This window comes from Lytechinus pictus, chromosome 1 (genome assembly GCF_037042905.1).
Source record: "Lytechinus pictus isolate F3 Inbred chromosome 1, Lp3.0, whole genome shotgun sequence".
Classification (NCBI taxonomy): domain Eukaryota; kingdom Metazoa; phylum Echinodermata; class Echinoidea; order Temnopleuroida; family Toxopneustidae; genus Lytechinus; species Lytechinus pictus.
Genome location: NC_087245.1, coordinates 34863956 through 34936044, shown reverse-complemented (window position 1 = coordinate 34936044; position 72089 = coordinate 34863956). Strand labels below are relative to the sequence as shown.

Here is a 72089-nt window from a genome sequence, read left to right as displayed (position 1 = left end):
TGCTCTCTGAATTTTACTCTACTTATTTAGATATAAATATTTTCAGCCCGGAGTACCCCTCTAATACATAAGATGCAAACAATAAACGTAAACTGAACAACAATAAATTAAATGATCATTTAACAATTAATAACAATGAAGAAAAAATAAATATCAATTGAATAAACAATGTTAAACAATAAATGAATTTGTAAACAAGATTAACTACGATGCTAAACCATGCATTGAATCATGAAAAAAAGCCCTGTCAAAAACTGAAAATGGCTCTGGTAAAATGGCTCCCTAAAAATAAAAAGTAATTTCAACAGTGATCATATGATCACATGTCTCATGACCATCATTCATTCCATTATTCACCCTACATGTATGTCCATGAACTGCGTGTACATCATCATTACCAGATCTCCATCCCTACTATAGCTGTGAGAACCTCATCCCAACAAGTACTCACAAGTACAACAAATCTCACCAATCACCAAATAAAATCACAAAAAGGCAAGACAACTTACAGATTGAAGACACATCCTCACAACATTGCATCCTCCTTGGATGTCGAGCCAACCCCGAAAATGGCCGCCCCACTCATCTTCAATCGAGAAAACTCGCCACACTCTCCCTCTTCAGTTCATCATCCCAAGCTGGCCAAATGATACTAGCCAGCAATGTGCATACCGATACTTCTCATGCCCAAGTGCGTTCAACCTCCAATCGGAAGATTCCCTGCTTGCCTCGTTTCTCTTCTCACCATTTTTGCATTCTCCCTCTTTCTTATCCCTTTTTCTCCCAACAACTCTCATTAACCATGGAGCTAGTAGCTCTATGCAGTAACCACCCCCCCCCCCCCTCCTACTCAATCACATGCCTCCCTCCCATCCCTGCTCTGTCACTCTCCTTTTTCTGTTTATTTTTAAAATATTTTCCCACCTAGTTCCGCCCATCTCTCTGACTCTCTATCTCAACCATAGACCCGTACATTTGTTCCTCCTCCTACGATGCTACCGCTCTCTCTTTCTCCATCTCTCTCTTTCATTCTTGTTTTCTTTCTACCCTCCTTCCCTCTATCTGCATCTCCCCCTCTCCTTCTCTTCAAATCTCTTCTTTCCTTCCCCCTTTTCCCTTTTACCTTCTCTTCCACTCTCTCTCCCTCTTTCCTGCTACTCCTTTCCCAGCACACATACAATTCCCATTGTCACACCTGCTGTGTGTAAGAAACCAGTGCGTGCTGGAGGACCACTACGATGTAGCCATCGTTCAATCTGTCCACATGCGTGTTCATGAAATATTAATGATGGACGGACAAACAGAGGTGAACTTCCCAGTAAGTCGTAGTTCTTACAAATACTACACATAACAGAAGAGACAGACACATCATGAAAACTGGATCATTACTCATCACGGCTAGCATTATACAGTCACATTACATGATTGGTTTCTGCCTGTTGTATGTGTGTGACATACACACAAAACAAATTGTTGATTGATTTGAATGATCTTTACATGCCATTTTAGCCTTAAAATTAAGCATTATGTTTTTAAGTAATGTTGTTAAGTAATGTTATGCTATGTACATTGTCACAGGACCCCATGGGATACCAATATTGTTGTCATTTTTTCAAGCAATCTGCTTATAATGACAATCCTTCTCCTGCAAACTGTAAATGTTAAATTTTCTTGGTTGGTAATAGATCATATTTGTTTAGAATGACTCTTTTATTTTGTATTTTTTCTTTATGATCCATACCAAAATCAAATACCGATATATCATGTTTGTTACGTAATGAAAATTGTATTGTATACCAATATTATGTATGCAGAAGAAAAAATAAATCAAATCGAATATATTGTTAAATGGGCTTCCCTGTTTTTTTTTTACAAATAAAGAAACAAATAAACAAATTAATTAATACATTATATATGAATAAATAGATAAATAATTATAAATAAATGAATTTAATAAATACAAAATGACATAAAACAATATGAATCAAGTCATCAAAAGGGCAAATCCACAGGCTTATAGTACTGAATGGCAGGCAGTTCAAGATGAAAATCAAACATTGACAGAGCTGAGTGCAAATAATTCAAAATCAGAACAAACACTTTGCAGATTGAATGTCCCAAATAAAAGCAAAAGTCTACCAAAATGCCTTGTTGGTGATTATAGGCCTAAACCAAGGACAATCGCGAAATCAATTAATGTCTACAATTATACAAATCATGATGATCACGTTTTCCTTAAATATGTATGTATTTCAGATAGAAACCTCATAGGTTCGTGTAATGTTTCTTCAAATATAACTTTGATTTTATTTAATTTTTTTCTTCCGCATTCATATCAATTGTATTACATTTTTCAGTACTTAACAAACACAATATTGATTACTGTTTTATGGCACAAACACGAATCATAAAGAAGAACAGTGTGGACTGAAAATTATCATTCTAAACAATTATGATCTACTACCAAATATTCACAATTTGCAGGAGGATTGTTGTTTTAAGCATATTGCTTGAAAAAATGACAATCCAGGAAAATAGATTCAAATAAATTAACATGTTTAAACATGAAATGTTGAAGTGTGAAACCATTCACATATATAAAAAAATTATAAAAAAACTTTCACATAAAATCATAATAGAACTTTCTTACTAGCCAAGTATTTATTATCAATCATAATACAAACATCAATTGAATGAATTGAGAACATCACTGACATCTGCCAATATTTTGTTCAAAACAAAAATGCAAAGAAATAAAAAACAAATATACAATTGGAGAATATAATCAGATAAACAAAAACATAACAGTATTTCATGATATCAAATCATTACATGAATAATAGAAAAGAGGGATAAATATGTCATGGAAGTGGTCCACAGAATTTTTATTTACCCCAAAATTGGTCAATATCTAAATCATGCATTAACCATGGTATATATTATTCATAAGAAACAATCAAGCACTAAGCATTGCTCACTGTACTCACTTCTACATAAGGTACAGCACATGTATACAGTACATTCTCATATTCATTACTCCATGACTAATGGAACAAAATGTAGGACTTCATGTTGTACATAACAAGCAAATCCATTCATTTGCCGGCAAATATAAAGCAATCAAGCTCTATCACTCATAAATTAAAACACCCTGACGTATAAAATATACCGGGAGGAAATCCGATGAAAGAACACCATTCAAGGCAAAGACTATAATACCATACCTTTTGATGAGTAGATGTCTGACCGACATAGGCCCGTATCATGAATATTCCCCTACCATGGCATACGCAATGGGACAATCACTCACTCACTCATGAGGTACTCATACTGAACTGATCAATATATCCCAGCGCCAGCTGACAGCCACCCTCACACACACACACACACACCCACACCACAAGGACTCATCTTCAGGATGAATGGGGACATTCCAGCAGCTTTCGTCATCTCTCCCCCTCCCCCTCTTTTTTATTGGGAGAAAGCTAATAACAATGCCGGGAGTAGAGTATAGACAGAGGACAAGCTCATGCGCATTACTACAATCCTCAGAGAGAGTATTGATTATCGGATGATGTTGTCTTTATTCTCTCCATATCTTTCATCGGTACATGCAGCTTTTCTCTTCCCGATTCAGTTCACTCTCTCCCTCACTTTCTCTTCAGAGTTGGTTCAGTCAAACTCCTGTATTAAACTTCTTTTAGCTTTACTTGCCGGTTCAAATCTTTCGACTTTGTTCATCTTCAATTATGAATTCATCCATCCTTGCCCTGATAACACTGGAAAATCACCTGCAACTTCTTGCACCTTCCCGCCCACACCAGCATAATCCCTTCAATATGTTTTCATAACTTACAATTTCTAATGACCCTGTTCACATTTGAATGTATAAGCTGATGCAATATTGGAAAAAAGGTAGGTATCTGTCTCGATGAAAATGATGACTACATGATGATGATATGATGAAGATAACGAGAAAGATAATGAAGATGATGAGGATGATGTTATGATGGGGGTGGGGGTAGGGGAGGGAGGGAGGGGTGACATGTTTCACCCAAAATTTGAAACCGCAGCGTAGGCATTCCACATACAGTGCATGGAGTAGCGCACTCGAAATGTGCGAAGATTGCTTCCCTGTTCACGGTTGTGTCCTCACTTATGCTAAAACCAGTTAAATGAGGCAAAGCGATCTCCAAAACTACGCACGAAGTGGTTTTCTAAACCAGTTTGGACGATCGCTTCGACCGTTCTTATCACACAATAAACTAGTTTCTACTTAACGAGTTTCCTGTAAACTAGTTTTAGGACGATAGTGAGAACGGTGTATTACTTTCAAGTTCAGCCTTGATCATCAACCTTCCACTGTATTCTCTTTCTCTCTCATTATTTCAAAGATTTGGGGTAAACATTCGGTGCATACACCAGCTCTATGTACAGTTGCCCTATTTTCTTATTTAATCACAAACTGTATATATATATCTCAAGAAATGTAAAACAGTTTGGTATCCCTTGCATTGGCTCATTGGAAGAGTTGATTTACTGGTTCATCATGTACACATGTATTCTTATTATCCTTCCCTTTTCTTTTTTCTTTCTCTCTCTCTCTGTTGGTCCCCTCCTATTCTCTATTTACAAAGCTTCTCTCTATCCATCCCTCTTTCCAACTATCTTTCTCTCTCTCCCAGACCATACACATTAGCTATTGGAATGGAGGATTCCTTCCTGAATATTTACCTCTGGTGAATGTTGAAGGTTGGGGTGATGATGGTCTCACCGTCTGAATGTTGGGTGGCAGCGTGGCAGTCTGCCCTCCTGAAGCCAGATTCTCTGCGCTGCGGCTCAGCCGACGGGCAGGTACATCTGTGAAGGTGGGAAAAATAAGAAACAAGGCGATAACCAATCTAAGTTCATAGTATAACATGTAGTCCAATCAGTGATTCTATACTGATTTTTGGGGTTGTGTTATACCACTTTCATACTGAGGGCCGAAGTGGAGTTACTCCAGAGTTCAGAAGGAGTTACTCCAGTTTGGAGGGCAGTATGAAAATTCTAGGATTACTTCAATCCGGATTCAAAGAAGAGTCTCAACCCACTTCATGAAGAGGGTTACAAATGAGTAAGTCTGCACCAGAAGTGCGGTATCACCTATCTCCCACATAACTTCATTCATTTCTGCACTGGGGAAGATTCCACATGCCACACATATGACGCGAACTTGCTTAGATTCCAAGGAAACCACTGTGGATACACCACTGCGGAGCTTGCCAGTTTGAAAGGGGGTGTAATGTCCGTCCGCAGTACAAGCCTATCAACTCAATACGGAGTTACTCCGGAGTAACTCAACTTCGCCTTTAGTATAACTCATGCAAACACCTTAAGTAAAGAGTTGGGTGAAATTGGTTTCTGGTGACTTTTATGGTCCTTATGGTTTTTTACTATTCATCATTTCACAACTCCACACCAAATTCAGATAACATATTTTCATGGTTGAGTGAGCACAACATTTTGGTGACAAATCATTAAATCATAATTAGTCGAGCCCCATAACAATTTCAAATTTTTGATCCACCACTGATTTGTAAATAAATTTAAATCACCCTGATAAATTTTCAGTAAAAGAAAATGCATTTTATGCAGTACGAATAGTAGGCCTATTCATTCTCAAGTTTTCAAACATGTTTGTTCAACCATAAAAGCGTGTACAAAGTTTGGAGATAGTGTGTGTGTGGTGATAAAAAAACATACATCACGATCATCATCACCATCATCATTTTTATCATCATCATAGTCATTATTACCATCATTGCCATAATCATTATCATCCTTATCATCATGATGATGATGATTATGATGATGATGATGATGGTGGTGGTGATGATAGTGATGGTGACGATGATGATAATGATGATGATGATGAAGAAGAAGAAAATGTTAATGATGATGATGATAATCATCAACATCATCATGATTATGATGATAATGACTACAGTGGTGTAGCTAGGATTTTTTTCCTGGGGGGGCACTGGGGGGTCCTTGCTCTTTCAGGGGGGGGGCACCATTTTTTCTGTTGTGTGTGTATGTGTCACAATTAGGGCGGATCCGACTTTCGCCAATAGGGGACGGGGCCCGAAATTATCTTCACCTAAATTTCCCCCGATCAGTCACTTCTTAGTTTTATTCTTATAAAACAACGTAACTTGATATAGTCTCATAAGCCTTATAAAAAGTGCGAGCGCGAAGCGCGAGCGATTTTTTGGGGTTACTTTTATGTATTTTGTCCTGAAAATTTAATATTCTGGGCAATGTTATGTGTGATCCTGAACAAGATTCGTATGAAACTAGATGGTTACTGCGAACGCAAAGCGTGAGCAGAAAATTTTATTAACTGTTCTAGCATTATCGAAAAGGGACCTGTTAAGGACTGCTTAGAGTTACCCACAAAGACGGTATATATTTCAATAATGCGAGCACGAAGCGCGAGCAAATTTTTTGGACATTCCGACCTAAAAAATTGTCATTCTAAGCACTTTTATATTAATAAATGGGATAGTTATGTAACTAAACAATTGATGCGAGCGCGAGAGGAAGAAAATTGAGATTTTAGACCTAAAAGCGGGACACTATTTATATTTTGTAAATCATAAATAGAATATACAGTAGTTAATTGGGTATCATTAATAATGCGATCATGAAGCGTGAGCAGACAATTATTGATATTCTGATGTGAAACTGGATAATTTAAGTACATTTAATATATATAACATGCAGGCTATCGCGCATGTTTTAGATTTAGACCTAGAATCTTGGCAGTCTGAATACATTTGTTTAATGGAACATTATGGAATACACGTTGACAATAGGAACTTGGCAAATCAAACAATTTGACCACGCAGCGTGAGCTTAAAAATGCTGATAGGTAGACTATAAAAGGGACATTTTACAGCTAGAGCACTTAAATTTTTTAATGAAAAATTGATGAAAGCTCGATGTCCGAGCTAAAATATATTTTGTATATTGACTTCAAAACTTGCTCCATATCAGCCTATTGAGCAAGATATGAACCTCATCGAACAGGCAATTCTGGCGCGAAGCGCAAGCAAAAGTTTTATATAGTAACATGAAAGATTTGGGTTTTTGTGCAAGTCTTCCCTTCACATTATTTCATTCACTCGTCTTCCTCCTCTTATTTTCCTCTTCTTTTTTTTCTTCTGTCTTTCTTCTTTTCCTTTTTTCTTTTCTTCTTTCTCCCTTTTTTTTTGCTCTGCCAATTTTTTTCAGGGGGGGGCACCTGGGGGGGCACACCAAATCTCAGGGGGGGCACGTGCCCCCCCAGGCCCCCCGTAGCTACGCCACTGAATGACTATGATGATGATAATGATGGTGGTGCTGATGATTGTGATTTATGATAATGACCGTAATGATGATGATGGTAGAATGCTTTTAAGGGAGCCTGTAGGGGTTTCAGGGAGCCCAAGTTTATCACTTTTTTTGTCATAAGAACGGTCATTCACTATCAAAATTTAAAATACACCATCACGATGGGATGAAAGCATGGATTAGAATGCTGATAAGAATTTGTGGCTTGTACTAGAAAGACTTAAGGAGCCAGCCATGCTTTTTCAATTACTTTCTTAAGGAGCTGTCCAACTTATTGACCAGCTCGTCTGGTGTAGCGCGATCAGTAAAAACGATGCGCTATTTGAGGCTCACTGCAGTCAAGATCATTGATGCACGTTCGAGACTCGCCTTGAACAATTTTTCAAAGTTCTTTTTTATAGAAAAAAAATTGAGGCAAGACTGAAAAATTACAAGTTCAAGATTTGTAGTCTGATTCAAAGCCTACAAAACAGACTTGGCCCTTATCATATGGTTGAGTCTGCTGAATCAACGTCAATATAGTCTTTACCATTTGAACAATGTTAACACAGCTTGGATCTCCAAAAATAAACACTGACCATAATTCAGCTAAAGAGGGCAGCAAACCGCAAAGGGGGGAATCAAGTTTGTGTCATCAATATACATGTATGGTTATCTTGCTACGATGCTCAATTTGGATAAAATGAAAAAATAAGAGTCATAAGTAGCATTAGAATAATAATAGTACCCATAAAAACAATATATTATAAAATAAATCATCATGCAACTATGGGTAAACAAATAAAGTAGACAGGGTGTGGTTTGGCTGTTCGCCTTTCACATTTCGTTTTGGTTTTGTGCGTGTTTTATACATAAATTCTTTATTCAGATTGTTGTATATATTTCTAAGAATAAACATAGAGACTTAATTTTTCTGAATTCATACCGTTTTACAAACATGACTTATGGAGATATATATATATATGTATGTATGTATATATATTATTATTATGGGATAACCTCTTTACATCTCTCTCTATTAAACAACTTATTTCATATATCAATTTTATCATCTGTTCAGAACTTTAAAAAAAGTCTAAAGTTTTATATTTTTTTCATCATAAGATAAATATGAGTGAAATCAAATGCTATCTGTCTGTATTATGGGTTATGATAATCTTTGTCCGAAATATTTATATCACAATATGTATTTTTTCCTTTGTTATATTGCTATATGATTCTTTTATATAGGTATTTTATTCACTATGTATGAGAAAATGTAATATTATTATCTGAATAAAGGCTAAAAAGCATTTAAAAAATTGACATGCCTATCAAGCCACACACCACTAATAGTCATATTGGAGTTCTCCCTGACCTGTACCTAAAATGACGTAATTTTGTTTGAATTAATAAACAAGAGTGTAGCTAAGGCAAGCACATAATACACCCACCTGTAACACAGAAAATTGAGTTCTTGGTCAAGCAAGAAAAGTGGGGGATGGCAACTTCACCTTTGACCTTCTGACCTCAAAATAAATAGAACTGCTGGGATCTAAGCTAGTATCATACACACCAAATTATATGAGCCTAGGTTAAGTTCAACTAAAGCTATGCCTATCACATTAACAAGGACTTCAGAAGGGTAAGATCACTAAGATGAAAACATGTCACTGTGATCTTGACCTTTGACCTTTTGACCTCAACATCAATAGGATTCCTGGGATCCATGCTTGTATCATACACACCAAATTAAATGAGCCTAGGTTAATTAAATTGACATGCCTATCAAGCCACACACCACTAATAGTCATATTGGAGTTCTCCCTGACCTGTACCTAAAATGACGTCATTTTGTTTGAATTAATAAACAAGAGTGTAGCTAGGCAAGCACATAATACACCCACCTGTAACACAGAAAATTGAGTTCTTGGTCAAGCAAGAAAAGTGGGGGATGGCAACTTCACCTTTGACCTTCTGACCTCAAAATAAATAGAACTGCTGGGATCTAAGCTAGTATCATACACACCAAATTATATGAGCCTAGGTTAAGTTCAACTAAAGCTATGCCTATCACATTAACAAGGACTTCAGAAGGGTAAGATCACTAAGATGAAAACATGTCACTGTGATCTTGACCTTTGACCTTTTGACCTCAACATCAATAGGATTCCTGGGATCCATGCTTGTATCATACACACCAAATTAAATGAGCCTAGGTTAATTAAACTAAAGTTATCGGGTTTACAAGGACTTCAGAAGGGTATGAAAAAAACATGTCAGTGTGACCTTGACCTTTTGACCTAAAAATCAAAAGGCTTCCTTGGATCCATGCTAGTATCATACCATAGTAGGGTCCAAGATCATACACACCAAATTATATGAGCCTAGGTTAACTTAAATTGAAGTTATCGCGTTTACAAGGACTGCAGAAGGGCAAGATGAAAACATGTCAATGTGACATTGACCTTTGACCTTTTGACCTCAAAATCAATAGGCTTTGTGGGATCCATGCTAGTATCATACACAACAAATTATATGAGTCTAATAACTGTTACCTGGGGCAGGCGTGTATAATAATAATAGGCATTTATATAGCGCCATCTATCTAGAAATATTCTATTCCAAGGCACATTTTTATTACTATTATTATCCCGGCTTTAGCTTGAGCTGCCTTTCAGCGCTCATGCGTTCAAGGAATTAATCCTGCCGGGTACCCATTCACCTCACCTGGGTTGAGTGCAGCACAATGTGGATAAATTTCTTGCTGAAGGAAATTACGCCATGGCTGGGATCCAATGGGTCCCCCCCCCCCCCCCCCGGAAAAAAGGGTGAAGAAAAAGAAACACAGCACAATATAGGATGAAAAACGATAATTTAGACACATATCTATAGCGATTTATTAGCCTGATTTTGATAACCTTCTCTGCAATATATTTAGGTTATGCCCAGTTTTCTCAAATTTAAGCACTTCGGTGTGCATTTATTCTCCTCAAGAATATAAACTAATGTGAAGCTTGTTCATCAAGTAATGTGAAAACTAAACCTTATACTTTTGCAAATTTCACACATCATTTCACACATTTGAGTCACATCTGCATATCAAAGTCTTACTTTATTATACTTGTAATTTTTAAGAACAAAACAATTACATGCATATCTTGTATTTCTCCCCCTCCTTTTTTTTTCAGAGTTGTCCAATGAATGTAATCAGATATGGAGATTCCATTATTTTGGCGGGTAGAGTAATGTTCATCGAATATCTAATATTTTTGAGGAGCTGTATTTTGCCGTCTTTGTTTTATTTTACTAGGAAGGGCAGTCACTGACATACATCAATTAGCTTTTGGAACTATTTGACTGACGGAAGAAATGCCTTTTTTACCGTATCAGGTAATTCATGAGATCTCCTTGCAAGATGTTTCATAACTGTAGATCTATTATTGAAAACTAATATTTTCTTTAAAATGAAAACATGAGCATAATACCTAATTAGCACAATCTTTGTGAATAAATCGGATAACAGATTGAATTTATAAATCAACACTGTATTTCAAGCATTCCATATACAGAAAAAGAGAATATTTATTATTACAGAAACCTCTCAGCTCCTACATTGTACTGTGATTCAATCAAGGCTGTGATACAAATTGTTCAAATATTATCATCGCAAAAAAAATGAATCACTTCATTCATCAGAGTGAACAATCAAATGCACGCTTCCCAACACTTTTTATTCATTGAAAGAAAACCAACAACATGTACACAACAGCTGGGACTACAGCAAAATCCATGGACAAAATGCACAATATACAATCTTGGCTAATTCAGCAAACCCACCTGCGTGAAATATGTGCCGGATAACTTCCCCCAGTGGCGATGACATTTCAATATTCTTTTGAAACCTTCTTAATAGTATCGTAGACAAGAAAAGGTATGACCTCTCAAAACAAGAACGAGAGGGAACCACATTATTTTGTATAGTGTGGGAGAGGAAACCCGAGCAAGTGGTTCAGTTGTAAACAAACCCTGGTAGATACAGCCCATTGAAAGGGAATACGATGAAAGCACACTGTATCCAGTAAACTGTACGTATGATTCAAAACACAAGAGAAGCGATTAACTCGCAGTGCTATTGTAGAATGCTTTTGTGCAAGCATGTCAGTCCATTGATTAATAGCATTTCTAAAATGAAGAAAACAAAAATAAAGCACATTATCCTGAGAACGGGTCAGTGTATTGATCATTCATTTTAAACTGATAATCAATACTCCGTTAAATCATAGATAGTAAATAATGAGACATGGCAAATTTTTCTTTCCATTTTTATTGATAAAAATAAGAAATGTTACAAAATCACAATAACTTTGGTGACCAACATTTTACATGAAAATGTATTTTAAATGGGCGCCTGATGAAAACATAATATCTGTATGGTTTTTCCATTTGATTTAAAACCTATTCCTCAGTATGGACTGGGCTGAAAATTGCAGGATATAATCTTTGTATGAAGGAAGCGGATTTAATATCCAATTCATAAATTTTCTAGATAAATGCTGAAAGTGCCCTTTTCATGATAAGTAAATATAGAAAACCAAGAGAGGGCCCTCGATATGTTTGATTTGAATATTTAAATTTTCATAATAAAATACAAAAGAACAAGTGGGGATATGACATCATCAGCCCACCTAATGAATATTCATGGAGACATGCCTAGAACTGTTTTGAACACAGGAATAATGCATATATCTTTAAAATTCAATAACTTTATTATTTGTTATCCAATTTTCAGCATTTTGCTTGGTGAATTTTACTCTATTTATTGAGATATAAATATGGTCAGCCTGGAGCATCCATATAATCACAGACTAGTATCACAAAACCTATACATATCCCCAAATCCCTTCAAGCCCCAACTCATGACATAAGGTAACTCAGATAACTGACTTTCCAAATTGCGCAGTTGTAGCCTTTGATGTTTCATTCTTAACGTTTTCCAGACAGCAACAAAATTCTGCAATTTAAGAGTTTGGGAGGACCTAGAACAAAATAAACAAATCTACCGATCCTGCACACTGTGAGTGAGAGGGGATGTCTAGATTATGCCATATACTCACTGAATATGTCCAAAACACATTTCATAATGATCAACTCCTCCAAAATATGAAGAAAAACTAATATTCCAATGCTTCAAGAAACTGGATCTGGATGTATACGATGCAGGGCCCTTCTGGGCATAAACGCATCGGGTACTTGACCTGGATTTTGCCGGGACCGGCAGGTGCAGTACACCGGGTGAACACCCTACTCTTTGACGAATAGTGTATTGGTTTTAACGTGCATAGGTTGTACCTCTCCTATACACGGGACCAACATTTGCGTCCTTTCCGATGGACGGAGTGTTTTCCAACTGTATTCACACCTGCACTGAATACAGTGGTGAGGCACGCTAACACACAACGCTATAGCATCAGACTTTTTTGTTAGACGCGTTTCGGCATGAGCGGGACTCGAACCCCTCACGTTGAGATCTACGATCTTATCCGAAACATGCGCTCTAACCGACTGAGCTACGCTGCCTCACTAAACACACTTTATGCACTCAAGGGGATCAACAACCATGGATCCATGGATCAACGCGTACATGTAGCAGGTATACTACTTGCAGCAGTTCTAGAGAACTCTATCTGGAAGTGTCAGAGAAAAAGCCAAGCATTTGGTACTTCTACATGTACAAGCATGACCACCAGACACACTTAGCAGCAACCCCCTTTTCTATTCTTACCCCCTCCCCAATCAATAATGGTGAAACACTTTAACTGTCCTCAAATGACAAAGAGCTTTTGTGCTCAGCCCCTCTAATACAACATCAAGGAATGAAAAGTGAGTGAAAATGAATGGCTTCAGGGGAGACATGACACTTGTTCTGGCAACAGGGAATAGGGTTAGATAGAGCAGGGAAATGGGAGGTTAGAAGGAAATATAACTCGAAAAGTTCACTTAGTCGCATGCGAGGTGCCAATGAAATGATCCCACTCAATCAGCCAAGCTTGTAAAGAATCCCCTGCAGTCACTCGTAAATTCCGCTCGAGGTCGCGACAGCCTGCGGAAGTACATGTACATGACTCGCGCAATGCACAGTGGGATAGCATTACATTTGCCAAGATGGACGTTGAACAAGAACCTGATCAATGCTGATGATATTCCCGAACGAAATATTAATGTTTAGAGCCCTCCGTTTCGAAAAATCAACGACTTGAAGTCCCCAGTTTGCACTTGTGACATTCCGTCACATTAAATTCAATCAAATGTCACGGACCAAGCTGTACAATTGCATGGTTTTACCGTCAATGTGTTGGACTTGGAACCCAGCCGAAGACTCTAGTCTCTAGTGTCACCACCTGACGTGCCGGTCGAGAGTCAGGGACCTGGGCTGGGAGGTTGGAGAAGAATGGACATGCAAATTTTGCCTGAATCAATATTTTAAATGTAAATATGCTGTTTTTACACAAGTGTGCCCCTTTGAAAGTTACAGCATATATTTGTAATGGGAATATACTTTTTATTGGTAATGGGAATATACCTTCTTTTTTTTCAGTTTTTTTGTCTTTTTGCTTGTCAAATTTTTTGTGGACAAAAAACTCTTCTATTTTAGGTGAAAACATTTGTTTAGGTCAAATTTTTCATGAAGAAAAAAACCCTTCAATTTTAGCTGAATTTTTTTCTTTTGCTAGTCGAATTTTCCTCAGGAAAATGTGCCTTCCCCCCTTTGGAAAAACTTGGATCCGCCCCTGCTTCGATACTTCTGTGTTTATCAAAATCAGGGAGATTCACAAGTTCCTGTTCAAATCAAATTCATTTGAAAGCTAATGTCCAAAGTTTTCATGAAAAAAATAGCATCGAAGAATTTCTAAAACAAAACATGATAGTACAAATCAGTCAAGTCACAGCGCAGACCTATCATATTAATGAGACTATTTATATCTATTATAATAATTTCCAGACTGAAATGAATATTTAGTCTATTACCAGTTTGTTTACTGAGAGCAACCAAGTGGTGATAAATCAAATGGACGGTATAAAACGAAGTGGGCATTAGACGAAATGTGAATAGTCGAAGTGCTACATAGACCAAAAGATAGTTAGACCAACTGGTTATAGACAAAATCGAATCAGACTAGTATTGGAGACATCTCTGAGACAGATTTTGGACAATTTGGAGACGGTTTTGAGATTCCTGAGACTAATGGGACATCGTGGGGCCTCAGAAGACGTCTCTGCGACAAGTTTAAAAATCGTCTCAAACCCGTTTAAAAGTAGCCTCCGTCTCAAACGTGAGTAACCACCATCAGTTTCACTCAAAGTTTTGTTAATAACATACACACATTAAATATTAATGCTGTCATTGTTACTAGTAAATGTTCAGTGACTGTATCAAAACAGCTGGACTATTTTTAAAGAGGCTTTAATAGGAGGAAATTATAATTTGTAAATAAATTTTCAGCATTACTCCTATGTGTTTAAGATCGCATGCTCGATCTGTAATGAAAATCATAAGTCAGAAAGCCAGTAAGAGTAATGCCGAAAATTATAATTTCCTCCTATCATTTACATATTAATGAATCAGAAAGAAGAGGATATTTGAATTCCAATTTTTTCTGACTTATGATTTTCATTGCAGATCGAGCATGCGATCTTAAACACATAGGAGTAATGCCGAAAATTTGTTTACAAATTATAATTTTCTCCTATTAAAGCCTCTTTATTTACTATCTATTGTCCATGGCGGACTGCATTTGCATATTAATGAATCAGAAAGAAGAGGATCGAGGGTATTTTAATTCCAGTTCATCGTGATTTAGCCGTGAACCAGAATGGCCTGGTGGTTAAGTCGCTGCCCGGAAAGCAGTAGATGGCAGGTTCGAATCCCACTGGTTCCAATTTTTTCTGACTTATGATTTTTCATTACAGATCGAGCATGCAATCTTAAACACATAGGAGTAATGCGGAAAAATTTGTTTACAAATTATAATTTCCTCATATGAAAGCCTCTTTATGTACAATTTTGACGTATTAGAATATTGACATTTCTGTAGCATTTCCAATACTCATTTAGAATAATGGATCAGTGTGGCTGATATTTCTGCTTTTACATTGTATTTACGTCGTCTCGCCTATAAAATTCTTCTGATAACATATCGTGCACTGACCTTCTCTTCACCAGAATACATCTCATATCTTCTTGATTTTTGCAAACCTGGTCGCTCTGGTCTTCGCTCTTCTAAGACTTCTACTCTCAATCTTTCTATTCCAAAAACCAGACGGTCATGGGGAGATCGTGCATTTGCATCAGCTGCTCCCCGTCTATGGAACAATCTTCCAACTAAACTAAGACTGTAGATCAGTAGAACATTTCAAGGCCAGTTTGAAAACTTATTTAATGGCCAAATTGTAAGTGTACCAGTAGTGAGTTAAGTTTATTGTAAGCGCCTTTTCATTACAGATCGAGCATGCGATCTTAAACAAATAGGAGTAATGCCAAAAATTTGTTTACATGTTTCTACTGCTATGCAATAAAAAGATATGATTGGGAATATGAAATAGGGAGCCTTATTTACCCAACTCTCCACTACATCACATCTTGGAGCTACTACGAGCTCAATGATCATAATGACCATGGAGCTTGAAGCTCGTCGATGACCACCCTGCCCTATATCCATATACACATTGATAAACAGCTGTACACTACTGTATTTACTATCAGGCTACAACAAGGTCAACAAACTTTCTCTTCTCTCCTCTGTACATGCAAATAGTACAGAAAAGAATATTGAAAATTCTTCTAGGGAACACTCCCACTTTCCTGGTTAATTCGTATAGGCCTGCATAATTGTACATGTACCGGTACCCACCTACATGTCAATATATCTTTCTCCTTGATTGTACATGTATCAGTGGAATCACAGAGCTCTTTATGTTTATGTACATGAAATTCTTAATTTCAACTCGGAATACAGAAAATACAGTATATATTGTATGTAGAGCTACAAGTTCAAATAATCATATTCTGAGGTGTTGAATTATAGTGGCCCAAGCATGGAGTAGTTTGTGTGCAGGGCTTTGTAACTGAAAGGAAAAATATGCCCTCTATCAAATGACTATCAGTTTGGATTGGATTTCACTCAAGTACTATTGATAAAAGATACATGTCAAGGAGATACTTTCTTTTTTTCTTCATCCTTTTTTCTATCTTTCTTTCATGCCTTTTTTTTTCATTCCATCTATCTTTCTTTTCTTACTTTCCCTTTTTTCTTCTTTTTTCCTTAATTTTTTTCCTTAAATTTTTCTATTCCTCCTTCCTTCTCACTTCCTCTCCTTTTAGTTATTCCTATATTTCTTTCCTTCCTTCTTTAGTATTTTTTTTCCTCCATATCATTTCCTTTTTTTCTTCATTCTTTCCCTTTTTCTCATTTCTTTCATTCATTTTCTCCTTTCCTTATTTTCTTCATTATTACTTCTTCCCTTCCTCTTTTCTTAACATTCTTTTACTTCCTTTCTTCTTTTTCCAATTAATCTCATCCTTTTGTCATCCCTTCTTTCTTTCTTTTCTTTCATTCCTTTTCTTTTCTGTCTTTCTTTTTTTCTCTAAAAGAATGTGGGAAACCTTTTTCTTTCCTTATTTTTTTTAATTATCCCTTCTTTCCCACATTTTCTTTCCTTCACTCTCCCTTCATCTCTTTTCTTCCTTTCTTTCATCCATTCTTTCACCTTTCCTTCCTTTCTTTCTTTCTTTCTTTCTGTCTTTCTTTCTTTCTTTCTTTCTTTCTTTCTGTCTTTCTTTCTCTCTCTTTCTTTCTTTCTTTCTTTAGTTATTTTCAGTGATTCCCCTTTTTATTGTGTCTTGGTCACCTTCAGAGTACATAGATATATATGATGAGAGGAAATTAATTCAATTGCATATTTACGCTATATTTAGTCTTGACGACCAAGATAAAATCAGAAGGTACATCAATTCCTTTTAAAAAGTAAGAAAAAAAGTAAATGGTATGTATAAAACTGCAATACTTTGTTTTGAAGCGGTAAACGTAAAACTTTGTTTTGAAGGAATTTCCGAGCAGGTGACATATATTTTCGGGCAAGTATTTTCCAACTCTTTAAAAATTTACTTGCCCGACTGGACAAGTGCCTCAAAAAAGTGATGTAGCACCCTGATGGGAATAATTTTTTTCTCATATATTCTTGGATTTGGGTCTCATCAATCAGATGAAAGTAAAAATTCAGAAAGAATGTTACGCTTGAGTGAACACTATCTATTTCTGTAAAGCTTGCAGAAATCAGTTTTCGCAGAAATGCTACATGATGTGTCAAAAGAAAAGGGCGAACAAAGTGACAATTTTCCCTAGGCATAACAAGGAATAACAGAAGAAAAATCAAACCTTAGCTATTTCATGCGAACCACTGTTACATGTAAGGTGAATGGGGGATGGGGGAGAGGGCATTGGTGCTCGATATAGTGTTTTGAGCAAGAAAACAAGTTTAAAAGGTAAAAGATATCTTTAATCTTCTTAGCTAAAGTCCATGTGCACTTAAAGACTAAACAACTACATGTACATGTATTATATGGCATCTAGATAGTTCCTTGCCATTTGATTGGTTGTCTGATATCGATCATTCAGCCCATTTTACAATGATGTCATAAACCATGCAATTTTGGATCCATTCATCGTGCAATTTTGGATCCATACGATTTTGTCCATTGCACGCACGCACCAAAACTGCAGGCACCACAAGTAAAACCATTCGTGTTTGCAGCGCGCATGTTGTACGTACGCAATAATTAACGAGCATTAATTAAAGAGCATATTTTGCATCAAAATTCATAAATTTCATATGAAAAGGATCTATTTTTAGGTATATATAACAATATAAACAAAAATTATTTTCACTCGTGCAATGGACGGAATACTTCAAGAGGTGAAAGATGAAATGATCCATTCAACTCAGCAGTGAAAGATGAAATGAATCCATTCAACGAGGCATAGCAGAGTTACATGTAAATGGATCATTTCATCTTTCACCTCATGAAGTATTCTGTCCATTGCACTCATAAACATTCATCATTTGTATACTATTATCATATTTCTATTATATATTTCCAAATTCTGTGAAAATCATTTTTCACAAACTTTTTACACGCATTTGGAAGTGCTCACTCAAGCAGAAAGATTTTCTGACAGTCATGTCATCATTTAAGAGGCCTATAACAATGTATAAATGTGGAAAAAGCTTCAGGATATTCATTTTAAAGGATTATTTCAAAGTGTAACGTTTTTTTACATGCACTGTACCGAGACCATGGAGGTATCGATGGAGAAATAAATTACACATCATAAAATTCACATCATAATACAGTAGGTACAAAGAACATCACTGACAGCTTTCAGCACACTATTTTTGCTAGTAGGTCCATGATTTGAGCAAGCAAGATTTTTATGGACTTTATTATGATTGTAAAAAGTAGTTCTAAGAAAGGAGTGGATGTCAACACTGTACTACTCTCTTCATGTTTTGTACATGTATGCATACCAAGGAAAACTCAAGGATTAAAAAAAAACATTTTTATAGTGTAGAAATTCAATAATACTTTACTATTACTATTTTAAATGTCATTTTTAATACTTTATGGTTTCATATGATTTAGCTGTTGATTTGTGAAAATTGAATTGCGGAAGTAAATGAAATTAAATTGAATGTTTTCTTTATTTGAGTAAATTCAGTGACTTCAGTCCATGGCCCGTATTCTGAAGTCGGGTTTAACTTAAAGGAGAATGAAACCCTTGAAACCAGCTGAATCCATATCAAAGAGAAAAATCAAAGAAACATATTGTTGAAAATTTGAGGACGATTGAATGAATAATAAGAAAGTTATGAGCATTTGAATATTGAGATCACTAATGCCATGTAGATCCTCCCATTGGCAATGCGACCAAGATCTGTGATGTCACACACGTACAACTCCCTCATTACTTTAGTACTTATTTCACTTATATTCTCATTTTTATAGAGTCTATCACAAGGTGAGGTGTTCTCTTTATGAGAGGACAAGTACAGAGGTTTCACAACATTATATCATTGATGAATCGTTTGTCATATGATAAGAATGAGCAAAAATATATGTTTTGGGGTATATTTTCAGTGTCCAAAAGGGGAGAGTTGTTTATCAGTGACATCATAGATCTTGGTCACATTGCCAATGGGAGGATCTCCATAGCATTAGTGATCTCGACATTCAAATGCTCATAACTCTTCTATTGCTAGTCCTATTTTACTCAAACTTTTGTTGATATTATTCTTTGATTTTTCTGCTTTCACAAAAGCTAACTTGTTCCAAGAGTTTCATTCCCCTTTAAACTCAGGTTTAAAGTTGTGGTTTAAGTATGGATAGCCAATTGTTAAATAAATCAGTAACAGTAGAGATATCATATATTTCAGCTCATTTTTCTCTCAAATCATTCATAATTGTCCAGGAAGTATAAATAGATGATTGTCTTCACCATCGATGAATCAGGAAAGAGCACAGTAAACATACAAAACATTAAACCTACAATTTAATAATAAAAATTTTGACACTTTTGGCTTCCCATAATTTTAGCAGAGTTAGACCACGGTCTAAGTTAAAGAGAAATTCCAGTAGTTGCAGTAAACACTGATTTCATGAGAAAGTCTGTAAAACCAGGCTTAATTGTCAGTATATCATCGAGGATCTAGATCTGGTACAGTTACATAAACTGAACTTTGTGAAATCTTGAAATCTACGCTGAAAAATGTTCAGACTGAACTTCCCCAACACAGATAAGCGCACGTGGGACTGTGTATAAATATTGCTTTGAGCGTCGGGCCCGACGCTCTACCCGAATCCTGTGCTTATTTGCTGATTTCTCAGCAATTACACGATTTCTTCCAGAATCCTTTGGCACATACGTTTTATTTATACAAACAGACACTTTGGTGGTCATTTCATTGGATTCTGTACGAACTCATTTTGATATCGTTACCAAAACTAGCATTTACCTTTAAACCCAACTTCAGAATACGGGCCCATGCCCATGGGTTCAATAGAGTAAAACTACATGTACACTACCAATAGGGAATTTTCAATAAGTTCTGGGACCTGCGTTCCATGCATTTTTTTTAGCTGTGAACTAGCTCACATAAATTTTGTTTTCAATCACAGACTTAAAACATTCCAGATTTAAAAGCTAAAGCTACATTGTGGAGTCTATATTTAGCAGGCTATCAGACTAATGATTTGTTATGAAGACGATTGAAACCCTAATGGCTTGGGGAATTCGCCAACTCGTCCACTCATCACAGTCATGATCTACACCTTCATCTAGTCTACCATGCCATTCCATCCATCAACATTTTGTCTAATAATCATTTTGTCCAAAACCATTCGGTCCAATCATCACTTTGTCCAATCACCAGTTCGTCTATGACCACTTCGTCTGATAACTAGTTGGTCTACAATGTAATATCCATTTTATTTTCATTCATTTCACCCAATTAAGACTAATAGGGTGTGTTCAATATCGGTTTCCAAATTTAAACAGCATTTTCAATCATGATTGAAAATGTTGTTACGAAATATGAATATAATGAGAAACAAAGAGTGTGTTCAATGTCCTTCTTTCGCGGTCATAAAAGTCAACGTTTTTCAAATCATGAATTTAAATGTTGCAAAAGATGCATTGGAAATGCAATCAGCTCAGATGTTATGACCTTCAGAAATACGGTACAAATGCGACATTGAAGACGATTGAGTTTTGAAACGTCTTCAAATTTGCTCTCGTAGAGGAAGCCTACTCAAGCAGGTGTCAGAACAAAGGTTTGCAAGTTAACACGAGAGCATGTTGGTCATGATAAGGCCTTATGGTAGGCTTACTAATAGTGATGTCATTTTTTTTATCTTAAAGGTAAAAGACAGTAGTTGCAGCAAACAATTATTTCAAGATAAAGTCTTTTAAATCAAGGTTAATTGTCAAAATATTATCATACATCTAGATCTGGTTCATTAATGTAAACTTATCTTTGTAAAATCATGAAATCTTAGCTCAAAATCAATCATTCTGGTGATCAGTAACACAGACAAGGCATAAGCGATTTTGTGTCTCACACACTTGTGAAAGTAACCAGAAATATCGTAATTTGCGAGGGCATGCAACAGAATTGTACATCAAATGTTCATTAGCAAAATAACTGGGATGGAATAACATTTGTCATAAGAGTCTTGCACATAAACTTTAATGTTGACCTCGAAATGACCTTTGACCTTACCATGCGACCTCTGAACACAATAACATGCAGGTCGGTCTCCTAAGTTCAGCTACAACCCAAGTTTGGTTCAAAAGTGACTTACAGATGCGGAGCTATGTCATAACAATGACCTCAAAATGGCCTTTGACCTTACCATGTGACCTCTGACCGAGTATTGATATGCAGTAGTTGACTATTGGTAAAGGGCTGATAGAGTTATGATTGTAATAAATATCAAGGGTGCATATACTAGCATACTTGTTAATATACATGTATGTCTTAGTATTAATTGAATCTTTCATACATAATCATAAATGTCAAGTCCACCCCAGAAAAATGTTGATTTGAATAAATAGAGAAAAATCAGGAAAACATGATGCTGAAAATTTCATCAAAATCGGATGTAAAATAAGAAAGTGATGACATTTTAAAGTTTCGCTTATTTTTCACAAAACAGTGATATGCGCAACTCAGTGACGTGCAAATGAGACAGACGATGATGTCCCTCACTCACTATATCTTTTGTTTTTTATTGTTTGAATTATACAATTTTTCATTTTTTACAGATTTGACAATAAAGACCAACCTGACCGAAACATAGTATTAGACAATGCTAATTCCACATGTTCATGGAGGAATTAATCGTTTCACTTGACAATAGGAGAAAATTAGAATATTTTTTATTTCATATAATAAAATACAAAAGAAATAGTGAGTGGATGACGTCATCGGGCTCCTCATTTGCATACTGACCAGGATGTGCATCTAAATGTTTTGAAAATTTAAGCGAAACTTTAGAATGTCATAACTTTCTCATTTTACATCCGATTTTGATGAAATTTTCAGTGTTATGCTTGTTGGATTTTTCTCTTTTTATTCAATTTCACTTTTTGTTGGGGTGGAATTGTCCTATAAGGTCATAAAATGTTTGTTTTGTATCATCATTTACTACAATAGAAATATATATATCAATCATAATATTCCATATAAAACTTACTTACTTTACATCCACTTCAATGAAAGTTCACTTTCCCATACTTGCGTGAGTTTCTGCGCAAATTGTTTCTGATAGGCCTCAATATTTTATTGTTTGTAACTTGCCATGCGTGAAAATTTGCGAAGCTGTTGGTCTCAAATTAAAGATGAGATTCCACTCTTACTATCAGTATCAAATTCATAGTAAAAACATGTTTGATAATTGTGAAATTTATCTCTGAATACAGGTTTCCTTTTTGTTGGATGCACTGTGTATACATCTTAAAGTTTCACATATTGGCTTCAGTAATGTAACAAAAAATGCTGATGATAATGCTTTGATTGCAAATTAAGTTTTTATTATTCACTCGAGTGAACAATAAAAACTCAATTGGCAATCAAAGCGTTATCAGCATTATTTTGATATACATGTATAATATCAAGTAGAGTGCACATATACATGCATCGTATCTGTTAAAACAGGGGGGGGGTCAATCATAGAAAGTGTATTTCACTTGACCATTGAGAATTCATGCACATACCATGCCAAAATTATAGAATAATAATAATACACTTCATTTATATAACGCCTTTTCATCAGATACAAAGCGCATTAAAGAACGAAAGAATAACAGAAACACAATTACAATGTAGGGAGCATGAAACGTAAGAATAATAATAACTGAAATAATTCACATAATAAAATGAAGTTGAACACAGAATCAGCAAATATGAACTTGACTCAATGGCCCAAATTCACAAAGGTGGTTTTGAAAACCCACGGTTGAGTCCATGGTTTATGCAGATTTCCTGTATAAATTACACTTATTTTACCGCATATGTTGAAAAATGTCCAATACTGATGCGCTCTTTTATCACAATGCGCCAAATTGACGCCTGTTACCATGGTTAGATAGGCTATTATATTCAGGAGTCCACTGTTTGAAGAGTGGACTCATGAATAAAAACAGTGGACTCATTAATGAAATAGCATATTTAACCATGGTAACAGGCGTCAATTTGGCGCACTGTGACCAAAGCGCGCATCAGCATTTTACATTTTTTATACACGCGCCCGATACGCGCTAAATTAAGCGTAATTTATACAGGAAATCTGCACAAACCATGGACTCAACCGTGGGTTTTCAAAACCACCTTTGTGAATTCGGGCCTATGATACTGATAGCCTAGTCAGCCTTTGATTTGATAAAGTCAGTACATATTACGCCATCCCATGCTCAATGAGAGAATTATAACAGTGTAATAGCATTTAAAAAAATCACAGCAAATCACAAAACAAAAACAAAAAATTAGTGCATATCTTTGAAATAAAAAACAGCTATGCAAAAGAACATGTATGTCTGTAAACAGCAAAAATAAATAGATGTACACAGCATCATTAAGCAAAACAATAACTAATTTTTCCATCCAGTAAATGACCACCCATGCCACTAACCGTTTTCAATTTGACAGTTTTGGATAAATGGAGATTTACTGTCAGACAGGGATAACATATTATTTGTGTAGCTACTTGTAATATTTTTTTTTTGGCCACTATTCTATTTGTGTTTTTAATCGTACCATAATGTAGTAATCAAGGGAGTCGGCTTTGACAGGTCAATGGCCTTTCTGACTTCCTACATCCGCTACATTTTATTTTCATTTCTTTTATATTTCTACCATTTTTTTATTGCTTATACTGTGATTTAAATTCTTTTACTCCTTTGTTGTTGTATACTTGTACATATGTTTATATGTTTTTAAAGGATGTCAAATAAATGAACTTTTAAAAAAAATTAAAAAAATATTTTAAATTTTTCTGACTTATTTGTCATCTTAAGTCAACTCAAAGACTTCCAATGCTGTGTCTTTACTTCTACTAGTGATCTTTCTTAACGCAAAGTACAATACATCAGCTAATCATTGAAAAGCTCACCATTTTGGTCCCTCACATCACATGTGTCGTTGGCACTGGCGCGAGTGCACATGCACAATGCGCACTTGATTTATTTACTGGCTCGCGATCGCCTGCCCACACAAAAATATGTACATTCCGCATAAAGTACCTTGATCAGAGCTTTTGAAGCCAATTTGAAGATCAGGAATAGCCCTAAGAGATCGCCTCATTAATCATTGATATGTCCTATTGGTACATGTACTTTCGGTGTGCATCAAAACTACACTACAAACTACACTAATTAAAAATGATCAATACCTTCAGCATGTAGAAAAGAATGGCTCCAAGAGAGAAAATGCTGTACTAGTCTCTGCAAGTTTTCACTAATAACTGAAATAAGCAACAATTACGTAGTACCATACAAGAAAAACGTTCGTAGGCTGTTACACCAATTGCGCAATAATTCGCTGTACCATATTCGTGTTCGTTTCCTACACATAGCTGAAGACACCAGCTAACGTACATGGTGACGGGTTCGCTGGTGTTTTCATGTGTAGAAGACGAGCGCGAATACGGCACAGTGAATTATTGCGCAATACAATCACAGTAAAAGACATGCCAAATGGATCTATGCATACATGTAAGCTCTCGAGCTCTCTCGCATTGTATTTTGTAATATTATATTGAAAAGAGCTTTATGCTATCAAACCACTTTACATCATGTTGTCATGAAAATGAATGATTTTTGTTGAATTAAAAAATAAGAAAATTGGATGTGGCATTGGGTCAAATGCATAAAAAGTAGCAATTGCTTTTGCCAGGCTTTTGCTTGATTCCGTATGCATAAAAATGAATGAGCAAATGCTTTTGCTAGTAAGCTCAAGCTACTGCTAACTGCCCGCTAGCATTTGCTTCCTCTTAAGCTATTGCTAAGAAGCGTTTGCATATTAAAAAAGGCAAACAGTTTGCTTGTGCTTTTAAGCATTTGCTTGAGTTTATTTTAGGCTTGATCAGGACATTTGAGTCTTAAAATCATGTTCTCTATATAACCTAAGATGTACAGAGCCATGTTTTCTTCCTTGTAAGTGCAATTTGAATGCCAACTATTAATTAGAAACAAGTTACTTTTACACCACGTCTAAGGAAAAGATTTGATTTCCGCCTTTGTTCTGTGAGTACTGTTTGCACAAGCGTGATACATGTCACTGTTGTTCAAACGACTAGCAATTGCTTTCACAAGGCAAAAAAATGGTTTAAGCACAAGCAAAGGGTTATGCATATGAAATAAAGCAATTGCTAAATCATGACCTTCTGCTTGGCTAGCCATTGCGTTGCTTGTGCTTGAAGCACTTGCTGGCAGCAAATGCTTCAAGCACAAGCATTTTATGCATCTGACCCATTATCTATTTATTTGCACTGCAAATTTCTTGGACAAGCAAACAAAACACAAGCAAACAAAATAGGTGTTAGAGAAAACTTTGTATCACGTACCTTTGGGTGGACTCAGCAAATGAGATGACATTCTTTGGAGCGTTAGATCAAAAGAAAGTGAAGCAAAATCAGGATAAAAGTGAGTGGCGATTGACTGACAGTGCAGGGCGAATGTAACATGCAAATGTTCCGACAACTAATATGGTTGATGCTAGTATGACACGCAACAAATGATGAAGAGGAAGCACTGTGGCATCCTGAGGTGAGTTGATGAATTGGGGACAAGATCGTTGGGAACCTACAGAGAGAATAAATGACACAACACAATAGGACAGAACAATACATTAGTCTGATAGTCTCAAATTATATGGATATTAGGGGAAGAAGGAAATACCGTACTGTATGTTGTTCAGTTTGTAGTATTAGTATAAAAAGTGAAGGTTGGTCAGATTCTACTTTACAACAGAAAAATGACAATTCACAAGTGACTTGAAAAAAATGTTTAAAAACATCGAACATATATTGATCAGTGAAAATTGAAAAGAAGATAGTATACGGTATCACATAATCTTTGCATGTACGTGTAGGCCGGCAACATACAGATGAATTTTTTGAAAATATAACATACCAAATAGGGCATATCAAATTGATTATCAAATTGATTCTGCAAGCATACATGTATCATGAAAAACTTCACATGTAGGGCCACACATCTTGAACTAATCCCACAAAAAGGTGGTGGTGGTACTCTTTTTCGATATCTCAGTTGAACATAGAGATATTGTCATAAAATTGGTACCGTATCAATTTAGAGCTACATGTACATGTATATATCATCCCTGAAAAAAATTAGCGCAATTTAGTCCGTTAATTTGCAACACCGCGACTGATGGAATGCAAAATGGCAAGGGTAGAGGAGGAGGGGGGAGCGAGGAAGGTCTTATTTTAAAGCTTGAGGTGAGTAGTATAATAATCAAACATTCTTCACAATTCATTTCATTTGATGAGTGATAAAGAAAACCCTAAAATTCCTTACATAAAATACCGGTACACCAAAACTTTATGACGCCATTTTTTGGCAATCAATTTGTGATACTTTGCTCAATAAAAAAAGGAAAACAAATGGAGCACCTCTGACAGTCTCACCTGCATTGCGCGATTCAATAAAGCAGCAGTGCTGACTACTATAAAATAATTATTAAAAAAAAAACACCATTCATATAATGATACAATACTATGTTCATTGACCCTTAATGACATTTGACCTTGATCATGTGACCTAAGACTTGTCAGTGATACTTGATTACCCCTATGTCCACAATTCATAATTATATCCATGAACTTTGAAAGTTATGACAGCAATTTAATAATTACCTCTCTCCAACATGGCCAAAGTTCATTGACCTTAATGACCTTTGACCTTGGTCATGTCACCTGAAACTCGCACAGGATGTTCAGTGATACAATTTTATGAATCAGATCCATAAACTTTCAAAGTTATGATGCTAATTCAACAAATACCCCAAACTTGGCCAAAGTCCATTGACCCTAAATGACCTTTGACCTTGGTCATGTGACTTGAAAGTCAGGCAGAATGTTCAGTAATGTTTGATTACCCTTATTATGGCCAAGTTTCAGGAACTAGGTTCATATACTTTTTAAGTTATGATGACATTTCAAAAACTTAATCTTAGGTCCCCAACATTGACCCTAAATGACCTTTGACCTTGGTCATGTGACCTGAAACTCAGGCAGAAAAAAAGGATCATTAAAAACTGAGATGGAGTTCTGTAAGGTCATTAGCAACTCAGCATTTCATGCTGTACATCATGTATAGTGAGTACACCACATATCGACCCTCTCTTGAACCAACCACCTTGCGCGTATAGACGCATAGACAGGGGCGGTGAGGGCAGTCGCTCTCCCCCCAAAAAATACGTCCCCATAAAGAAAAAAAAAAGGGGGGAAAAAGGAGAAGAAAAAAAAGTGAAGGGAGAAAGGAGAAGTGCACAGCTTTATTGCTTCCTTCCTATCTTTTGTCAAAAGAATAAAAACCTGAACAAGACGTTCTTCTGTCTCGACATACAATTTTGCTTCCGCGCTCTATGTGGGAAAAATATTTAAATATCGATGTCTCCATGGACATAATTCTTTCATTTCAGGACTAGTGAAGGCATTGAATTTCTCTCAACCTTATTCTTCTTGTTTGCATATAAAGTTTACCCAGCTGCATACATTCCTCAGATGCTGTAGTGTAGGTACATGTAGCTTGCTCACAAGTAGGGCTGCTGCACCATTAGGAGCTTGCACACTATTCTTTTTTTGCTTAATCCTTCTCTTTTCTGCTACACTGCACAGAGCTGACACAAAATGAGGTCGCTGCATTGTTAGGGAATATTTTACAGTAATTTTAGGACCCCCCAAAAAAAAACCCAAAAAAAAAAAATTACATGTAAATTATTTTCTGTTGCTTGGCGATAGGGACAGGCATTAAGATTATTGAACAGAAATTTGGGTGTGTCAAGTACCGGTAGTGAGTTGTTGTGAGCATTGGGAGTAGGATACCCTGGGCAGATCTTGTTTTAAAGGACAAGTCCACCCCTCAAAAAGGTTGATTTGAATAAAAAGAGAAAAATCCAACGAGCATAACACTGAAAATTTCATCAAAATCAGATGAAAAATAAGAAAGCTATGGCATTTTTAATTTTCGCTTAATTTCACATAATAGCTATATACACATCCCGGTCAGTATGCAAATGAGGGAACTGATGACATCACTAACTCACTTTTTCTTTTATATTTTAGTATATGAAATATGAATGTTCTAATTTTCTCATGTGAAACAAAGTTTAATTTCTCCCTGAACATGTCGAATTACCATTGTTTAACATTATATAGTTCAGTCAGGTTGGTCCTTATTGTCAAATCTGTAAAAATTGAAATATTGTATAATTCAAACAATAAAAAGCAAAAGAAATATCGAGTGAGGGACAATGGGACATCATTGATTCTCTCATTTCCATGTGACTAAATTGTGCACATAATTTTTTTTTTTTAATAAAAGAAACTTTAAGACATAACTTTCTTATTTACATCCGATTTTGATGAAATTTTCAGCATTATGCTTGTCTAATTTTTCTCTGTTGATTCATATCAACATTTTTCTGAGGTAGACTTGACCTTTAACCTTGGTTGGGGAAGGTTATCTTCTCCTCCTCCTCGACCTCCTGTATGTGAGATGTTGCTGAGGTGTGTTTGGTGTCGAGACCGATGTTAGAAAATGCTTTTCACCACTAGCATTTTGTGTGTATCTCACTCAGATACATATACTGTAGATAAAACCATGTTCAGATTATCCCCTGCTTACCGGGATATCAACCTGGGATCTGTGAGTGGCGGTGTAATTGCTCCAGTCATTTATAACTTTCATTTTAACATTCTGTAGCTTCTTGGCAATCAAGCAATCACTACTTAGGACATTTGTGGAAAAAAAATGGGAAGTTTGTTTAATCCCATCTCATTTTCATCAATTGGTCTTTCTTTTGCCATTTTTGTGACTTTGGATTCTGAAACCAATGGATGTGATGGGCTAAAGCCTCTCTGTGATTGAAGCAATCTCTTAATTATTGATGTGCTTTGTAAACATTATCGGAGCTGGCCTGTGTAAAAATATTGTTCATTTTGACTCTGTGAAATTTGTGCAGCACTTGGCTTTATAAAGTTTGATGGAACCCAGTTTACATATTTTTTCATGGACCTAGCTACGGAGGATTATCTATTGACTATTGTTACTGGGGGTGCTGTGACAATGCTCAGCATCCCCAGTAACATTAGATTAATCCTCCGTGGACAGGGCCCTGATCTTTTTGAGCGAAAGAAGTGATAGTTGACCAAGTTCAACATTTTTTCAGGAAATATAGACATGAGGACATTTAACTGGTGCGAAGCGTGGAATTTACTTACAGTATGTACATCTAGACTTTTAAACTTGTGGAAGATTTATGAGGAGCCAGATTTTGTATCTAAATACTGATAATTTTTCAGGGTTTATTCAATTTTAATATTTTTCAATAATTTTTCAGGCCAAATTTTAATGTTGGGCCACCAATAAAATATGATGGTTTTGGTGGTCAAAAATATTTAATGTGGAGCCTTGTTTAAAGAATTATTATTTGTTGAATAATAAGTTTTCTATAAATTGTTCTACAAAACGGCGCCTCATAACGTAGCTCATCGTAGCTACGTCATAATGAAGCAAGTCAAGGGTCAAGCCACTTGTTCACTGCAACCACCCTGCCTATGGGGAATCTACATGTAGATCTATGATTATCCAATGCAGTATACAACACACACTGAAAAAAATCTCTAAAATATCACTTGACTTTAGTAACCAAAAATACTGATTTCCATATAGTAGTGATTTATTTTTCATTAAATACTAACTTGGGGATTTTTTTTTTTTCATTCACAAGAGGACTCGAAAACTGATAATATTTTGAGCATTTTTTTTTGTTTCCATTACAACTCAGTTTCCATTACAACTATAACTTGGCTCTTATGTATTATAAAAATTGAAGTCATTTTTTCTAAATTGAAAATATAAATTGAAAAATGACAATTTTCTTGAAATTTTACTTTCCACCAATAGAGGGTGCACATGCTCGTATTGGCACGATTCTAGTCAACTCAAGGTCAAAGTAAATGTCACCATATAAATCGCTCCAATATATTATTTCATCGCCTTCCCACAGAAAGGCTGTTAACCTATGTTGGCACCAAGAAATCAAATTTTGCATTATTATTTAACCAGGCCAGGGTGTTACATATGCACTTGCCCGATTGCCAGAGGCAAGTAAAAGTTAGAGTCGGGCAAGTGTTTTGAAGTGAAGACCAAAACTACTTTACCCAATCGGGCAAGCAAAATTCTCACAGTAGAATGACCAAAATTAGGATCAATATAACAAGGCTCCACATTAACTTTTTTTGGTGGTGGCCCGTTCGGGCCACCAAAACCTTCAAATAATTTTTTTTGGTGGCCCGATATTAAGGTTTGGTGGCCAGAAAAATATAAAGAAAAACATTAAAAATTAATAAACGGGTATAAATGGTTTAACCACTGTCAAAAAAATGAAAGAAAATAATAAGACAGCAAAAAACGTGTGAGAAAATTCCTTCCCTAAATTTGCCAAAATGTTGGAAAAATTCACATTTCATATTAATGAAATGCCTTCCCAAAGTATTTACTTTCTCAAGAGTTGTTTAAGAAGTCATTTATAAACAAGAAAGAAAGTAACTGTCTGTTTATTTTTGGCTAGAAAAGACCGGAAAAGACACAGCTTCGAAAGAAACCAAGTAACAACATACATACAAATGCACATGTGGGACTGTGATGTACTCACCTATGTGTTTTTATGTGTATTATTTTCATTTGGAAATCGGTCTTTTTGAGTCAAAAGAGAGGTCATGATTCCTCTTTTTAATGCTTGCAAATAATCAGGATACACCAGATTTTTATAGCAAAAAGGTCTGTAGAAGGGCATTTCATTGGTGTAAAATGTGACTATGACTTGGATTTTCACAGTTCTGTGGAAGATTTCTTTAGCAGCAACATTTCGTATTGCAGCTCCCTGAGTCTGAATAGGCTGCTAACGCACAGCTGCCTCAAGCATGCAAAGCCCACGCCAGCCGGCCGGCGTGGCCGGCTGGATAAAAACTACTTAATGCTATAGCGGTAGGCCAACTTTGTGTGTGTGTTTTTGTGTAGATCAACAAAAAGGGCGCATGACGAACTGGCTTGCAATTTGAACTGTAGAAAGTTGATAAATGCCTGCAAAATGGGGAGAAAAATTGCGCTATTCTGAAAATTTGTGGTTGCCCGATTCGGGCCACCAAAACTTAATATTTTTTCAATAATGGTTGCCCGAGGTGAATTTCTGGTGGCCCCGGGCCACCGGGCCACCGCTAATGTCGAGCCTTGAATATAATATGATATTGACCCTGATTTTGGTCATGGCAGGCAAGATAAAATCACTTTGGAAAATGAAAAATGCAATAACAAGGTAGATCAGTTCATGTCAAAAGAGAGAGAGGTAAATGGTTTATACATGTAAAACCGCAAAACTTTCTTTTGAAGAGGTACAACTTTTTTTTTTCAAGGATTTTTCGGGCAAGTGAAATAGATTTTTGGGCAAGTATATTCCAACTATTTAAAAATTTACTTGCCTGACTGGGCAAGTGCTTCTAAAAAGTTATGTTCCCCCTGTTTAACAAAATTTAAAACTTTATTATAAATAATTATCATCAAGATTCAAATTTTATTAATTGTCAAATAATAATTTTTATCTATGAATTGTTTTTAAAAACAGAATTTTGTAACAGCACTTATCGAAGCTACGTCATAACGAAGCGGTTCAAGGGTGTGCGGTGTTTACGACTGGATCGAGGGATCTACACAAGATTTGTCTGATAAGAAACCTCTAATTTTTCACATTTATTGTTTTTTGCACCTTCATACGCATTAGCCCTATGAAGGTGTATAGATAATTCAAATCAAACAAATTTACGTGATTTCTAAGTTAAAACATGGATTGCCTAGGGAAATCCATCTTTGTTGACAAGTCTCGCTTATATGCCTATGGCAAGGGTTTCAAGGCTTAGTGATGAATAAGTATGTCAAAATTTTAAAAAATATCATAACAAAGTCCTCAAGAGTCAAGGCTTACACATGCACACCCACATTAGCTAATATGCCAAGCCATTAATACCGCTCATCTAAGTAAAAAATCCGGGACGGGCGCAAAACGCACACATATGAACACACGTGTACAGTGCTTCGCGAAGCGAAGCACTGTGTGTGTTCATATGTGTGCGTTTTGCGCCCGTCCCGGATTTTTTGTTGTTGGTAAAGCTTTACGCGGTATATATAAATCTTAATTTCACTACCACGAGTGAATAGGTGAGCGTGGCGCAGTGCATAATACGTAGGCATCTAAGCGTTCGTGGTTCGAAACTTGACAATGTTCTTCTTTTTTTAAGGGGATCGGGGATGTGAAGTATTTCGGTGCTATTTCTAAAGGTCGACATTCGTTTTTATTGCGTATTTCATGAACTTCAACAACTTTTCTATATTGCTTAAATCCGTATTTTCTGGAAATTTGTCACTCTATACTAGCACCTTAATATGCCCAAAAGAATTTTGAATAAAATATGCCTTTCCTACTTTTCTCTTTTCGCTCTATCCCCCCTCAGACATTTCAATCCCCCTGTCCGCTGCTTATATACCCCCAAAAGAAAACCCCTTTTCTCGCCCTCCGGGCCAACACGAATTATTTGAATCTTGGCTTGTTCATCACTCTATACTAGCACCTTAATATGCCCAACAACTTTTATATATTGCTTTATTCCGTATTTTCATGAAGCTTGTCACTCTATACTAGCACCTTAATATGCCAAACAACTTTTATATATTGCTTTATTCCGTATTTTCATGAAATTTGTCACTCTATACTAGCACCTTAATATGCCCAAAAGAATTTTGAATAAAATTTGCTTTTCCTACTTTTCTATTTTCGCTCTATCCCCCCTCAGACATTTCAATCCCCCTGTCCGCTGCTTATATACCCCCAAAAGAAAACCCCTTTTCTCGCCCTCTGGGCCAACACGAATTATTAGAATCTTGGCTTGTTCATCACTCTATACTAGCACCTTAATATGCCCAACAACTCTTCAATATTGCTTTATTCCGTATTTTCATGAAGCTTGTCACTCTATACTAGCACCTTAATATGCCCAAAAGAATTTTGAATAAAATTTGCTTTTCCTACTTTTCTCTTTCGCTCTATCCCCCCTCAGACATTTCAATCCCCCTGTCCGCTGCTTATATACCCCCAAAAGAAAACCCCTTTTCTCGCCCTCTGGGCCAACACGAATTATTAGAATCTTGGCTTGTTCATCACTCTATACTAGCACCTTAATATGCCCAACAACTCTTCAATATTGCTTTATTCCGTATTTTCATGAAGCTTGTCACTCTATACTAGCACCTTAATATGCCCAACAACTTTTCTATATTGCTTTATTCCGTATATTTATGAAGCTTGTCACTCTATACTAGCACCTTAATATGCCCAAAAGAATTTTGAATAAAATTTGCTTTTCCTACTTTTCTCTTTCGCTCTATCCCCCCTCAGACATTTCAATCCCCCTGTCCGCTGCTTATATACCCCCAAAAGAAAACCCCTTTTCTCGCCCTCCGGGCCAACACGAATTATTAGAATCTTGGCTTGTTCATCACTCTATACTAGCACCTTAATATGCCCAACAACTTTTCAATATTGCTTTATTCCGTATTTTCATGAAGCTTGTCACTCTATACTAGCACCTTAATATGCCCAACAACTTTTATATATTGCTTTATTCCGTATTTTCATGAAATTTGTCACTCTATACTAGCACCTTAATATGCCCAAATTTTTTTTTATTAAAATATGCTTTCCTACTTTTCTATTTTCGCTCTATCCCCCCTCAGACATTTCAATCCCCCTGTCCGCTGCTTATATACCCCCAAAAGAAAACCCCTTTTCTCGCCCTCTGGGCCAACACGAATTATTAGAATCTTGGCTTGTTCATCACTCTATACTAGCACCTTAATATGCCCAACAACTTTTCAATATTGCTTTATTCCGTATTTTCATGAAGCTTGTCACTCTATACTAGCACCTTAATATGCCCAACAACTTTTCTATATTGCTTTATTCCGTATATTTATGAAGCTTGTCACTCTATACTAGCACCTTAATATGCCCAAAAGAATTTTGAATAAAATTTGCTTTTCCTACTTTTCTCTTTCGCTCTATCCCCCCTCAGACATTTCAATCCCCCTGTCCGCTGCTTATATACCCCCAAAAGAAAACCCCTTTTCTCGCCCTCCGGGCCAACACGAATTATTAGAATCTTGGCTTGTTCATCACTCTATACTAGCACCTTAATATGCCCAACAACTTTTCAATATTGCTTTATTCCGTATTTTCATGAAGCTTGTCACTCTATACTAGCACCTTAATATGCCCAACAACTTTTATATATTGCTTTATTCCGTATTTTCATGAAATTTGTCACTCTATACTAGCACCTTAATATGCCCAAATTTTTTTTTATTAAAATATGCTTTCCTACTTTTCTATTTTCGCTCTATCCCCCCTCAGACATTTCAATCCCCCTGTCCGCTGCTTATATACCCCCAAAAGAAAACCCCTTTTCTCGCCCTCTGGGCCAACACGAATTATTAGAATCTTGGCTTGTTCATCACTCTATACTAGCACCTTAATATGCCCAACAACTTTTCAATATTGCTTTATTCCGTATTTTCATGAAGCTTGTCACTCTATACTAGCACCTTAATATGCCCAACAACTTTTATATATTGCTTTATTCCGTATTTTCATGAAATTTGTCACTCTATACTAGCACCTTAATATGCCCAAATTTTTTTTTATTAAAATATGCTTTCCTACTTTTCTCTTTCGCTCTATCCCCCCTCAGACATTTCAATCCCCCTGTCCGCTGCTTATATACCCCCAAAAGAAAACCCCTTTTCTCGCCCTCCGGGCCAACACGAATTATTAGAATCTTGGCTTGTTCATCACTCTATACTAGCACCTTAATATGCCCAACAACTTTTCAATATTGCTTTATTCCGTATTTTCATGAAGCTTGTCACTCTATACTAGCACCTTAATATGCCCAACAACTTTTATATATTGCTTTATTCCGTATTTTCATGAAATTTGTCACTCTATACTAGCACCTTAATATGCCCAAATTTTTTTTTATTAAAATATGCTTTCCTACTTTTCTATTTTCGCTCTATCCCCCCTCAGACATTTCAATCCCCCTGTCCGCTGCTTATATACCCCCAAAAGAAAACCCCTTTTCTCGCCCTCCGGGCCAACACGAATTATTATAATCTTGGCTTGTTCATCACTCTATACTAGCACCTTAATATGCCCAACAACTCTTCAATATTGCTTTATTCCGTATTTTCATGAAGCTTGTCACTCTATACTAGCACCTTAATATGCCCAAAAGAATTTTGAATAAAATATGCTTTTCCTACTTTTCTATTTTCGCTCTATCCCCCCTCAGACATTTCAATCCCCCTGTCCGCTGCTTATATACCCCCAAAAGAAAACCCCTTTTCTCGCCCTCCGGGCCAACACGAATTATTAGAATCTTGGCTTGTTCATCACTCTATACTAGCACCTTAATATGCCCAACAACTTTTCAATATTGCTTTATTCCGTATTTTCATGAAGCTTGTCACTCTATACTAGCACCTTAATATGCCCAACAACTTTTATATATTGCTTTATTCCGTATTTTCATGAAATTTGTCACTCTATACTAGCACCTTAATATGCCCAAATTTTTTTTTATTAAAATATGCTTTCCTACTTTTCTATTTCCGCTCTATCCCCCCTCAGACATTTCAATCCCCCTGTCCGCTGCTTATATACCCCCAAAAGAAAACCCCTTTTCTCGCCCTCCGGGCCAACACGAATTATTAGAATCTTGGCTTGTTCATCACTCTATACTAGCACCTTAATATGCCCAACAACTCTTCAATATTGCTTTATTCCATATTTTCATGAAGCTTGTCACTCTATACTAGCACCTTAATATGCCCAAAAGAATTTTGAATAAAATTTGCTTTTCCTACTTTTCTATTTTCGCTCTATCCCCCCTCAGACATTTCAATCCCCCTGTCCGCTGCTTATATACCCCCAAAAGAAAACCCCTTTTTTCGCCCTCCGGGCCAACACGAATTATTAGAATCTTGGCTTGTTCATCACTCTATACTAGCACCTTAATATGCCCAACAACTCTTCAATATTGCTTTATTCCGTATTTTCATGAAGCTTGTCACTCTATACTAGCACCTTAATATGCCCAAAAGAATTTTGAATAAAATATGCTTTTCCTACTTTTCTATTTTCGCTCTATCCCCCCTCAGACATTTCAATCCCCCTGTCCGCTGCTTATATACCCCCAAAAGAAAACCCCTTTTCTCGCCCTCCGGGCCAACACGAATTATTAGAATCTCGGCTTGTTCATCACTTTATACTAGCACCTTAATATGCCCATCAACTTTTCAATATTGCTTTATTCCGTATTTTCATGAAGCTTGTCACTCCATACTAGCACCTTAATATGCCCAACAACTTTTATATATTGCTTTATTCCGTATTTTCATGAAATTTGTCACTCTATACTAGCACCTTAATATGCCCAAAAGAATTTTAAATAAAATTTGCTTTTCCTACTTTTCTATTTTCGCTCTATCCCCCCTCAGACATTTCAATCCCCCTGTCCGCTGCTTATATACCCCCAAAAGAAAACCCCTTTTCTCGCCCTCCGGGCCAACACGAATTATTAGAATCTTGGCTTGTTCATCACTCTATACTAGCACCTTAATATGCCCAACAACTCTTCAATATTGCTTTATTCCGCATTTTCATGAAGCTTGTCACTCTATACTAGCACCTTAATATGCCCAAAAGAATTTTGAATAAAATTTGCTTTTCCTACTTTTCTCTTTCGCTCTATCCCCCCTCAGACATTTCAATCCCCCTGTCCGCTGCTTATATACCCCCAAAAGAAAACCCCTTTTCTCGCCCTCTGGGCCAACACGAATTATTAGAATCTTGGCTTGTTCATCACTCTATACTAGCACCTTAATATGCCCAACAACTCTTCAATATTGCTTTATTCCGTATTTTCATGAAGCTTGTCACTCTATACTAGCACCTTAATATGCCCAACAACTTTTCTATATTGCTTTATTCCGTATATTTATGAAGTTTGTCACTCTATACTAGCACCTTAATGTACCCACAGAATATTAAATTGTGTTCACAATTTTCTATATCGCTTTATTCTGTATATTTTGTATGCAGTCACTCTATACTGCATCAAATTAATACGGACTAAAGCAATAGAGAATTAAGAATCTTGGCTCGATCATCACTTAGTACTTTATGCCCACAAACTTTTCTTTATTACTTTATTCCGTATTTTGGTGAAGCTTAATTGTCACTCTTTATTAGCACCTAAATAATTATGCCCCCCCCCCAAAAAAAAAAAAATCTATTATTGCGTTTCAACTTTACTATATCGGTTTTTACGTATTTTGTTGGAGATTTTATACTAACACCCGAATATGCCTCCCATTTTTGTTGCCTTATATACTTTTCCTTCGCTCTACCCCCCGCCCAGCCAGACATTTCAAACCCAGAACACCACTTTTCCCGCCCTCCGGTCAATAGTAATTATTAGAATCTCGGTTGATTCGTCCCTATGCTCACCAAGTTTTCTCTATAAGCTTTATCCCGTATTTAGTGAAGTTTGTCACTATACTAGCACCTTAATCAATTTGCCCATCAAAAAATTCAAATTGCGTTTTAACATATGTTTTTCCTTTATTCCGTATTTGTCACGTTTGTAGCTAATCACCTTTGGAATATACATCTGTACCATTAAAAGTTCGTCTTGCTCTTTCTTGAGGAAAATAAAAATAAGCTAACATTGACAAAATCCATTTATGATAGAGTGACGATGGAAGAGTAAAAAAGATACGCAAAAATGTTGGAAATAATAAGATGCCCTATATAGAGTTTAACAATTACGGAATAAAGCAATATTGCGAAGGAGGAAAATTAAGAAACAACATAAAAATACAGCATAAAGTGAAAGTTCATGAATAAATAAAATCATGAACAGATGAAAAAAAGAAGAAAAAAAAACACAGAGACACGTAATAAAGCAATATACACCATAAAGAATGAAGACTATAAACAAACATAACAAATTTATTTATTTATTTACATATCTTTATACAGGATAACAAGCTCAGATTCACTGTTTTTAAACATGGTCCTGTTAAAATGAAATAACAATATATACAAAAAGATAAAAGTGTAACTTTGGTTCTATACAAATAGTGAATGCATTCGATATCAATAACATTAAAATCAGAATCATCACTAGTAAAACAATTGTATAAAAATAACATATTCAATTTTTGAGGAATCAATGAAATGAAAACATTTCTCTCTTGCTTTATTCCATATTTCAAGAAATTTGGGCCTGTATACTAGCAACTTAATATGCCCACCAACTTTTCTATATTGCTTTATTCCGTATATTTAAGAAGTTTGTCACTCTATACTAGCACTTTAATATACCCACAGAATATTAAATTGTGTTCAAAATTTTCTATATCACTTTATTCCGTATTTTGATAAGTTTGTCACTTTATACCAGCACCTTAATATGCCAACATTTCTGTATTGCTTTATTCTGTATATTTTTTTATGCAGTCACTGTATACTGCATCAAATTGATACGGACTAAAGCAATAGAGAATTAAGAATCTTGGCTCGATCATCACTTAGTACTTTATGCCCACAAACTTTTCTTTATTACTTTATTCCGTATTTTGGTGAAGCTTAATTGTCACTCTTTATTAGCACCTAAATAATTATGCCCCCCCCCCCAAAAAAAAATATATATATTATTGCGTTTCAACTTTACTATATCGGTTTTTACGTATTTTGTTGAAGATTTTATACTAACACCCGAATATGCCTCCCATTTTTGTTGCCTTATATACTTTTCCTTCGCTCTACCCCCCGCCCAGCCAGACATTTCAAACCCAGAACACCACTTTTCCCGCCCTCCGGTCAATAGTAATTATTAGAATCTCGGTTGATTCGTCCCTATGCTCACCAAGTTTTCTCTATAAGCTTTATCCCGTATTTAGTGAAGTTTGTCACTATACTAGCACCTTAATCAATTTGCCCATCAAAAAATTCAAATTGCGTTTTAACATATGTTTTTCCTTTATTCCGTATTTGTAGCTAATCACCTTTGGAATATACATCTGTACCATTAAAAGTTCGTCTTGCTCTTTCTTGAGGAAAATAAAAATAAACTAACATTGACAAAATCCATTTATGATAGGGTGACGATGGAAGAGTAGAAAAGATACGCAAAAATGTTAGACATAATAAAATGCCCTATATAGAGTTTAACAATTACGGAATAAAGCAATAACGCGAAGGAGGAAAATTGAGAAACAACATAAAAATACAGCATAAAGTGAAAGTTCATGAATAAATAAAATCATGCATAAAAGTTTATGCATTATGTGCGAGATGCGGCAAGACACATCTTGATGTCAGTGGGGCACGATTGACATGGAGGGCGCAACTTTTCGCAGAGGATTAGAGTGAGGATTGTTTGAGAGGATTAGAGTGAAGAAAGAAAGGTTTGAGAGAGATGATTGATGAGCTTGCCGGGCGAAAAAAAAAATGAGGAAATTTGTTGACTTGGAATATTTTGGCGGAAGGAGTGAAGGAGGTTAAAATTCAATATAACGGGGCATTTATATATAACCAAGAAGGATAACGCAAAAGTGAGTATATGAAATTATTTACAATTTCTTGTGCATACTTTTTTTTTCAATTTTGCCGTGCCTACCAAAATGCCACATTTATTTGAAAATATCCGAGAAGATCGTATATTGGCGGACCGATAGCGACATGAGGTTTGCTGTAGAGGGGATAACTTGGGAGTTTAGAATGAAAAAAAGGAAGCTATATATATGTTAAAATAAAGTTTTAGGCCTACACGCCCACTACGAACATCAAGTGCAAACTAGTTGCGTGAGTTTTTTGTTCCATGTTTAGGCCCCCTGTTGCCTAAACAGAGAAATGTTCCGGGTGTTATTTCAGGTGACTCAATATACTCAATAGTAAACGCACATCGTGTTAAAATACATAGCTATAATATAAACGAAGTGAAAAAAATAACAAAATCCTGTTTGGAATTATTGGTACCATTATCTATAGCCCCTGGATCCTTAAATATATATATTTTCTAATGAATTAAATCACTGATCGTTGATTCCCTGGCCTGCTATAACTGCCGCCGGGGAAACCTCCGTACGACTTGAGCGCTAAACCAGTTTCGGCTGTTAGCTCATCTCATGTGGCATGCTGACTACGATGCTGGACTGCAGATCAAAAGGTTCGAGTTCGATCCCCATCAAGGACAGAAAAAATAAGGTTAGTAAAACAGTGTTATGTAATATAATATGAAATGAAATGAAATGCACAGTATGATGAATAAATTGGATGGAATGAATGAATGAGGAATAAATCTACCCACCATGTATCATACAGAAAACACAAAAAGAAAACGAAAATACGATGCACATAGTATTTTATTGAAAACCCGCCGATTTCATATATTTCAGTGCCCCTTCACCCCCCCCCCCCCAATCCCTAATCCCCGCCCCTCTCTCGCACAGCTGAAATACCCATTAACACGCCACTTCACTGAACGCCGATATCCCGCTGACTGAGCTTTGTTATTGTGCGGTCATGTGTGACACCGGTCGCACATGCTCTTACGCACGTCTAGCGATAAGAATTTTCACTGGGCTGAGCAGTTTTAATGGCGCTTGGGCACAATAGCGAATTTGGCCCAAGATTCTAAGCAAATAAAAATAACTTTAAAAATCATACAAAAAATATTAAACAATAAGTAATAATTCATTAATAAGTGAACAGGTATTCCTCAAACTACTAAAAAAGTAGCATTTGAAAAGAGCCCCCGAAATGGAAAAGTAGCCCCTGAAACGGCGAAAAGAGCCCCCGAAAAAAATATTTTTTCCCCTACTAACTGTTAAAGCTGCTGTTTAACAAAATCAAACACTCATTTTAAAAACTTGTAACAATATACATACCAATGTAACCAACAGACGCAGACCAAGGCAAAGTCTGAGTATTAATTAGGCTATTATTAGCCCGGGCCGGGGACGTCGCCACTTCTGTTCAGGCTGACGCAGTAAGCCAGTATCAGCTCAGTAAGTACGGTACCGTTTGTGGATAGGCTAGGCAACAACCAATACAGTATACCGGTACTGCCCAGTCGCAGGCCCACTCCGCTGCGCCTGGACCAGCTCGCCTCAGCCTCAGGCTCAGCTGTGTCTGACGAGAGTCTGTAAAGTTACGTGGAGCCTTACTTTGGACTTCAAGGGCCGGCTCAGCTCATCTCATTCTCACTCAGCAGTGCAGTATCAGTGGTCACTTGTTCTCAGATCAGGATACATTTAAAAAAAATCAAAACAACAATCACAAACAATGTCAATAATCCGGCTCTTGCTCAGGATCCTAATTCCATGGCGCGGCCCACTTACTTGCGCTAACCACCGAACGTAGAGGGCAGCAACACACGACGGCAAAAAACTACTGTATTTTTATTGGGACTGGATCACTGAACTAGAAATACGTATTTCTAGTTCAGTGGACTGGATGAGAAAATTCTCAAAATTTGAAGAGTGAAAAATGCTGTTTTGGAGCTTGAGTTGGATGCTTATGACTGTATTACTATAATATATAGAGACATTTTTTGACCGTTTCACTATCTTTGCATTGACGCCAAATGGCGACAATGCCTTGTTCTTGTTTTCTATTCCCATACTTGCCGAGTGCAAAATAAAAAGGTGGTAGACTCGGTGAGAAAGTGGAGCGACCGAGCCGGAGGGGGGGGGGTCTGAGATGGGGGGCAAGACCCCGGACCAGGGCTAAAGACATTTGCAGATATTGAAATCAAATTTATAAATTTTGCGCCTTTCAATTCTGAATTTAATATGAAAGCATAACCATGATGATAATCTAACCCAATAACCCCATCCCAATTTTTGAAGGGATATATAGAACTGCAACAGTTACTTCTTCGCTTAATCCTTTTGAATACAAAATAATTGTATCTCATAAGCCCCAATAATAACCGAGCGCGAAGCACGAGCTAAAAATTTGGGATATTTTAGGTGTTTGACCAAAGAATTAAATGTGATCATGAAAAAGATGTACATGTAACTAAATAATTGCTGAGCGCGAAGTGTGACTGTGAGCTGATATTGTTGATATACTGGCCTGATCCAAAAAGGGATCTGTTGAGGACTGTTTGCAGTTATGCGAGCGCAAAGCGCGAACACTCAATTATTGTACAATCATTTTTGCAAAACAATTTTTTTAAGCACGAATTGTAATTATGAACAGGAAATTAGGTATGCTCGCGAAGCCCGAGTAGAAAAGATTATAGTATTCTGATCTGAAAAGGGAAAATTTAAGGATAAGGAATTCATGAACTTAAAGGATATTATCTCATTTAATAATGTAGCTTGCCTAGTATCTAATATAATTCGCGATATTCGTTGATATTAAGGCCTGAAAACTAGACATTTTAAAGCACGTTTTTAACTATATAGGATGCATGGAATAATGTATTTTTAACAATTAAAACAGCGTGTGAAAAGCGCGAGCTGAAATATTTGATAGTCTGTCATGCAAAAGTGAATTATCCAGGATATTTGAATTCACGTACTGAAATATCCAAATGCAAGAGCGCAGCGCTGGTTGATAATTAAGTTTTGACAATCAGACCTGAAAAGGGATATTTTGAAAACGTTATGGAATACAAGATGATAATAGGTACTTCACAAATCAATATTATTGGTGCAAGCGCGCAGTGCGAGCTGAAAATGATTAATATTCAGACCATACACAAGACATTCTACAAAGCACCTCAATTCGTAAATTAAACGAAATAATGAAAGCTCGATGTCCGAGCTGCTTAAATATGTTTTGTTTATTGGCTTCAAAAACTGGAATTTGAGCTCCATTTCAGCCTATATCATAAGCAAGATATGTATTTCATCGAACAGCCAAAGCGAGCACGAAGCGCGAGCGAATGTTTTATAGTGACATAAAGATTTATTTCTTCCCGTGACTAATCTTGATCTTCCTCCTCTTATTTTTCCTCCTCCTTTTTTTGTCCTCTCACTTCTCATCATTTCATTTTCTTCTTTTTTCCACTTCTTTCTTTTTTGCGCCGCCAAAATGCAGTTTTCTTTTAATTTGGGACACTTTGAAGGTCTGGAAGTCTCTCCATGTAGGCCTCGGAAATAAGTTCTTCGTAATGCTTTGCCATTGAATCAATATTCTGCCAACTTAAACCAATAAAAAAAAGTCTCATGCAAACCGACCCGAGTAGTGAGAGTGGGTTGGATGATAGCAATAAACCTGAAAATTCAAAATTTCGAGGGCTGCCCCAATTTAATTAATACGTGATGGATACTTCATATTTTCGATGGCTACGTTAAGCCTTAATTTGATGTGATGTTTGCAGCATTATGCGAGCGAATAGAGCAAGCGAGAAAACGTTTCTGAATGGTCCACTAACAGTGGCGTACCTAGGATTTTCCACAGGGGGGGATTTCGTTCCAGAAAAAAATTGACAAGCAAAAAAAAAAAAAAAAAAAAAAAAAAAAAAGGTCTTCAAGCTCGTCAGGGGGGGGGCAAAGATACGTTTTTGCATGGGTTGTGACTCGTCAGGTACGCTAGTGTCCACTAATATCTATCAAAATCAAGGGTGGTGAAATTGTGGGAACAAGTGAAAACCTTTTAAACAGTTGCTTTAGCCGTTTAAACAAATTATTTTCTAATCACTTATCAATAACGAAATTCACAGAGTAGAAAATCACGATACAAAGTAAAAGAGTTTGGGAGCATTATCATGATCAGTTGAATTGAATATTTTTTTAAAACCTAGTGGAATTATACTTCGGCCATTAGATTTTTTGAAAAAGGGGTAGATTTTATTGTAAGGAGAGTAAAAAGGCGGTAGGCGGTGAAAATGAGTGAAAAGTGGTAGAGTTGGCAACATTCCGCAATCTTTGCATTGACGCCAATTAAGTGGCGACAATAATTGTTCTTGTTCTCTATTCATATTCAGCGATCTCTTTTTATTCTGCCAAAATCTCACTCATGATTTGATACATCATAGAGTTTGTGGATTCCTGCTCTGGCCCCGTTAAAGGACAAGTCCACCCCAACAAAAAGTTGATTTGAATAAAAAGAGAAAAATCAAACAAGCTAACACTGAAAATCTCATCAAAATCGGATGTAAAAGAAAAAAAAAATTCTCTGTGTAAAATACCCCCCTAAACAAGTTTTCCGCGGGCTTTATTTACACAATTTGACTCTTAAACTAGTTGTCGCCAAATTATTATGACCCCGGGAAAAAGCTTGGGGAAAAAAATCATACCCTATACACGTTCTGGCTAGTCTTAAAAAAAAGCTTTTGGGGAAAATTATACCCTAAATACGTTTGACCCCGCGATTGACCATTGACCAGTCTTTCAAAACCACAATTTTTCTTAAAAAACTGTGTTTTTTATACCTAAAACGAGTGGGGTGGGAACAGTGCCCCCCCCCTAAAAAGAAAGAGAGAAAGAAAAAAGACAGGAAGAAAGGAATGAAGAAAGAAAGAAAAATGAAAAATGAAAGAAAGAAACGAAGAAAGGGAAAGGAAAAAGATAATAAGTAAACTGAAAAAAAGAAATATCAAAACTGATATAGAATAGTAAAAAGTGGCAGTTTTTATTATGGAAAATACACAAATTCTAAACTCACTCCCAATGCGAGTTTGTTCAGAAAAACTTGACAACCAAAAAAAAGCCTTTTTTTGCACCAAAATGTAGGAGATATAGGTCAAATATCTCCATTATAATTAGAACCAAATTTTAATATCTTGGCGGTAACTCAACATCAATGCTTCCCAGAGCGAACGGGATTTATTCATTACCCTTCATAACACAATAATGCAGTAATTCAAGTGTTCCCGTTTCAAGTCAGTATATCACTTATTGTCATCTCGCTCCTCGATCGCATCGATTGTTTAGATAATCACCCTTCATTTTTCTCTCTTGTCATTTAATACATCTTGTTCATATTTCATTTTGTAATTGTTGAAACGCATCAGTATTAATTCCCAGTATCTTTGAAGTTTGATGTATAATTTGTATAATCATATGGGAAATGGATTTATTGTATAATTTATAATCGTGTTTCAAATAATTTGTAAAACTTGTTTATGGAATGTGAATATGTATTTTGATTTGAGAGAATACACATCCTTTAAAAATGACCATCCTGTTCATCGTTTAAAAAATGGCTTAGAATCCGAGATTTTGGGTCGGAATGTCATTTTTTTGGCTCGCGCTTCGCGCTCGCATCAAGTGTTTAGATAGATACCCAACGCGTTCATGGTCACAAAAAGTGCTTTAGAATCTTAAGGTTTGGGTCGGAATATATATCAAATATTAAGCTCGCGCTTCGCGCTCGCAATGTTTAGTTAGATAGCCATTCTGTTCATGATTACCAAACGTGCTTAAAATGTCAACATTTTAGGTCAGAATACCAAAAAATTTCAGCTCGCGCTTCGCGCTCATATCAATTGTTTAGATAGATTCCTATCCTGCTCGTGGTCATAAAAGTATGTTAAATTTTGGGTGGGGATGTGACATCATCAGCCCACCTAATAAATATTCATGACGATGTGCATATAACTGTTTTCACGAAATATTGATAATCTTTAAAATTCAATAACTTCGTTATTTGTTATCCGATTTTGATGAAATTTTCAGCATTTTGCTCTGTGAATTTCACTCTATTTATTTAGATATAAATATTTTCAGCCCGGAGCATCCCCATCAACCATTTCTAGGGGGCCTGGTCTAGCCCACCTAACGAGTCACAACTCATGCAGGGGACGTATCCCTGCCCCCCCCCCCCCCCCCTGACGAGAACGTGAAGACCTTTTTTTTTTTGCTTGTAATTTTTTTTTTGTGCTAAGAAATCCTTTATTTGTGGTTGAAGACCTTTTTGGCGGACGAAATATCCTACAAAAAATGTGCCCCCCTTCTGGAAAATCCTAGGTACGCCAGTGGTCTAGCCTATAATGTAGGCTGGGTTGCAGTTATTGTCTTTGCTGTTATTTGTTTTTTTATTTATTTTTTGAATATTTTTTTCAAGCGTTTATGCTGAACGCAAGCGATATGTATGATGTGGCAAAGACTACGAATTTGTGGTTGCTTCGCAGGTGCAGGATAACAGCAAAGACAATTAACTGCAACCTCTGCCTAGATTATAGGCTAGGTCTGGTCACGTCCTTTATCACATGACTAGTTGTATACCGACTTGTACTCGGTAAATGCTTCTGCTAGCTAGCTATGCGCTAGCAGTCTCCAGAACCAGTATACTGTGCTGTACTAGTACTGTACCCTGGCCTTGCGCAGTGACAGACAGAGCTTGATTGACTTACTTCGGTACTACTTGGGCTTAATTGGTGCAGGTGTGACAAATTGCAATCGGGACATTCGAAAAGAAGGATCAAGGAGAGTCGAGTTGAATTGTCCCTATCTGATTCAAAGTTAAATTTCTAAGCTAAGGCATCGTTTCTAAAAATGGTAAGGCCTAAGCTAAGTAAGGGAGCGGTTTTCTTCAACTGGTCTTTCAGTTTCACTCTTTGCACGAACGAGTAACGGATTGTACTGAGCTGGGCAGGGGGTCGGGTGTCCGGACACTATTTTTGAAGCATTCTTTTTTGTCTTTTGATTACACTAAAAAATGAATTAAATAGTTGTAATCATCTTCTGTTTTGTTCTCTGTAATATTTTCTACATTTTGTACTAGGCCTACTACTAGGAATTGATGAAACTTTGCTTGTAAATTTTTTCAAATGACTTTCTAAAATTGATCGATCGCCGGACACACAACCTGTCCGGGCACCATGGGCACACAACAACTGAACTGGATATAAATCTATGTACGTTCTCTTGTTTTCAGTGTAAAAAACTTACAGTAGATCTCGTTGTTTTTAAAGTCAGCACTGCAGGTATATTGAAACATGTAATGCGGGCGAAACTGCCAGATAGAAGCGTTCCACTTGTTATGAGGTTGAACTTGAAGTGAATGTCGTGCTGTCTCCTACCTCAAGTGATGTTTATGTAGGCTCCACTTCACTACCACTACACGTACACTTTGCTACACCTATCCGAACATCGAGGTGATGAACTCGCTTTGATACTCCGAGTGACAAAGGTGGGATTTTATGGGGGGAAATATAAAATACATGCAACATCACGATCTTTAATTAAACAAAAACTAATATTCTTACTTTTCACAAAGTTTCGCTTCTTTTCCATGCTTTTATCATTTATCAGTCTCAAAATTGGTGATTTAGAGCCAGTAGCATTTTCCTCACATGTATTAATACATCGAGACCTGATGCTAATGCGAAACGATCTCAATGTATAGTCCTACTCATGAATGGAGCTGCAATTTCTGCGCATGCGCAGTTTGTGTTTGCGATGTTTTGGAATTGGCAGTCAATCAATATGTGTGAGGAAAATGTTACTGGCTCTAAATCACCAATTTTGAGACTGATAGAAACATGGAAGAAGTGAACCTTTGTGAAAAGTAAGAATATTAGTTTTTGTTGTTTTTAAAGATTGTGTTATTGCATGAATTTTATATTTTCCCCCCATTAAATCCCACCTTTGTCACTCGGAGTATCAGAACGAGTTCACCACCTTGATGTTCGGGTAGGTGTAGCGGTAGTGAAGTGGAGTGGAGCCTGCACGAACATCACTTGAGGTAGTTGTCTCCCTGGTGGTAAAAGTTTACGTTAGGCCTCTTTGATTTACTGATAAATTACTACTTTTTCAAATTTTCCCCATGCAGTCGTCTTTGGAAGAGGGATCAGGTTTTGGAGGTGATGAGCGTTACTGTGTCGTTGGCTCTTTCCCACAGGAATTTCAATACTCTCAAGAAGGACAGAATGGAGAGATAAAGGTTCCATCCTCGGATGCTAGGCCAAGAATATTGCTCATGGGGCTCAGGAGGTAAGAACTTTATTAATATAGACACCAATCTAATCTACTTTCTGAAACTAGTTCAGTGGAAACCAGTTTAATGTGTAATGAGAATGCTCAAAGCGGTGTTGGAAGCGATGTAAAGTGGTCTTTTAAACCAGTTTGGAAATCTGTCTTGAAATTATTTTTTGTCATTTAAAGTGGGTTTATATTTCATATTTAATTTAGTACTTGTTTCTTTACACTTTCCCTAAGCCTGACAATGATTAACAGAATTAAAATCAAGCCTAAGCCATTTCATGTGAAACACAGCTCTGTGTAAGGCCGATATCATCAGGATTGTGTCGGTGTGTGGGCAGGGGGGGGGGGGGATGCAATGGCTCTCGCCTTTCTATGAAGTGTTTTGAGAAAGGAAACAAGTTAAAATGGTAAAAGATAACTTAAAATCAATCTTCCTAGCTATTATCCATGTGTTCTTTATGATTAACCTTTACCGTATATATATAACTATTTCCGAGTTCTGCGCAAATCTTTTTTTACAAACTTTTCAAAAGTAGGTGACCAGTGCTCACTCAAGCAGAATGTTTTTGGTTTTTTTACAATTTTATCGTCATTTGCTTGAAAAGATCTTTACCAATGTTTAAATGTGGAAACAACTTCAGGATATTACAAAATACATAATTTTACAGAATTATTTTTAAGTGTTAAATTTTTTTATACTCACTGTGTAGTGGCAATCATAGTTTTACAGACTTTCTTATGACATCATTGTTTACTACAACTGCTTATAATGATCTTTAAAAGACAAGTCCACCCCAACAAAAAGTTGATTTGAATAAAAAGAGAAAAATCCAAAAAAGCATAGCCATGATATTGAAAAATTAATCAAAGTCGGTTGTAAAATAAGAAAGTTATGCCATTTTAAAATTCTGCTAAATTTCTCACAACAGTTATATGCACATGAGGGGACTGATGACGTCACCCGCACACTATTTCTTTTGTATTTTATGATATGATATGTGAAATATTCTTATTTTATCCCCTTGTCATGTGAAATTGTATTTTTTTGTTTCCTGAACATGTGGAATCAACATTGTTTAACATTTAATGTGGTTCAGTCAAGTTTTACATTATTGTCAATTCTGTAAAAATTGAAATATTGTATCATTCAAACAGTAAAAAACAAAATAAACAGTGAGTGATAGACATCATTGACTCTCTCATTTGCATATCACTGAGTTGTGCATATAACTGTTTTGGGGTGGACTTGACCTTTAAAGCAGGAAATACTAAAGTTATATGATTTATTTCTGCTAGAGAAAATCCTATGTCTTTCTCTGTTCTTGATTCAAACAGGAGTGGGAAGTCATCGATACAGAAAGTAGTTTTCCACAAGATGTCCCCAAATGAAACATTATTCCTGGAGAGCACAAATAAGATCGTTAAAGATGGTAAGATATAAAAGCTGAAAAAGGATGGTTTTTCTCATTTATGGTAAGACATAAAGGGTGTTTTTCTCATTCATGTTTTGTCTTTCTCCCCATGGCATACATATATATATTAAACCTTCAGGGGCCAAGTCCACCACAAACATATGTTGATTTTAATAATAATGATAATAATAATAGGCATTTGTATAGCGCCATCTATCGAGGAATAATCTATTTCGAGGCGCATTGTTATTATTATTACCTTGGCCTTTAGTAGCTTGAGCTGCCTTTCAGCGCTTGTGCATTCAAGGAATTAATCCTGTCGGGTACCCATTCACCTCACCTGGGTCGAGAGCAGCAAAGTGTGGATAAATTTCTTGCTGAAGGAAATCATGCCATGGCTAGGATTCGAACCCATGAGTCATGGGTTCATGACCCTCTGTTTGAAAGGCGAGAGTGAAAACCACTAGACCACGATGCGCCCACAATAGCTAGAGAAGGAAAAAATCAAACAAGTATATCACTGTGAATTTCGTCAAAGTGAGAAGTGAAATAAAATAAGTCCTATGATATCATTTTAGTTTAAGAATCAGTGATACACAAACAATGTGGATGTGATGCTAAGGGAGAGGGGCTGATGAATAGTACACTTTTCTCTCTTTCATTGTATTCTTTGAAGTATGATATAATTGCCTACATAATTGAATATAATACACGGAGATGCCAACCATCCGGAATTCGTGGGAGGCTCCCAAGTTAGAGGCCAATTTCTCACCCTTCTGATGGCCCTTTGTCAAACCTTTGTCAAACCAGGTTTCATATTAATCTTTGTTTTTGAATTTTGTTTTGCTCCTATGGATAGACATCAACAATAGTTCATTTGTCCAGTTTCAAATTTGGGATTTTCCCGGCCAGATGGACTTCTTTGACCCAGCGTTCGATTCTGAAATGATCTTTGGCACCTGTGAGGCACTCGTCTTCGTCATTGATGCACAGGTACGGAACAGGCTTCGATCATGTTTCATAAATCTTACTATCGGTCGCAAAGTTACTTGCAATCGATGAGATATATATATTGCCAAGAGCTATTGTCATAGTTTAATAGGTGGTGCATGTTTTATAAAATAGGCCTATATCATAATTTGTCAGGTTCCTATTTCTTATGCTAGGTTTGCAAACGTTCCATTCAGTTAATTCTGTCACATTACTTAAGATTTTTAATTAGGTTTAAAGTTTTCAACTTTACAGTGATATTATTCACCTATCTACATGTAAGTAAAAATATTTAGAAACTTGAAGCAAACTACATGTACAGCACATCCCCCAAAAATGTTACTCTGATGTATGGCTGAATAAATTGCAAAATTAAAAATTATTCTTGATTAAATGGGTGGAAATAGGAAGCTAACTTCATGTTCTAACTTCTAAAAAAAAATTCATTGGTCTCACTTCAATGGTTTTAAATACACAATATATTGTGCAACAGTGGTTGTATTCAGATCAGCCCATTCCAAGTTTGCATGCTGCTGTGTTCTGCACTCTTTAGCATATCAACCCCTTTGATCACCCAGAATCTGATCAGGGAATTCCCTGATCTGACCGGGAAAATATCCATGATCTACTAACCAGGCTCATCAAATCGCAACCATGAGCATGTTTAGAAGGGCAACATCGGTGCTTGACAGTCCATTACAAGTTTGATAATAAGAAATGCACAATGATGGAGACAACAGGTCATGACTGTTTTATGCCTAATTCCAACAATTGCATTACATTTTCATTTTTATTTTTAGTAAATAAAGAGGCTATAATAGGAGGAAATTATAATTTGAAAATAAATTTTTGGGCATTACTCCTATAAAATTGTTTAAGATCGCTATGCTTGATCTGAATGAAAATCATAAGTCAGAAAAAAATTGGAACCAGTGGGATTCGAACCTGCCATCTACTGCTTTCCGGGCAGCGACTCAACCACCAGGCTATTGTGGTTCACGGCTAAGCCACCATGAACTGGAATTCAAATCATAAATCAGAAAAAATTGGAACCAGTGGGATTTTTGTTTTTGTTATTAAGTTACTAGGGTAGAGTTATTTCACTGTAAATGTACTTGTTTGAATAAAATAGTTAATTTCCACTGGTTTTACAGTATATCACAAAGTGTACTGGTGGTTTGCCTTCATTGCACAGCTTTTAGTACTCATCCATCCAAATTTTCTTTCAGGTTTGTGTGCTGATATCCCTATCAATCTTAAACAAACAATACAATTTTATGATTTGATGAGTGTGGATAGATCAGGGAAATGACCCTGCTCAGATCATGGATGTAAAAATGGGGTTAACATGCTAAGGACAGTGCCTGCGGGGCTGAGAAAATAAGAAGTTAAAAAAAAAAATTGTTGAGTTTGTCAAATGGCTTATCAAAATTCTTTGAAGATTTACCACATGACCTTAATCTTTCTTAGGATGATTACATGGACGCACTCGCCAAGCTGCACGTGACTGTATCAAGAGCGTACAAAGTCAACCCAAACATCAAGTTCAAGGTGTTCATTCACAAGGTGGATGGCCTGTCAGATGATCACAAGATTGAGACCCAACGAGACATCCATAGAAGAGCCAACGAGGATCTGGCTGATGCTGGGCTTGAGTGTATTCACCTTAGGTATGTGCAAGTATTGTGTTCTGGGTTTGTCCGTTAGTACTGTACCATCCTCTATCTTGCTATAACTATGTTGTACTTTGACTGATCAACTCCGCACTTGGCTCCTATATGCATGAGGTAGGGACAAAAGTGGTTCACGCTTTAATTTCGTCCCGTCTCGATTTTGGTAACTCCCTTTTGTTCAATCTACCCCAGAATCAGTTAGTCAAAGTTCAGAAACTTCAAAATGCTGCCGCTCGCATTGTTTCTCTATCCACCAGGCGTACTCACATTACTCCAATTTTAAGATCCTGACATTGGCTCCCTGTAAAACAACGTAGTATGTTCAAGATTTTGTTGTTAACTTTCCACTGTGTCCATGGCTCTTCTCCCCAGTACGTCATTCCACTGATCAAAAGTTATACCCCTTCAAGATCCTTACGTTCCTCCTCTTCCAGTTCTCTCGTTACCCCCTAAGTTTCCAAAACCTGAGGGGAAAGATCATTTGTTCACTCATCCTCCAAGTTATGGAATAGCCTCCCTGAAAACATTGAACAGTGCTTGACCTCTGAAACTTTCAAACAATACCTTAAAACATTTCTCTTCAATTCTTCTTAATTTCCAGGGACTCGATTTTAAGGCGCGCGAGAGCGATCGCGCGCTACATGCGCGCCTTAATCCATTTTTGGTAGCGCGATTAATAGCGCGCCTCGCGACAGCTGACCTGCGCGAAAATGCCTAAAGTCGCCCTCAAAATCATGCTTTCGGGGGCGACATAAAATCTGAATGTCGCCCCCGAAATTATTGCCGAGTGATAACAACTCAACGGCCCACTAGTGCCATATGCTCGAGCTCCGCTTACCATTTAAAAACCATCCAAAATCCACACTCAAAATCACGAATAAGCCTTAAAAGTAGCGAGTAGCGCAGTTTCAAATTCCGAAGTTGCGTTATTTTTTCTGTACCACGTATTTCCATACACATGGTACCAGGTATGGAAAAAAAAAATCAACGCAACGGTCGGGAAAGAGTTGCATGTATAGGGGTCCATTATGACTACCACCGTGTGCCATTTCGAATGCACATGTTTCCCCTACAGATATCACAATTCTGTGATAAAATAATTTGGATTACACAGGAAATAAATCCCAGAGTCTAGTAACCTAGCATTGGTGAGTTGTCATTCGGCTTTGCTTTTCAAAACGGCTTATTAGCTTCCAAAATAAGTTATCTAATTTATCAATTATAACTAAAAAAATCATTTGTTTTCTTTTTCTAGGGGATGAGGTATTATATCAGACAATAAATCATCAAACAAAGCTCCATCTTTTTTACAAGGACGGCGGCAGGCTCACGCATTGGCGCTTTTACTAGCTAGCCAGTTGGAGCTCTGTCTCTCTGCCAGAGCTCTGGGGGACAATTCGCTCAGTAAAGGCCTCAATGATGGTGATTTTCTGTTTCAGACAGAGTTTACATTTCAGGAATATTATTCAAAACTGCCAATAAAGTTTGATGATTTCTTCATTGTCATGTATATTTAAGTTCTTAATGAATACATTCTCACCAAATTTAGACTCCCCCATAGAGAAATTAATTTTTTATGGAGATCTGCGTTTTCAAAGAACTTCAGGAAAAGTTAGGGTAAGTGGGCCTTTATTACATGTACATGGCTGACTAGGGTATTGTACTGGAATAAATGGAGTAGAAATTAGATATTGAATTCATTTATATCCAAGTCCAACTCACAGTCACACACACACGCACACATTCACACACACCCACCCATCCACACACACCCACATCCAAGATTCTAAACATGATAAATAACTTTAAAAATCATACAATATTAAACAAAAAGTAATAATTCCTTAATAAGTGAACAGGTATTCCTCAAAATACAAAAAAGTAGCATTTAAAAAGAGCCCCCGAAATTTGACAAAAAAATTAAAATGGAGCCCCCGAAAAAAAAAAAAAATTGTCAGTGACTTAACTTTTAGCCAAAGTCAAAACCTAACTAAAACAGGTTTTACAACACACAATCTAATTACAATACATTGTAAAACAATTATAAATACTTCCTTTGGTTGTTGATTGTAATTTTATAGTACATACATTTCCTCCATCCATTTTGTTAATTGGGCAAAAAGCTCCCCTTGTATGTTGAAGAAGAGCTTTTTGAAGTGCTCCTCTACCGCTCTCCTTAAAAGTTCTAGGAGAGCTTTTTATTGCTCCCCTTATAATTATAAAACCGAGTCCCTGAATTTCCTTTATAATTTCCTGAAAAGCACCTTGAGCACTCTACAGAGGGGATTTGGCGCGATATAAGTCTAATTATTATTATTATTATTGATGTTCTTTATTAGTTTGGGGTTTCAAAGTCAAAGGCCATGCAGGTCATGACGTTTACCTGCGAGAACTACATGTAGAGGATTGTTGGATGGATATGCAAATTGTCATTTTATATAATACTCTTAATTGATACTCGTAATGTCCAAAGCGATGTTGATGTGTGAGAGCAAGCATGTTCTGGCAGTGAGACAAAGTATTGCACAACTTCTGCGATCTCACCAAAATAAGAACCTGATTAGGTACTTTGATGACTTCTGTGATATCACCAAATAAGAACCTGATAAGTTACTTTGAGAACTGAAGGGGTTCATGGTACCATAGTATCTGTGTAATCTTGGCACAGTTACGCACCTGTTCTCAGCCAATAAAAACCAAAGAAAAATGTCAGATGACAAATGTTGATGAAAGGCCAATAATAATTGAAATAATAATACTTAATACTTACACGGCGCTTTTTCCATAAGACCCAAAGCGCTTACAATGAAAATACTTAAAATAAATTATAAATAATTCATAAAATTATGAATTATTCATAAATTATATATTATTCATGTATAATGCTAAAACTATGAAACTACAAAAGAGATGGATTTTTAATGCCTTTTTGAAAATTTCAATTCGAACCAAACATATGAAGGATCTGAATGTATTAATGGTAGATCTGTTTTAATTTCTGATTACATCAATTCATAGCATATCGCACAGTCTGAGGTCTTTTGTAATATATCATAATAGTGCTCTGATATCTGTCATCAGACTCTATGCAATTGGATCTATCCCAAAAACATACAACAAATTTGATGAAACTAATGGAGAATGTACTGTTATCCCCTGATCTCTTAGCTTTTATCTGACCAGCATCTACGATCACTCCATCTTTGAAGCTTTCAGCAAGGTTGTTCAGAAGCTCATTCCTCAGCTTCCTACACTGGAGAATCTGCTCAACATTCTTATTTCAGTAAGTGATTAAAGGGCATACAAACCGGCACTCAGGTCCTCAACTACTCTTATCTTGCCAGGAGCATAACCCACAATGCAACATACTTAGTAGTGTAGGCCAACTTAAGTCAAACACACTAATTTGCTACTCATCACATGCATATTGCAATATTTTTTTCAAGTTGCAAAAGGTACCTTGTCTCTCAAAAAGTTTCATCATATTTGTATAAAAAGAACAATTTTTGTTTTGCCTGCGTAGCGGAGCGAGACATAGGTATCACTATTTCCGGCGTCGGCGTCGTCAACAGTTGTGTTGTACACCCAATAACTTTCTATAGCTTCGAGGTGGGATCACCAAATTCATACCAGAGGTCCATCTCCTGAAGGCACAGGTCAAGTTCGAATATGAGTCAAATTGGAATAAGGTCAAAGGTCAATGAACTTTCCATGACTGGCACTGTGCTGTGTTGTACACATAATAACTTTGTACACCCAATAACTTTCTATAGCTTCGAGGAGGGATCACCAAATTCATAACAGAGGTCCATCTCCTGAAGGCACAGGTCAAGTTCGAATATGAGTCAAATTGGAATAAGGTCAAAGGTCAATGAACTTTCCATGACTAGCACTGTGCTGTGTTGTACACATAATAACTTTCTATATCTTCGAGGTGGGATCACCAAATTCATACCAGAGGTCCATCTCCTGAAGGCACAGGTCAAGTTCGAATAGGAGTCGAATTTGAATAAGGTCAAAGGTCAATGAACTTTCCATGACTGGCACTGTGCTGTGTTGTACACATAATAACTTTCTATATCTTCGAGGTGGGATCACCAAATTCATACCAGAGGTCCATCTCCTGAAGGCACAGGTCAAGTTTGAATATGAGTCGAATGTGAATAAGGTCAAAGGTCAAAGGTCAATGAACTTTCCATGACTGGCACTGTGCTGTGTTGTACACACAATAACTTTCTATAGCTTCGAGGTGAGATCGCCAAATTCATAACAGACGTCCATCTCTTGAAGGTACAAGTCAAGTTCGAATATGAGTCGAATTTGAATAAGGTCAAAGGTCAATGAACTTTCCATGACTGGCACTGTGCTTTGTTGTACACATAATAACTTTTTATATCTTCGAGGTAGGATTGCCAAATTCAAACAAGAGGTCCATCTCTTGAAGGTGCAGGTCAAGTTTGAATGTGAGTTGAATTTGATTAAGGTCAAAGGTCAATGAACTTTCCATGACTGGCACTGCTGTGTTGTACACACAATAACTTTCTATAGCTTCAAGGTGGGATCGCCAAACTCGTAACAGAGGTCCATCTAAGTCATATAGCATACATGTAGTTTTGACATGCAGTCTCTTCATGACTGCAATATGCAGGCGAGACAACGCTTGGCGTTTGCCTTGTTAGGCTAATTTATCCTCTGTAATTCTAATAATGATCTCAAAGGTACATTTTAGACGAGCCATTCATAACATAGTCAATGAGAGACAATATAATTAGTATTGGTCAGTTCGCTTTCTTTTAAAGGGAAGACTTAAAGTTATGGAAAGTAAAAAAAAAAAAAAAAAAGATGCTGATGCATCTCTGACAATCCCTTTTACGCATATTCATATGTCCTCTGATAGAGGGCGCTATGAGATTATGATGTCATTGCCGAATTTATATTTATTTATTTTGCTGTTTCTTTGAACAGAATTCTGGCATTGAGAAGGCCTTTCTCTTTGATGTTGTAAGTAAGATCTACATCGCTACCGATAGCTCCCCCGTGGACATGCAGTCATATGAATTATGCTGTGATATGATTGATGTTGTCATCGATGTTTCATGTATCTATGGGTAAGCATATTTGGGGACTGTTTCACAAAAGAATGAGTCACACTTATTGTCTCAGTTATATTTATGTATATATATGTTTATATATATTAACCCATGAACCATATACCTGATCAATCTCAAAATATGCTTGAGAGGCAAAGAGATCAGTCATGAAATTGCAGTAGAAAATATTGTCTTGTGAATTTATTTGCAAAAGAAAAATCAACGTCTTACAAGAATGGGGATTGAATTAGCGCACCCCCATTCTTTTTTTTTGGGGGGGTTGAACTATTTTATCCCCAACTACGTGTAGCAACCCCAATAGACGATTTCAAGAAATCTATCAAGACCTATCTATTATCACTGTTGTAGTTTTCATTGCTGTTATTGATGTAGTCTAATAATGTAGTGTAGGTCAATTTAATAGTATTATACCTTGTAATGATATGTCAACCATATAATGTATATCTAATGATAGAATAATAATGTAGAATGTAAAGTAGTTGTAATTCAATTGTAATTCAATAATTTAATGTTAAGCGCATAGAGATCTTGATATTGAGTGCTCTATGAATGCATTATTATTATTATATTGAAGTGACCCAATAACTTTAATATGAAATTACCTAAAGGAATAAAAGAAAGAAACAACTTTAAAAATAACATTTATTATTATAACGTGATAATTCTAAAAGTCATGATAGTTATACCAGATCTCTTAGAAGTAAAATATGAGGTTTAGAGTAATGTTTTACAAATGTTATCATTCCCCTGATGCATGGGCGGAAATCCCAGGACGCGTCCCCCCCTATCAAAAATAGTAGGGGGGACACAATATCAAATGTCCCCCTTCTACTTTTGTCTTTTATGATGGAGAAAAATACATCATTCACAGTGGAAATAGTACATGTATTTTGGACTAAATGACAGTTTGGGTGAAAGCCTTTTTTTTTTGGTCAAATTTTCCAGCCCCTGGTCCTCCCTTCCTTTGGGGACAGATTTCCGCCTATGCTCTGATGTACACACCACATGTATGATTTTTACCCAATCTATTGTGTTTATTTTTATGCAGCAGTTTAGAAAGAGAGGATGATGGCAGTGCCTATGATTCTGAGTCTAGTTCGATCATCAAGCTGAATAATTCTACCGTTCTTTACCTGAAAGAAGTCAACAAATTTCTTGCCCTGGTGTGTTTACTTAGAGAGGATAACTTTGACAGGCAAGGTAGGTCCAGTGTCAGATATCTGGGAGAATGATAGTATTCAAGCAAATAATCCTTGTTGGTTAAGGTCATGGCCAAACTGTCACTTTCAAGGCAAGCTGGATATACCATATTTTCCGGAAATAAACCTCACCTCCAAAACCGGGATGTTAAAAAACATTGGAGAACAAAGTTATTAACATTTTGGGGTAGCCAATTCCACCGAAATAATCATTGAAAGATCAGAAGATAAATTACTACTTTTGGTATTTTAAGAATGATACTTCATTCTTTAACTTTATTTTTCAAAGAATATAAATTATTTCTTTGTAGAATGAAGAAAAAAAAAGAATGTGAAATGGTAGTACTGAATATCAAAGTTACAGTATAAAAAAGAAAAAAGGAAAAGAGAAACAAGGAAAATAAATGAAAAATAAAGGACATTATTTATTGCCTTTATAGAACCGATTATGATTAGGGCCCTCCCCCCAAAAAAAATTGTATTAAAAAAAATGTAAAATATAATACATAAGATATTTATTTTTGTACTGCAATTTTGGTCTCGCCTGCATAACAGAGCGAGACTGTAGGTGAGGTGAATGGGTACCTGGCAGGATTAATTCCTTGAATGCACAAGCACTGAAAGGTAGCTCGAGCTAAAGCCGGGGTAATAACAATGCGCCTCAGAATAGATTGTTTCTAGATAGATGGTGCTATACAAATGCCTATTGTTATTATTATGTGATTCTCTTCCATTGTGCAAATTTTCGTCACGATCGCACAATCCGCAGCTGAGATCTTAAGGGAGGGCCTGGTAGTGACAATATTCAAAGGGTTAACTCACCAGTCATGCATGAAGTAGACATCATATTACCATCAGATCAAAGAGAAGATTCCAAGCTTTACACTGTTATGTCATTTTGTTAATCATATTTGTGATAAGTTATGATAAATCATTCTACTGTCCCATGGCTAGAAGATGCTTCTCTGTGGAATCAGTTTCTTTAAATGAGGAAAATGTGTCAATGTTTTATGTGGAAAATGTAGAGTCACTTCATTTTAAAATGTTTGTATGTCAGAAATTGGTGGCTTAGTGACTCAAATTCCTTTAGCATGATACAGAGCATACAGAAAAAAATCCCAAATTCTCTGAGATGAGAGGACCACCATGTTTGACACTATTGACCAGCTAATTGAAAAGAGAGACAGCCAATTTTCAAACAGATTTCATGCCTATTTTCCCCCCAGGTCTTATCGACTACAACTTTCTTTGCTTCAAGAATGCCATCGAGGAAGTGTTTGCCATCCGGGAGAAGGCCCAGGGAGTGGAGAGAGGGGCAGACTATGCAGCCCTTACCAGTGACTCACTTGACAACCCCCAGTCAAATGGACTCGTGGAAGCGAAATCGTGAAAACAGTCGCTTCCTGGAAGAAAAAAAATAGGACAAACTGATGGTGTAGCCATCATTCTATGTGGCTCTGAAGATGCGAAAGACGTCATGTTAGAGATCCTTTGGAAATCTTAAAAGCCAGTAGACATCTTGGAACGAAGCGGAAGGATAGGTTTGACTTGTGGAAATCATGAACTATTAAAATCCTGTAGCCGACACAATCCTCTCAATATAATAGCCATCAGATTAGTATTCCATAGAAATGTTGAGAGATTAATAGACTTGTGAAGAGTCATTGATCAGTCTCTGGGTGATCAGCAATATAGAGTCTTGGCCTGTTAAACTGGAGAGCATTTCGTGAAAAAGTTACTTCTTTTCACTGACTTTTGTTTACTTCTTTTCACTAACATTTGTTTATAAGCTACTGAAATGGTTGTATCTAATTGGCTTAGAACAAATGACCATCTGTTCATTAAACTCTTTCCTGATTTTTTTTTTTTTAGAAAGAAATGACAATGGTTTTCTGCATGTTTTCTCTTTCTCTCATACTTTGGTTATATGTCAATATTACCTAGATCACTTAGTAAAAACAAAACTCTTCTCATGTTATAACTGCTATGACGCTTTTATTGCAATTGTCCAATTTACTTGTATGATTTGGTAGTTAACCGCAGAGATAATGCTGATCTTTCCTTAACCCCTATAGTTCTACAGATTACAAATTATTTCTGTGTAATTGTGTAATAATTCTTGGGTTCCTAATTGCTTGAAGAATTTGTGTCGTACAAAAACAATTGCTCAAATATTTTGGCCCAAATTCACAAAGGTGGTTTTGAAAACCCACTGTTAAATCCATGGTCTATGCAGATTTCCTGTATAAATTACGCTTAGTTTGGCGCGTGTATAAAAAATGTCCTATGCTGATGCGCGCTTTTGTCACAGTGCGCCAAATTGACGCCTGTTACCATGGTTAGATACGCTATTTTATTCATGAGTCCACTGTTTGAAGAGTGGACTCATGAATAAAAACAGTGGACTCATGAATAAAATCGCGTGGATAACCACGGCAACAGGCATCAATTTGGCGCACTGTGACAAAAGCTCACATCAGCATTGGACATTTTTTAATATACGTGGTAAAATAAGCGTAATTTATACAGGAAATCTGCATAAACCATGGACTCAACCATGGGTTTTAAAAACCACCTTTGTGAATTCGGGCCAATGTGGTTAGCAACATGACAAAAGGACGTTATGATTTATGTGTACCGTACATCAGTCCTCATTCTTGTACACCTGGCGGATGGGCATAATGCTGGAGATGTCTGAAATAAACTTTTGTTTACATTCAGTTATGTCCTCGGATCCAGCTGGTACAAAAAGGTAAAGGCTGTGCGTCCGAAGGATTGAAATGCTAATTTTGGTGTCAAAGTTGTTAGAAAATGTTTAAATATATCTGTTTTATTTCAGTTGGCTAAAAATGCAAGAGAAATGTATGAGAAATGTTCCTCATGATCAGTTTGTATTTGTCTCTTCTCCTTGACAGTGTGAATATGAGCATTTCTGCACAAACCGATATCTGCGAGCTTTTAAATGGACAGTACTCACTCGAGAGTAAAATTATTCAAATGGGAAATGTTTTGTGGACAAGTCCACCAAAAATATTAGATTAGTTGAACAAATAGAGTAAAATCTAAAATTTGTCCAAATCAAGTAGAAACTGAGGGAGTTTAGGAGTTTCAAATTCAAATTTTACCTCATTTTGTAAAAATGTGGTATACATTGCATGGGCTGTATTCCAATAAGGGAAATAATGATGGCATAAATTCAGTCTTTTCTCATGTATTCTCTTGTATGAAGTGTCAAATAGTTCCAAGAATGTAATCCCTGATGTAATTTGTAAGATCATTACTTTCGTAACAGAGTTTCATTATTCAATTAAATTGAAAATGATTATCAGTATAGATTCATGTACCTAAATATCTAACATTTTTAACTTTTAAAGTAGCTTTTAAAGGGTGAAGATGAATATAAAAGTTAAACCTTTCCAATCTTGAATATATTAAACTTATTTTTTCTGATATAGTATCTATTTCATTGCTCTATTTACTTAGTTATATATTATCCTCTTTGTTTCTGTTGTGTTATCACATATTTGCTTCATGAAATATGAATTGTATATCAATGAAATTGCCATATTATTATTATTGCATTTCTTGAAGTACGGTAATTGTTGACACATGAAAAAGGAAGTTTGATGAAGTGAAGTAATTTCATTTTGTTGTAATATATTCTGTAACAAAACTAAGTGGCCTTTCAGGATTAATATCACTGACATCAGACATTCCTCCAATCCTCCAAAAGTTTCATTGGTTGCCAATCCGGAAGCGTGTAGAATTTAAAATACTTCTTCTCACTTGGAAAGATTCAAATGGTATGGCACCAAAATATTTACAAGACCTTGTCATGCCCTATTCACCAGCTCGTAGCCTGAGATCATCGCACCAGCATCTTCTTAAAGGTCAAGTCAACCCCAGCAAAATGTTGATTTGAATAAATAGAAAAAAATCAAACTAGCATAACACTGAAAATTTCATCAAAATCGGATGAAAAATAAGAAGTTATGACATTTTAAAGTTTCACTTGTTTTTCAAAAAACAGTGATATGCACAACTCAGTGACATGCAAATGAGTCAGTCGATGATGTCCATCACTCACTATTTCTTTTGTTTTTTATTGTTTGAATTATACAATATTTCATTTTTTATAGATTTGACCATTGGGACTGACTTGACTGAATCATATAATATTAAACAATGCTAATTTCACATGTTCAGGGAGGAATTAATCACTGTTTCACTTGACAATGAGGAGAAAATTAGAATTTTTCATATTTCATATAATAAAATACAAAAGAAATAGTGAGTGGATGATGTCATCAGTCTCCTCATTTGCATACCAACCAGGACATGTGCATATAACTGTTTTGTGAAATTAAGCGAAACTTTAAAATGTCATAACTTTCTTAATTTACATCCGATCTTGATGAAATTTTCAGTTTACCGCTTGTTGGATTTTTCTCTTTTTATTCAAATGAATTGGGGTGGACTTGTCCTTTAAGACTGCCAAAACACATGTAGCATATGGTGCACAAGCTTTTCTGCCCCAGCACCTAATCTCTGAAATAATTTGCCGTTGAATTTATGAATTACATCATCACTGGAAACCTTCAAATCTAAACTGAAGTCTCATTAGTTTTTGGCACTTTGACACTCATCCAAACTCTCTCATTTCTTTTTCTTGTGCGCCTTGGAATAGAATATTTCTAGATAGATGCCAATTTGCCAATTTTATTATTAATGCTACATGTCACCCTTTGTGGGGTTGTCACAAACATGTACACTCAGTTTTATTTATTTTGTTTGGAATATAAATTGGATAGTTTTTAATAATTCTTTTTTCTCTCTTTCTCTTGAGGTCCTGTGAAATCTTTCAGAATTTTTTATTTGGGATTTAATGTTCAACAAACAATTGGAACATGAAATGTACTCAAAGACCTTTAAAATCAGTATTTGATCTTCAAGGAATTATTGTAGATTTGGAATATTCAATAAAGTTATGTAGTTTTCAGTTGAATGACCCTGGTGAAATTTATACTTTGGAAAGCACATTCAGCAATTGTTATCTTGTATTGATAATATTCATAAACATCAAATAAACATATATATATATATATATTCTAGGAACTATTAAGTGCAATTTATAACTTCTTATTCTTGTTTATTTTGTAGTTTGTTTATAACTGATATAAAAGTTGAAGTATTTACTATTAATGACAACTCTTTTTTATTTAGCTCTCACTAGGACTCCTTGGCCCAGTCTTACAAAGAGTTGCGATTGATCCAATCAATCGCAACTATGGATGGAAACCAGCAAAGTCAACATCTAAAATGCATGTTTGTTTGAAAAAAAAATTAGATATGGATGTATATCCATAAATTCATTGATTTCTTGACAAATTGGTGTGTTCTCCTTTGTTTACATAGGACATATTACAAATTACCTGTAGAAAAAATTATGACACTAATGGATTTCCATAGAGTTACGATTGATTGGATCAATCTTAACTCTTTGTAAGAAGGGGCCCAGGATAGCAGAGAGAGAGACTGAAGGCGTTGCTCCTCTGTAATCAAGTATCACTGAATATCCTTTGTGACTTACTGGTCACATGACCAAGGTCAAAGGTCGTTTAGGGTCAATGAACACAGTATTTTATCATCATATGAATGGAGTTTTTTTCTGAATGATTATTCTATAGTCGTTTTCAAAGTCAGCACTTGTGCTATATTGAATTGCGTAATGCAGCCAGGAATGCCAGAGGCGCTCGCACCACTTGTATGAGATCAATATCACATACTGAGGCAACTTTTTAAAAACTTGAAAAGTCCTTATTTTTGTTATTCTTTTCTTTCTTTTTTCCAAAACTTTCATCTGTATGTTTCTTTTTTTTAATGCTTATATTAAAAACAAGCTGATATCCAAGAATGAGCTTCCCCATCAACTGTTATAAAACTTACATGGTATAATTTGTGTTCAGCACTACTATCATTTGGTCTTATTAATCTCCACTTTATTTATTGTCATTTGATCTATTAGTTTAATTGAAGTGCCATTTGGTCCAGTTATCCCCTGGATCTGATGTTCATTTTTCTGTGCCCATTTGGTGTTTGACCAAGGAGGTTTATAATGAGATGGACTTCAGTCATAAAAACTTCTTGGTTAGACAAAAATAATGAAAGGTGGGAGAACAGAGAGAAGCTGTCATTAAAATTGGTTGTTATTTGTTGAAACATGATGAATATTCCAGTTGTGTCAATTTACATTTTGTGGTAATCCTCAAATTGGAAATGATTCCGATTACACACTAACTCTCCTTTTTAACCCAATATCATATTATGAGGAATATTTATGTTTTAATTATCTTCTGGTAGAAACATGCTTTTCTGAACTCTATTGTTGGTTACAGTAATGAATGTAAGTAAAAAAGTAAATTTGATGATGTGTTTTAAAATGTGTGCGAATTAAAATCCCCTTTCAGTAGACTAAAGTCAATTTCCTGGTTTTCAGACTGTCGAGATAGTATTGACTTAACTGCAAGTTCATTTTATGGTTTACTTATTTTCTTATAGCGAATTATGTTCTTTTGCTCAAAGTATCTTCTATAATACACAGAAATCCAAAGGAGCATTTCAAAACATACATTTCCCACAACAAAATCTGCTTAGGCAATGAATTTGACTCCAAAAATGATTTTTGAAAGTGAACTGAAAGTCATGAATGATTGATTGTGAAAATATTTGAATTGACATGGTTTCTTGTAACCTGCTTACTACTGTATAGCAATAAGATATACACACTTTGTATAAATGATTGTTAAATATAATAAACAAGATTTAGGTTTTGTACAATTCAGTGTAAAAAAATTGATATACATGTATTGTTAATAAAGTGTGTGTATATATATATTTATACACCAAGAAAAGGAATGAATAATGTCTTTGGGTGTTCGTTAATTTCAGTGGTGTAAACATGTATGATTTTGTTAATTTACCACTTCGACAAATGAGTTTGATCACTTTCAGTTTGTAATAATAATAATAATAATAGTCAGTTCTTGTTTAGCGCATAACACATGAATAACGTCTCTATGTGCTTCTAAAGGACTTGGATATTATTACCCCGGCTGTAGCTCAAGCAGCCTTTCCAGCGCTCGGCATTTCAAGGAATAAATTCCTGCCAGGTACCCATTCACCTCACCTGGGTTGAGTGCAGCACAATGTGGGTAAATTTCTTGCTGAAGGAAACTACGCCATGGCTGGGATTTGAACCCACGACCCTGTTTCAAAGTCCGGACATTAATCCACTGGGCCACAACGCTCCATGAGTAATGATACTCATTCTCCAATGCTTATGGGTGATGATGTTATATAGTTTTGATTGTGATGGTGTGTTGCAACATATTTGGTAACTACTAATTTGGGTAAAAGAAATTTTTTACCAATGGTGCACCTATACCTGACGGGATCTATTGTTACCAAATGTTACGTTATAACGTGATGTGCCTGCACATTTCGGTAACATGCCACAGTAAAGAGCAATTTCATCCATTGGACACATTCTTCAGGAGCCACTTCATCTAAATGCCCGGGGGGGGGGGGGGGGTGGCAGTCAAATGTATTGCTGTACACATGCGTGACCAAATTATTTCCAAACACCCCGTAAATGAGTTTTTCTCAGTGTGCAAAATAACCCCCTAAACAAGCTTTTCGCGGGCTTCATTTACACATTTTGGCCCCTAAACAAGTTGTCGCTAGAATATGACCCCTAAATAAACAAGTTTTGTAAAATCGGGAAGAACCCGAACACTTTTCAGGAACATGTTTGGCTGGTCTTTAAAAAATAGCTTTTGGGATAAAAAAAAAAATCCCCTATATACACCCCGCGATCGATTGACCATTGACCAGTCTTTCAAAACCACCCTTTTAAAACATCTTTTTGTTCTTGTTTTGTTTGTGCATTTGCAACAAAATTAATGGCAAGCGTGATCGAAATGATTTCATAAAAACAATTACATTTTCAATTTTGCGATCTGATGAGAAAATGATTGCAGATTGTATATCTCATATTAAAGGGATGGTCCAGGCTGAAAATATTTATATCTTAATACATAGAGTAGAATTCACTGAGCAAAATGCCGAAAATTTCATCAAAATCGGATAACAAAATTAATAATAAAGTTATTGAAGTTTAAAGTTTAGCAGTATTTTGCGAAAACAGTTTCCATGAATATTCATTAGGTGGGCTGATGATGTCACATCTCCACCTTCCGTTTTCTTATGATATTACATAAAATCATAATTTTTTCATTATTTCATACTTGTGTGAATAATATGTCTCCCTTATAATGAAATAAGTTGCAGCAATAGATGTCTAATGCACTAAATCATTTGTCAATCCAATTTTTCTAGTTCTTGGAGGAAAATTTTTGAATAAACCTAATTTCATATAATAAAATACAAAAGAACAAGTGGGAGATGTGACATCATCAGCCCACCTAATGAATATTCATGACGACTGTTTTCACAGAAAACTTTAAAATTCAATAACTTTGTTATTTGTTATCCGATTTTGATGAAATTTTCGCATATTGGTCAGTGAATTCTACTCTATTTAATAAGCTATAAATACTTTCAGCCTGGACCATCCCTTTAAGAAAGTCAATCGTGTTACAGAAAGGGCGAATGTGTGTGTGGGAGGGGGGGGGTATGATGAGAGGCAAGAGCCGAGGGGTGTGTATGCACACCTGTATGGGCCGCGTCTTACAATGAGTTACGATTGATCCAATCAAAAGTAACTCTATGGAAATCCATCAGTGTCATAATTTTTTCTACAGGAAATTTGCAAAATGTCCTTTGTAAACAACGGAGAACACAAAAAATTGTGAAGAAATCAGTGAATTCATGGATATACATTCATATCTATTTTTTTTAATTTATACCTTAGACCAAATGGGCATTGACATTTATGATTTGACGCATGTTAAAATTATTACGAAACTCGTTTACTTTATTTGATAAATGGTTGCTACAACCGCGTAGCCAGGGATTCATTTTTGGGGGGCGGTAAATGCACGCGAAGCGTGCCAGCACTTGCAGAGCGCGCGAAGCGCGCTCCCTAGGGGGTGGGTGCAGGGAGGGGGGGTTTCCCCCTCCCTTGCGAAGCGCGAAGCTTTCGGTGTTTCATAAATTAAAATGAAAAGGAGCCGTCTCTCTTGTCTATATTACTTATATCAGCTCCAATTCAGTTGCCTATATTGTGATTTTGAACCTTGTTTTCAAAAGTGATTGTGAACGCACAAAAAAGGGATAAAATGGAGGAAATTAAAATAATAATTACCCTGCGCGAAGCGCGGAAGCTAAAGAGTTTTATCATTTTTTTTGCAAAGAAAAGGGTCCCGAGAAAAGGGTATTCTCTAAGTCATATTGAATGCTTCACTTGGAAAGATCAGATTTGGTTACAAACAATTTAGCGACAGTGCAAATCTTTAACTCGCAAAACAGAGGAGAAGAAGGATATATGCCGGGAGGAAGATATTCATCCCCAAGCAGAGCAATTCGAAACTCTGAAATCTCAAAGGGCGGACGTTTCATCAAATGCAGATATCTCTATACCCATCGGATCTTATTCAATTGATTTTCTAAGATTATTTAACTTCATTATAAGGAAAATACCGCGAAAAAGTTGAAAATTCTGTGATTTATATTATATCAAAAAGGATGATGTATAATTTCTTTGACTTATCCTGAAGCGCTTCATTTTGAATGATAAAGGACCTTGAGTGTCATTCAAAATTTCAAACTGAGGGCGCAAAATAGGACAGAAGATGAATGTGCAGGGAAATGACATGAAGTTTAATAGAATTGATTTAAAAAATTGTACTTTTTTATTTAATACGACACGAATTTTATACCTTCCTCTTTTTAAATTAGGAACCTGTTTGCCCCCCCCCCCCAAATTATTGTTGTTTAGTAATGAGCTGAAAAGCGGGAGAAGTTACCTATATGGAGGTGACGGCAGAAATGGATATAAAGATTTGACCCGCCCGGAGCCGACCCGACCAAAAGTTGCGCGATCAATTTGAAAAAAAAGATAACTTCATACACTTTGGCCTAACCTTACTCTAATGCCATGCCCTCATGTATACATTTCAACTTGAACTGGCAAGAAACTGAGGTGAAAAATCAGGGTTAGAGAAAAGAAGAGGGAAACAAAGGAGAACTGCAATATTGTCCACATTGTCATTTGGAAGCAAAATTCAGGTATATAAATTTAGAGCAACAGTGAAGGAGTTTCTCTTTTGATAAAAAAAATAAAGAATACCAAGAAAAATCCACAAAGCTACCTTTCTTCCCTTTCCTCCCTCCGCTTTTCCTTTTCTCCTCTCTTTTTTCCCTTCTTTTTTTTTTCTTTTTGGGGACGTTTGGGGGGGGGCGACCGCCCCACCGCCCCCCCTGGCTACGCGCCTGGGTTGCTAGTCATCATATTGCAATCAAAATCCCCTAAAACAACAACATTATTTGTAATAGAAAATAAATTATCAACATTTTGTTCGAGTTTGTTGAAGAAACATCACAAGATTTTTTTTCTATGATAATCCCAACAAAAATGGAATTATACTTTGGCGCCGTTTTATTTCTAACCACATCAGTTCAATATCTTCACATTCTAAATCTTCCCGTCTTACGTAAGATATGTTATTCTTAATGTAGCACCCAACTCGACCCCCCCCCCTACAGCCCTGTGTCTTTATCATCATATGGTCATCTTCATTACAAATACTCATCGTTTTCAATAAATGGTAAAATCTGTAACAAAAATCTCCGGCACTGCCAATTTACAAATCCTTCTAGTGGATAGTGGAATGTTATCACATTTAATATGAACCCATGTCCCACAATTTGTATACAAGCATGGGCTTTCGATTTCTTTTTACGATAATAATAATAATTGAGCGCTCATCATGACCCAACCTCTCTCTTTCTCTCTCTCTCTCTTCCTTCCTCTTTGTTCTTCCCTTTCATCTGCCATCACCCCTATTTTTTTCTCTTTCTTTCTCTTTCATCCATGCACACAGGTACGTGCACCAGTCTTTCTTTACATTCACTTTCCATCCATCATTTTTCGTACTCCATCCATCACAACAGCATTTTTTTTTCTTCTTCTCGTTCTTACATTAATACTTATTCCTACAAATCTATCTTTTAACTTATTCTTTGAGGAATTCACACTCAACAAGTCCTGCTTTTTAGTGGATCCCTCCATTTCCTCAACATTTATTTAAATATTAATGATGCATGAATAAAAGAAATTATATGCAAAATACTTTATCATGAATAGTCTAGAATTATTATTATGATTATCTAATATATACACAACAAAAAAAGTAAGTCCCCCCTTAAACAAACATCAATAATTTCCGAACCAATGCGAGTTTTTAATATATTTTTACATGAGCGTGTAGGTAATTTTATAGGCTACCCTCTGAGTAAATGTTATGGACGTATTTTACGTCATGCTTCAGTGAGCTCCGTCAGAAGGCAAAAATGTCACTTTTCAAAAGTCACAAGCCAAATATCATGACTTTGATTCCATTTTTATTGGAACTAATTCCACATTCTCATCATGAAAAATAGTCAGAAGGCTTGTAAAAGGTACTTTTTAAAAGACGATACAACTTTTCTGGCTAAATTTCACGGTTGAATGAACAAAAGTCCAAATTTGCTATAATTGGATTTTTTACACATTTCTATCAATAAAAATGATAGAATGTGATGACAATTATTTTTGGGAAGAGCATCTTCAACAATATTCATTGTTTCACAGTTCAATGAACATTTATTGAAAACAAAAGATACGATTTTCAAATATCATAGGCAAGTATTGTTTCATTTTGGTAACTGAAAATGATCTTTTCTCAACTTTTTCGTTATGTTCATGACCAATTAACATGCTTCAATGGTTCAAACGCGTTTAATTAAACATTCACGCTTGAATGAACATGTGGAATGTGATTAGCTCTTTTTTACGTTATGGAAAAAATGCAATTTGTAACTATGGATATCTATCACAAACCTCCTTGCATGGTTCATTTGATTTGATTTTTATGAAAATCCCAATGTTTAATGCATCAGTGAGCACACAATATTCGAAAATTATGCAAATGAGAAGAAAGTTCAAGGCCCTGGCCCCACTCTGTGCCGTATCAAATGGTTATTTTGGTGTGCGCATATTTTGGATAGTGTTAATCTGAAGCCACGTGCGAAGTTTCATGAAAAAATTGTTCTCAGAAGTAACAAAAACCATCCATGAAACAAACCCTCATTTCATATTTGTTAAAATGTTGACTTCCTCTCTCATAGACTTGTGTACATTATGGGTGCATATGTTTAAGAATAAGTAACCCCTATTCAATGTGGTGGAACTTTTTTTCAAGGCTGTCTTTAGCAATGTCATTTGGCAGTAATGTTTATCAACCTATGGGCAGAATTCTGTGCAAAAATTAAATCGATTTGTTTATTTATGGATGAGTGAGCACACATCAAAGTGGGAAATTGGGTATTTTCAATGTCACAGACCCATTTTAAATGGTAATAAAGTGAATATTGGGGGCAAATTCGGTTTCAAATGTGACTTTAATTGCTGTTGTTTTTATCATCCATCATTTCTATCACCACACACTTTCCGAAGTTTTAAAATTTTCATGGTTGAGCGAGCACATTCGAAAACTTAGGAATGAATACTCTTTATACTGTATAAATGTATTTTTTCTTACAAATTCTCATGATCAGTTTAATTTATGGACAAATCAGTGGTGGATCCAGAATCTTTAAATGGGGGAGGGGCCTATAATCGGGGGAGCCACCAACATTTTCAAATTTTAACATGATCTAACAAGTTGTAGAGGATACTACCATAAACCCCTTTGATGATACGTCA

General features: G+C 36.1%; 1 protein-coding gene across 4 annotated transcripts; it reads left to right on the top strand.

The window, feature by feature from the left end:
• The first annotated feature begins 47085 nt into the window (after window positions 1-47085).
• LOC129261599 (ras-related GTP-binding protein C-like) lies at window positions 47086-64286 on the top strand. 4 transcript variants are annotated; one of them, XM_064101230.1, is made up of 11 exons: window positions 47086-47351; window positions 48628-48788; window positions 50115-50209; window positions 51051-51184; window positions 52652-52851; window positions 56023-56137; window positions 57820-57962; window positions 59014-59165; window positions 60391-61434; window positions 61635-63054; window positions 63655-64286. In XM_064101230.1, the coding sequence occupies exons 1-9, from the start codon at window positions 47349-47351 to the stop codon at window positions 60552-60554; spliced, it is 1167 nt and encodes a 388-aa protein (XP_063957300.1). In that variant the 5' UTR covers window positions 47086-47348; the 3' UTR covers window positions 60555-61434; window positions 61635-63054; window positions 63655-64286. The 4 variants fall into 4 exon arrangements, with proteins under 4 accessions (XP_063957300.1, XP_063957285.1, XP_054755630.1 ...); XM_064101215.1 differs by having other exon boundaries at window positions 60391-63054; XM_054899662.2 differs by having other exon boundaries at window positions 47141-47351; window positions 59017-59165; window positions 60391-63054.
• Window positions 64287-72089: the final 7803 nt, after the last annotated feature.

Excerpts from the sequence above, each read along its gene's own strand:
- LOC129261599 (XM_064101230.1), top strand. Across the intron at positions 52,852-56,022 it reads CTTGAGTGTATTCACCTTAG|CTTTTATCTGACCAGCATCT; the intron begins GTATGTGCAAGT and ends CTGATCTCTTAG. Across the intron at positions 57,963-59,013 it reads GATGTTTCATGTATCTATGG|CAGTTTAGAAAGAGAGGATG; the intron begins GTAAGCATATTT and ends ATTTTTATGCAG.